Source organism: Capricornis sumatraensis, chromosome 1 (assembly GCF_032405125.1).
Source record: "Capricornis sumatraensis isolate serow.1 chromosome 1, serow.2, whole genome shotgun sequence".
Classification (NCBI taxonomy): Eukaryota; Metazoa; Chordata; class Mammalia; order Artiodactyla; family Bovidae; genus Capricornis; species Capricornis sumatraensis.
This window is the reverse complement of record NC_091069.1, coordinates 237,048,497-237,120,585: the sequence shown is the minus strand read 5'-3', so window position 1 is coordinate 237,120,585 and position 72,089 is coordinate 237,048,497. Positions and strand designations below refer to the sequence as shown.

Genomic DNA, 72,089 nt, shown 5'->3' with positions numbered 1-72,089 from the left:
TGAATCATCCCTTTGTCCATCATTTTCCTCTCATTAGTCACTTATAGAGGAAAAGAACAGAATGGGAAAGACTAGAGATCTCTTCAGGAAAATTAGAGATATCAAGGGAAAATTTCATGCAAAGATAGGCTCGATAAAGGACAGAAATGGTATGGACCTAACAGAAGCAGAAGATATTAAGAAGAGGTGGCAAGAATACACAGAAGAACTGTACAAAAAAGATCTTCATGAACCAGATAATCACGATGGTGTGATCACTCATCTAGAGCCAGACAACCTGGAAAGTGAAGTCAAGTGGGCCTTAGAAAGCATCACTATGAACAAAGCTAGTGGAGGTGATGGAATTCCAGTTGAGCTGTTTCAAATCCTGGAAGATGATGCTGTGAAAGTGCTGCACTCAATATGCCAGCAAATTTGGAAAACTCAGCAGTGGCCACAGGACTGGAAAAGGTCAGCTTTCATTCCAATCCCAAAGAAAGGCAATGCAAAAGAATGCTCAAACTACCGCACAATTGCACTCATCTCACATGCTAGTAAAGTAATGCTCAAAATTCTCCAAGCCAGGCTTCAGCAATACGTGAACCATGAATTTCCTGATGTTCAAGCTGGTTTTAGAAAAGGCAGAGGAACCAGAGATCAAATTGCCAACATCCGCTGGATCATGGAAAAAGCAAGAGAGTTCCAGAAAAACATCTATTTCTGCTTTATTGACTATGCCAAAGACTTTGACTGTGTGGATCACAATAAACTATGGAAAATTCTGAGAGAGATGGGAATACCAGAACACCTGACCTGCCTCTTGAGAAATGTGTATGCAGGTCAGGGAGCAACAGTTAGAACTGGACATGGAACAACAATAGGAAAAGGAGTACGTCAAGGCTGTATATTGTCACCCTGCTTATTTAACTTCTATGCAGAGTACATCATGAGAAATGCTGGACTGGAAGAAACACAAGCTGGAATCAAGATTGCTGGGAGAAATATCAATAACCTCAGATAAGCAGATGACACCACCCTTATGGCAGAAAGTGAAGAGGAACTCAAAAGCCTCTTGATGAAAGTGAAAGAGGAGAGTGAAAAAGTTGGCTTAAAGCTCAACATTCAGAAAACAAAGATCATGGCATCCGGTCTCATCACTTCATGGGAAATAGATGGGGAAACAGTGGAAACAGTGTCAGACTTTATTTTGGGGGGCTCCAAAATCACTGCAGATGGTGACTGCAGCCATGAAATTAAAAGATGCTTACTCCTTGGAAGAAAAGTTATGACCAACCTAGATAGCATATTCAAAAGCAGAGACATTACTTTGCTGACTAAGGTCCGTCTAGTCAAGGCTATGGTTTTTCCAGTGGTCATGTATGGATGTGAGAGTTGGACTGTGAAGAAAGCTGAGCGCCAAAGAATTGGTACTTTTGAACTGTGGTGTTGGAGAAGACTCTTGAGTCCCTTGGACTGCAAGGAGATCCAACCAGTCCATTCTGAAGGAGGTCAACGCTGGGATTTCTTTGGAAGGAATGATGCTAAAGCTGAAACTCCAGTACTTTGGCCACCTCATGCAAAGAGTTGACTCATTGGAAAAGACTCTGATGCTGGGAGGGATTGGGGGCAGGAGGAGAAGGGGACGACAGAGGATGACATGGCTGGATGGCATCACGGACTCGATGGACGTGAGTCTGAGTGAACTCCGGGAGTTGGTGATGGACAGGGAGGCCTGGCATGCTGCGATTCATGGGGTCGCAAAGAGTTGGACACGACTGAGCAACTGAACTGAACTGAACTGAGCCATCCTGGTTATCAGATCAACTGTCCTGATATAAAAGTGCTTGTATTCAAGTAACCTTTATTCTACTTAATAATGACTCCAATGCACAAGAGTACTGATGAAATTCAGATGTGCCAAAAAGAAGGCATAAAGTGTTTCCTTTAAGTGAAAATGTGAAAGTTCTTGACATAGAAAAGAAAAAATACACTAAGACTAATGATTAGAATGATTTTTTCTATCTGTGAAATTGTGGAGGAGGAAAAAGAAGTTTGCTGGTTGTGCTATCATACCTCAAAATGTAGAATTTATAGCCACAGAGCATGATAAAAGTACTTTTATTAGTATCTTGCTATAATTGCTCTATGTTGTTATTAGGTATCATTTAACAAGTATCTCACTGCATCTAATTCACAAATTAAACTTTATCTTAGGCATGTATGTATAGAAAAAATACAGTATACATAGGGTTAAGAACTATCCGAGGGTTCAGGTATCCACTGGTGGTTTTGGAATGTATCCCCATGGATAACAGGGAACTAATCTTACTGGCATCCTGAGAGGTTCTAGTAGTTTGGTGCTATGACCTAGCCATGTCAGGAGACTAGAGTGAAGCCTCCTTGGAGGGAAGAGAGGTCTTTGAATTGTGAGTATTAAATGGCACAAATGTCTCCCTGTTTGGAGCCAGGGACAACAATGATTGGGTATTAAAGGTCAGGCAGATTCCAACTGACTGTGCTGAGAACCAGGGCTTCCCAGGCGGCGCTAGTGGTAAAGAACCTGCCTGCGAAGGCAGGAGACGTAAAACACGTGAGTTGGATCCATGGGTCAGGAAGACCCCCTGGAGGAGAGCATGGCAACCCACTCCAGTATTCTTGGCTGGAGAATCCCATTGACAGGAGGCTAGCAGGCTATGGTCCATAGGGTCTCTAAGAATCAGACACAACTGAAGCGACTTAGTACAGCACGCCCCTGCTGAGAAGGACTCAGGCATGAGAGAGTCCCATGGTCAGCAAGCAGCATCTGTCAGGAACTGGCTGGGGACAGGCAGCACCCATGCCACCTGCCTGCCCTCCCAAATCCCTTTTAAGACCTCAGCCAACCACCACCTGCAGCACAGGGAGGATGCATTCCCTCCAACACATCATGTATTCAAAAATCTTATGTTTTATTCTTCAAGTGCTTAAACAAGGATACACTTACAAAAGTGCACTGTCTCCAACCAATTCAGGCATTGCTGAACAATTCTTCAAGCACAAGAGCCATTCTCATCACATTTATTGTGCCTCGCCAATCCTCAACTTGACACTCCTCAACTTGCTCTTTCTTGAAAATCAACAGCACTCCACCTAGTGAATTTTACTTCAGAATTTTAGCACTATTGTTATTTTAGGATTTTTCATGTCTTCCTGCTTTCATCCTAAAGATTTTAACCATGAGTAGCTTTGACGTACTTCAAAACTGCTTTTGTTCTTTCAGGGAGCTTTTGGAGAGGGTCCAACTTCACAGCGTCCCTATGAGATAAGGCCATGGATTTACCTTCCTCAAATATTTCTTGAGTACCTACTTTGTACCAGGTGGCATGGCAGATACAGAGATGAATAAAGAAGGAAAAGAAAATATCACTTGTTGAGATTCTGCTGTGATATGTAATGTCCCAATACCATGCCAGGGAATTGGAAGTGCTTCAGCTCATTTCATCCCCATAGCAACATCCCAAAGCTTCATTCTCACAATGAGAGCTGAGGAAATTGAGACTCAGAGAGGTTACATGACTTGTCCAGTCATTCTTCTAGTGATTAGTGGAGTTGGCATTAGAATCATGTCTGTCTGACTTATGGACAAAAATGTTGCCTGTCATATCATTAAAAAAAGGATGTTGGAGCCATCAAGCCATCAACCAACTCGGTCCCTGACTGTGCATCCTAAGGGGATTCAGGATGGAGACAAACAGGACACTGGCTCTAGGTAACTGAGGTGTATGTCAAAGGAATGATTTAAAGGAGCCCAGACTCTTACATCTTCCTGTGCATAGAAAGGCACTAAATTCATTAACCTGAGAAGTCTGGTTTTCTTTAATTAGAAGTAACCTTTTGATGTTCCATCTATCTGGGTATTTTTGTTTGAACTTTTGTATGTTATGGCTCCTGGCTTACCCCTTCAGATCAGTCCCTCAGAGCTGTCTCCAGGGCTTAAGTCCTCAGTAAATGTACTAAATAAAACATAATTCTCGGTTTTTAGGGTGTGGACCTTTTTGCAGTCAACAGACTCAAAGCCCATAGTGTTTCAATGCACCAAGACAATGGACCAAATGAGAAGTGAGGCTCAAAGGAAAGGTCGAGGAGGAGTCCTGGGAAATTTGGAGCCAAACTATTTGCTAGTGAGTTGTACAAAATCAAGCCAGTTACTAACCTTTCTCAGCCTCAGCAGCCCAGTCGACATGGGCTAACATCTACCTTGCAAAGTTGTTTTGAGGATTAAAAATATTATGTGTAAAAACAACTAGCACATGGATCTAGCCTGCAAAGAATAATTATTGTTATTCATAGCTGTGCAAAGAGTCAGACACAAGTGTGCACTAACACTTGCATGCGCTTTGTCTCTCAGTCATGTCCAATTCTTTGTGACCCCATGGACTGTAACCCTCCAGGCTCCTCTGTTCATGGAGATTCTCCAGGCAAGAATACTGGAGTGGTTGCCATGGCGTCTTCCAGGGGATCTTCCCAATCCAGTGATTGAACCCAGCTTTCCCACATTGCAGGCAGATTCTTTACCTTGTGAGCCACCAGGGAAGCCCCAGGGGCAAATCCAAAAGACCACTTGCTGGCACGAGGGAGCTCCCAAAGGGGGACTGGCCACGGGGGCCCACAGGTCAGGGCCTCAGCATGAGCTCTCTTTCCCTCTTCCCTCTCTCAGGCAGCATGTCCCCCCCACATCCCCCAGCCCCTGGCCTCAGACTCAGAGGTGGGGGGACACCGTGTCTTTCAGAGCTATGCAAATTGCCATTTCTTATAAATATAGATATAGAAAACACTTTCATAGCTATGTAAATTACCATTTCTCAAAGAGACAGGAGCCATTTTCCTGCATACCAAGTTCTCAAGTTTATGGTATGAATTCCAGAATCTAAGATAACAGAATTTTGCTATATGGCTTTGAGAAAGCCTGTGTTTGTCTCAAGAATCCCCAGAAAGTCTGTAAGAAGAGGTAAGTTCAGAGACTCATTTCCCACTCTCACATCCTTATTCAGGGTAGATATTGAGCAAGAATGCCAAGAGGACCCACCATTGTTGGAGCCTGCTTGTGAATAGTCTGGCCCCCTGGAATAGCCATGGGCCATGAGAGGAAGGTTATTATTTAAACTTCCTGGAGTGTGTGTGTGCTCAATCATGTCAGAATCTTTGCGACCCTGTGAACCGTAGCCCACCAGGCTTCTCTGTCCATGGGATTCTCCAGGCGAGAATACTGGATCAAGACTGAACCCACATCTCTTGTGTCTCCAGCATTGGCAGGCAGATTCTTTTCCACTCAGCCACCTGGGAAGCCCAAACTGCCTGGAATCCTACCGCAAATCTTTACAGAAAAACAGACTCACATTGGATCAGGCTTTCATGGGTCTCCAGGGAATGCTGATTTTGTTTGTTAATGTCACAACAAATGTGTCCCTGAATGAGAGAATTGACAGGACACCTGTCTCTGCATTGAAACCTGATTAAAAGCAAGTCCAGCCCCTACTATTCTCAGGAGTCTTCACAGTTTCTAAGCTGTTTAGTCCTTTGTGATTTAGTCATTTCTATGGCAGGAAGGTTTCATCCCTGTTTCTTCTAGGGATAATCTATCCACAGCACAGCATGAATACTTAAGGAATGGGCTGCCTCTCAAATAGAGACAATTGCCTAAGTGGAAGGACTTGATAGGAATGAAAATGCATCACCATGACACCAAAACCCATCCCAACAAATAAGGATTTTTACCTACCTCCTGTCCCTGACACTGCGAATTCTCCTCTGGAGGCAGAGTGGCTGGCAGGCAGCACCCCAAACGTTTTCACAAAAGAATTCCTCAAAAAGAGAGTAGTACTGAGGTGGTTGCACAACATTGTGAATATACGAAAAACTACTGAGTTGTAGACTTTAAAGTGGTGACAATTATATTATACAAATTTCAGAAATGGGATACTTCTTGCCATATCGGTAAACAAGAATGGCACGGTCTTCAGATTGCAGCCACCACAGATGGTGAGCTGGTGAGCCCTGAGGGAACTCAGGAAAGAAAGAATACCTGCCATCTAGCACCCATCAGACTACAGCCGCTCCCTAAGGTGAGCCCTGAGGAAACTCAGGATGAGACAGCACAGGATACTGGCCCCAGATAGCTGAGGCACAGATCAAAGGAACAATTTAGCAAGCCCAGACTCTTGAATGTTTCATACATAGAACAGTGCTAAATTCCTTAACTTGGGATATCTGGTTTTCTTTAATTAACCCGTAATTTTTTGATATTCCCAACTACCTTCCTTTTGTTGCAGAAACTCCTAAATATCCTAGCTTCTCCCCTCACCTTCTCAGAGCAGTTTCTCAGTGCTATCTGAAACACTGTCTCCCAGGCTGCAGTCCTCATTTTGCCCCAGATAAAGCCTAACTTACAGTTCTCACATTGTGCAATTTTTTTTCAACAATTATAACTCAAAAAAACAATTTTTTAAACATGTTTTTAAAAATAGAGAAACTCAGCATTGGGAAACTTGTCCTTGGGAGGCCAGGAGAGCCCAGACTCAATTACAGTTCTAGGTCGGAACTCATTGCACATTGCATTCTGTTCCACAATATATCTATACTTGTAATGTTTTAAGGGTTAAAGCTAGTTTAAATGATCAACCTTTATCCCCTCAGATATTTGAATAAAATTGATAGCCCAGGAAGATGTGCCTTGGTTTCCTGGCTGTTTGGAGAACCTTGTGGCAGCACCACTTGCCTGTGGGCTGAAGAAGCATGAGAAGACAGCCAGGCTTACCAGGAGGTGATCCTAGGTGTTCACATCCCAGGATCTCAGGATGCTATACCAGTGCTTACCAAAAAAATGTTGTCTGCTGTTCCAGTAAACAACAAATACTGTCCACCATCAAGCCATCAGCCACTGCAGCCACCTCCAATGGTGCTCTATGAAAGGAATTCTGGACGAATAAAAATGGGATCCTGGTCCTGGATAGTTAGCATGAAAATCTAAGGAATAATTTCGATGAATCCAAATTCTTGTCTTTTCATATATTCAGAAAAGCACTATTATTAACTGGAGAGGTCTTTTGTGGTTAGCAGTAATCTTTCAATATTCAACTATGTTTGATTTTTTTTTGGCAAAAATTTCTATATATCCAGGCTCCTCTCTTACCTCTTTGAAACAATTCATCAGAGCTATCTGAGAGGCTGCCTTCCCAGGCTTTAGTCCTCAGTAAGGTCCCTGAATAAAACATAACCTGCAACTTTTAGGTTTGCATTTTTTTGGTTGACAGTCCTAATGTGTGATTCTGTTCCCAGTGAATGCAAGTTTCTTTCTCTGTCACAAAAGGATTCAGAGACAAGGCAGAGAGATTAAGAAAGTAAAGCAAGAGTTTATTTAAGCAAGGATACACTCACAGGGGGAGAGCAGGCAGACAGATGAGGAGCTAGCCCCCTGGGTTTCTTTGGCAAGCTGGTCATGCAGGGCATGCAAATGAAGGGACGGAATCTTCACTGGGGAAGGAGGAGTTTGGATGTCTTATTCCTTGATTTTCATCCCAGCTCCATTTTTCAAAGGACAGGAGGGATTTCTGTCTTTATTTAGCTTAGATCAGAAGTGTCATTGCATCGGTGCATGATGGGTACTTCTTACCTGTAAGGCTGCTGCTGCTGCTGCTAAGTCGCCACAGTCGTGTCCGACTCTGTGCGACCTCAGAGACGGCAGCCCACCAGGCTCCCCCGTTCCTGGGATTCTCCAGGCAAGAACACTGGAGTGGGTTGCCATTTCCTTCTCCAATGCATGAAAGTGGAAAGTGAAAGTGAAGTCGCTCAGTCGTGTCCGACTCCTAGCGACCCCATGGACTGCAGCCTACCAGGCTCCTCCATCCATGGGATTTTCCAGGCAAGAGTACTGGAGTGGGGTGCCATTGCTTTCTCCGACCTGTAAGGCTAATTTTATTGTAATAAGAGCAAAATAAGCAACAGGTGACATTCAGAAGCTGGGGAATTCCAGGTGAAGCAAGAAAGAAAAGTTCCTCCATCCAGGAATGGAGCCCTGTGAGGCAAAGTTTAGGGCTGACTTCTGCAGATGAAAGGACCATCCTTTCCTCATTGCAGGTTCAACCTGTACATCAAGAACAAAAGAAATGCTTGTTTTCACAACAGTATTCACCCTAATAGATCAAATGATAAAAAGAAGTGATGATTCCAAAGAGAAGACTTAGAGGATCTGGGTCCATCCTCACCCACGAAACTGGAACTCAGCCTGACTTCCTTCCTGTGCCAGTATGCAGAGGCCGAGGGCTGACTCCACAATCACAAGTGTGGAGGTGGTCACTGTCGTGAGGAGACCAGCAGGAGCAGTACAGGGCTTAGCCCTGGGCAGGCAAGGGGCCCTGTGTCTTCAGGTGCCTTTGTTGACAGTTTCTAAGTCCCCTTCAGGGCCTGGAATTTGCTAGGGCCAGCAGCGCCATCTGACCAGGCGCCTCAGGCCCAGGCCCAGGACTCAGAGAACTCCATCCATCTCTCCCCTTCTCAGTGCTGACTCTCCACCCTGGATGTGAGGATGCCCAGAGGGCTCTGGAGTGTGTGTCTGTATGTCCCCACGCCAGCAGTTGGCCCAGCAGCTCACCCTTCCTACTTAATGCAGTATTTCTCTGTGATGACATGCAAGACTGGGCCCTTAAAATGGTGCTAACATACTGATCTGGGGGTGACACACTTTCCACAGAACAAGTTCAGGGCCACCCTCTCCGCCTCCCCCATGTTCTCTGCCCATTTCCATCTCAGACCTACAACATCAGGCAGCAGCAGACGTGACTTATCCTGTGTGTCCCTGCTGCTGGAGCCCAGGGAGGTCTCCCAAGCCCTCACAGGCTCTGCGCCTCCCACCCAGCAGTCCTCTGGGGGTGGTCTCACCCACAGCCTCTAAAACATCTTCAGATCACCACCCTGCAACATCAGCAGGTGCTTTACTGGACATCTCTTGCTCAGTCTTCAGCTGTAGAAGACAGATGGACATGCCTCTCAAAATGTTCGTACCTTTCACTTCTCACTCGCCCCTTAGGTCCCTCACCCATCCTCCCTGCAGACAACATTGCCTATCAACATTGAAAGAGATCACATCCTAGGAAGGAAGTGATTCAAGCCCAAAAATTTCAAGAGAGGATGTGGTCAACCTTTAGGTTAAAAAATTCCAAACGGTAAAGGCAACAAGACCAGAAAGCTATCACTCTCGTTTTCCTATATGCTCTGGGTAAGATTTTTGTGCTCCTCCACCATGAAACATGGCAATATTTGAGAGAGTCATTGAAAGCCAGGATTCATGATAGCCTGAGGCAGATGTTGACTATGAGGGCTACTCCATTTCATCTAAAGGATTCTTGCCCGCCATAGTAGATATAAAGGTCATCTGAATTAAATTTGCCGATTCCAGTCGATTTTAGGTCACTGATTCCTAATATGTTGATTTTCACTCTTGCCATCTCCTGTTTGACCACTTCCAATTTACCTTGAATCATGGACCTAACATTTTAGGTTCCTATGCAATATTGTTCTTTACAGCATTGGACTTTACTTCCATCACCAGTCACATCCACAACTGGGCATTGTTTTCTCTTTGGCTCCGTCTCTTCATCCTTTCTGGAGTTATTTCTCCACTCTTCTCCAGCAGCATATTGGGCACCTACCGACCTAGGGAGTTCATCTTTCAGTGTCCTATCTTTTTGCCTTTTCAGACTGTCTATGGGATTCTCAAGGCAAGAATACTGAAGTGGTTTGCCATTATCACCACTCCCTTCTTCAGTCAGTTCAGTTCAGTCACTCAGTCATGTCCGACTCTTTGAGACCCCATGAAGCACAGCACGCCAGGCCTCCCTGTCCATCACCATCTCCCGGAGTTCACTCAGACTCACGTCCATCGAGTCGGTGATGCCATCCACCCATCTCATCCTCAGTCATCCCCTTCTCCTCCTGACCTCAATCCCTCCCAGCATCAGAGTCTTTTCCAATGAGTCAACTCTTCGCATGAGGTGGCCAAAGTACTGGAGTTTCAGCTTCAGCATCATTCCTTCCAAAGAAATCCCAGGGCTGATCTCCTTCAGAATGGACTGGTTGGATCTTCTTGCAGTCCAAGGGACTCTCAAGAGTCTTCTCCAGAAAGCAGGAATAGAAGGAACATACCTCAACATAATAAAAGCTATATATGACAAACCCACAGCAAACATTATCCTTAATGGTGAAAAATTGAAAGCATTTCCCCTAAAGTCAGGAACAAGACAAGGGTGTCCACTTTCACCGCTACTATTCAACATAGTTCTGGAAGTTTTGGCCACAGCAATCAGAGCAGAAAAAGAAATAAAAGGAATCCAAATTGGAAAAGAAGAAGTAAAACTCTCACTGTTTGCAGATGACATGATCCTCTACATGGAAAACCCTAAAGACTCCACCAGAAAATTACTAGAGCTCATCAATGAATATAGTAAAGTTGCAGGATATAAAATCAACACACAGAAATCCCTTGCATTCCTATACACTAATAATGAGAAAGTAGAAAAAGAAATTAAGGAAACAATTCCATTCACCATTGCAACAAAAAGAATAAAATACTTAGGAATATATCTACCCAAAGAAACTAAAGACCTATATATAGAAAACTATAAAACACTGATGAAAGAAATCAAAGAGGACACTAATAGATGGAGAAATATATCATGTTCATGGATTGGAAGAATCAATATAGTGAAAATGAGTATACTACCCAAAGCAATTTACAAATTCAACGCAATCCCTATCAAGCTACCAGCCATATTTTTCACAGAACTAGAACAAATAATTTCAAGATTTGTATGGAAATACAAAAAACCTCGAATAGCCAAAGCAATCTTGAGAAAGAAGAATGGAACTGGAGGAATCAACTTGCCTGACTTCAGGCTCTACTACAAAGCCACAGTCATCAAAACAGTATGGTACTGGCACAAAGACAGACATATAGATCAATGGAACAAAATAGAAAGCCCAGAGATAAATCCACACACATATGGACACCTGATCTTTGACAAAGGAGGCAAGAATATACAATGGAGTAAAGACAATCTCTTTAACAAGTGGTGCTGGGAAAACTGGTCAACCACTTGTAAAAGAATGAAACTAGATCACTTTCTAACACCGCACACAAAAATAAACTCAAAATGGATTAAAGATCTAAATGTAAGACCAGAAACTATAAAACTCCTAGAGGAGAATATAGGCAAAACACTCTCAGACATAATTCACAGCAGGATCCTCTATGATCCACCTCCCAGAATTCTGGAAATAAAAGCAAAAATAAACAAATGGGATCTAATTAAAATTAAAAGCTTCTGCACAACAAAGGAAAATATACGCAAGGTGAAGAGACAGCCTTCTGAATGGGAGAAAATAATAGCAAATGAAGCAACTGACAAACAACTAATCTCAAAAATATACAAGCAACTTATGCAGCTCAATTCCAGAAAAATAAACGACCCAATCAAAAAATGGGCCAAAGAACTAAATAGACATTTCTCCAAAGAAGACATACGGATGGCTAACAAACACATGAAAAGATGCTCAACATCACTCATTATTAGAGAAATGCAAATCAAAACCACAATGAGGTACCACTTCACACCAGTCAGAATGGCTGCGATCCAAAAATCTGCAAGCAATAAATGCTGGAGAGGGTGTGGAGAAAAGGGAACCCTCCTACACTGTTGGTGGGAATGCAAACTAGTACAGCCACTATGGAGAACAGTGTGGAGATTCCTTAAAAAATTGCAAATAGAACTACCTTATGACCCAGCAATCCCACTGCTGGGTATACACACCGAGGAAACCAGAATTGAAAGAGACACATGTACCCCAATGTTCATCGCAGCACTGTTTATAATAGCCAGGACATGGAAACAACCTAGATGTCCATCAGCAGATGAATGGATAAGAAAGCTTTGGTACATGTACACAATGGAGTATTACTCAGCCGTTAAAAAGAATTCATTTGAATCAGTTCTGATGAGATGGATGAAACTGGAGCCGATTATACAGAGTGAAGTAAGCCAGAAAGAAAAACACCAATACAGTATACTAACACATATATATGGAATTTTAGAAAGATGGCAATGACGACCCTGTATGCAAGACAGGAAAAAAGACACAGCTGTGTATAACGGACTTTTGGACTCAGAGAGAGAGGGAGAGGGCGGGATGATTTGGGAGAATGGCATTCTATCATGTATACTATCATGTAAGAATTGAATCGCTAGTCTATGTCTGATGCAGGATACAGCATGCTTGGGGCTGGTGCATGGGGATCACCCACAGAGATGTTATGGGGAGGGAGGTGGGAGGGGGTTTCATGTTTGGGAACACATGTAAGAATTAAAGATTTTAAAATTTAATTAAAAAAAATAAAAATAAAAAAAAAAAAGAGTCTTCTCCAACACTACAGTTCAAAAGCATCAATTCTTCAGCGCTCAGCTTTCTTCACAGTCCAACTCTCACATCCATACATGACCACAGGAAAAACCATAGCTTTGACTGGATGGACCTTTGTTGGCAAAGTAATGTCTCTGCTTTTGAATATGCTATCTAGGTTGGTCATAAGTTTTCTTCCAAGGAGTAAGCGTCTTTCATGGCTGCAGTCACCATCCGCAGTGATTTTGGAGCCCCCCCAAAATAAAGTCTGACACTGTTTCCCCATCTATTTCCCATGAAGTGATGGAACCAGATGCCATGATCTTCGTTTTCTGAATGTTGAGCTTTAAGCCAACTTTTTCACTCTCCTCTTTCACTTTCATCAAGAGGCTTTTGAGTTCCTCTTCACTTTCTGCCATAACGGTGGTGTCATCTGCATATCTGAGGTTATTGATATTTCTCCCGGCAGTCTTGATTTCAGCTTGTGTTTCTTCCAGTCCAGCCTTTCTCATGATGTACCCTGCACAGAAGTTAAATAAGCAGGGTGACAATATACAGCCTTGACACACTCCTTTTCCTATTTGGAACCAGTCTGTTGTTCCATGTCCAGTTCTAACTGTTGCTTCCTGACCTGCATATAGGTTTCTCAAGAGGCAGGTCAGGTGGTCTGGTATTCCCATCTCTTGAAGAATTTTCCACAGTTTATTGTGATCCACACAGTCAAAGTCTTTGGCATAGTCAATAAAGCAGAAATAGGTGTTTTTCTGGAACTCTCTTGCTTTTTCCATGATCCATCAGATGTTGGCAATTTGATCTCTGGTTCCTCTGCCTTTTCTAAAACCAGCTTGAACATCTGGAAGGTCATGGTTCACGTACTGCTAAAGCCTGGCTTGGAGAATTTTGAGCATTACTTTACTAGTGTGTGAGATGAGTGCAATTGTACGGTAGTTTGAGCATTCTTTTGCATTGCCTTTCTTTGGAATTGGGATGAAAACTGACCTTTTCCAGTCCTGTGGCCACTGCTGAGTTTTCCAAATTTGTTGGCATATTGAGTGCAGCACTTTTACAGCATCATCTTTCAGGATTTGAAATAGCTCAACTGGAATTCCATCACCTCCACTAGCTTTGTTCGTAGTGATACAGTCCATGGTGTCACAAAGAGTCAGACACAACTGAGCAACTGAACTGACCTGAACTGAACTGAACTGAAAATCACTGCAGATGGTGACTGCAGCCATGAAATTAAAGGACACTTGCTCCTTGGAAGAAAAGCTATGACCAACCTAGACAACATATTAAAAAGCAGAGACATTACTTTGCTGACAAAGGTCTGTCTAATCAAAGCTATGGTTTTTCCAGTAGTCATGTATGGATGTGAGAGTTGAACCATGAAGAAAGCTGAGCACTGAAGAATTGATGCTTTTGAACTGTGGTGTTGGAAAAGACTCTTGAAAGTCCCTTGGACTGCAAGGAAATCAAACCAGTCCGTCCTAAAGGAAATCAGTCCTGAATATTCATTGGAAGGACTAATGCTGAAGCTAAAACTCAAGTACTTTGGCCACCTGATAGACCCTGGTGCTGGGAAAGATTGAAGGCAGGAGGAGAAGGGGACGACAGAGAATGAGATGGTTGGATGACATCACCGACTCGACGGACACAAGTTTGAGCAAGCTCTAGGAGTTGGTGATGGACAGGGAAACCTGGCATCCTGCAGTGCATGGGGTCACAAAGAGTCAGACACAACTGAGCCACTGAACTGATGCATATGTAGCATTGTAATCAGTGGTGTCATGTTACAAGCATTTAATTGCAGGTATCAGGGAATTTCAGGGACTAGAAGATGTATGTTGCTTCAATACAAAAAAACCACAGTAATGGGAAGAGTAACAGCATTGCTAACTTTTTCTTATAATGAGGAGTATGAAATTAGCCAAGAATGGTGCATTTGACAATAAAGAACCTGAAGAATGATTCCTGGACCTGAACAGGATGGGAGGATGCCAGGCCACCACAGAGTCTTCACATGCACCAACTGGACAATGAACAAATCGACAAATACCTCTTCACCCATTTTTCTCTGTTCCAACAACAAATCACTGTGACACACAAGCCCCTGACCATGGATTTTAAATTCTTTAAAATTATTTAATTTAAATTTTAAATTATTGCAATTAATTCTTTGTCTTAAATAGTTTCATAGACAGCTTTACAAAAAATATTTGCTCAGAGTCCTGCACATGCTAGAGATTTCCTGGCAGGAATGCATCTTTCTAAGATAGAGGAGGAAAGAGCTGGGCAGAAACATGCTTGGGAAAGTGCATTCAAATGTGAGAACAGGAAAACCTAGTTATGAGTGGAGACTTTTGTCCCCTTTAAGTAATCTTTATTACCCCACTAACAGCTTCCCCAAATATAATAAAAATAAATTTTATAAAAGGAAAATAAACATACTAAGTTTAAAAACTTGAGGCTAATATCAAGAGGAAGTATAGCAAGAATAGTAGTTGCTAAAGCATATGCCCCATGTTTAAACCCTTCCTCTACTATGTATAGCCATGTGACCTTAAACCTACCTGGGCCTCAGTGCTTCATTCTGTAAAATGGGGGAATAATAGTACTTCTCATCAAGGCACTTATGGTACAATAAATTATCCACCACTGCCAGCTGCTATTATTTGTTTGCGGAAGGAACTAGCTAACCACATGCAGAAAAAAAAAATCCTAGATCAGCTTCTATGAAGTCCAATTTATATCTTTATATTTAGAATACTTCAAATTTTAAAGTTCTTAAAGATATAAATCCTCCCATTTAAAATCATACTATATCTTAATAAAGACAGACAAAAACAAATGAATCCAGGGAACTCCCTGGCAGTCCAGTGGTTAAGACTTCACCTTCAAATGCAGGGGGTGCATGTTCGATCCCTGGTCAAGGAGCTAAGATCTCACATGACTCACGGCCAAAAAATCAAAATACAAATAGATACAATATTGTAATAAATTAAATAAAGACTTTCCAAAATGAATCCAAATTTATAAACACCATAATTAAATAGTAGAATTGCAGCAGTAAAGAGATCATAAACTTAAATCAAGAAAAAAGACAGATTGACTACAAAGCAATAGCATTTAGAGTGATAATAGATTTTCTAGAACACAGTAGAATCACATCTTTAAAGTAATGATGGAAAACAATCATCATGGTGCTAAAGAAGATTATTGAGAGTGACTGCAAGGAGATCAAACCAGTCAATCCTAAAGGAAATCAACTCTGAATATTCGAAGGACTGATGTTGAAGCTGAAGCTCCAATACTTTGACCATCTGATGCAAAGAACCGACTCATTAGAAAGACCCTGATGCTGGGGAAGATTGAGGGCAGGAGGAGAAGCAGACAGCAGAGGATGAGACGGGTGGATGGTATCATCGACTCAATGGACATGAGTTTGAGCAAACTCTGGGACATAGTGGAGGACAGGAAAGCCTAGCATGCCACAGTCCATGGGGTGGTAAAGAGTCAGACACGACTGAGCCACTGAACAACAACAAATTCTACACCTAAGTATTCTCTAATTTAAGAATGAGAGGGAAATCTTTTTATTTTCTATTTTCACTGACTCTAATGCCTTGGTCACCTAATCAGATCATCACCCCTAAACCCCTTCTACAGGGAAACTGGCAACCACCTATATGACTAAAGAATATATTGGGAACGCCTGAATCCACATCTAGAATGAGAAACATAGGCACAATCAGGGAGCATTAAACCCAAGTGTATCTGCCACCTCACCTGCAGCAGCTGATGAGTAGGAATCATGTGATCATTCATACACAGCCACGCACCAGACATGCATGCTCCAAACCCTGTGTCCTTGACTAATAGGAATTTCCATGCTTTGCTGCAGTGTCCTCCCTAAATGTTTCGTATCTCTCAGAATTTACATGTGAAATCCAAATGTACCTAAATCTACCCATTTGTGGGTACCAGGTAAGGTCTCATTCCTTCCTGGAGGGCCCGGAGTGCCCCACATCAACACAGAAATTCCGCCTGACCCACCGCTGGCTCTCACCTTCCCAGAACTGAAGCTCCAATAATTTGACCATCTGATTCAAAGAGCCAACTCGTTAGAAAAGACTCTGATCCTGGAAAAGATTGAAGGCAGGAGGAGAAGGGGACAACACAGGATGAGATGGTTGGATGGCATCATTGACTCAATGGACTTGAGTTTGAGCAGACTCCTGACCTGCCTTCTGAGAACTCTATATGCAGGTCAAGAAGCAACAGTTAGAACTGGACATGGAACAACAGACTGGTTCCAAATCAGGAAAGGAGTACGTCAAGGCTGTATATTGCCACCCTGCTTATTTAACTAATATGCAGAGTACACCATGCGAAATGCCAGGCTGGGTGAAGCACAAGCTGGAATCAAGATTGTCAGAGAAATATCAATAACCTCAGATATGCAGATGACACCACCCTTATGGAAAAAGTGAAGAAGAACTTAAGAGCCTCTTGATGAAAGTGAAAGAGGAGAGTGAAAAAGCTGGCTTAAAATTCAACATTCAGAAAACTAAGATCATGGCATCTGGTCCCATCACTTCATGGTAAATAGATGGGGAAATAATGGAAGCAGTGACAGACTTTATTTTGGGGGGCTCCAAAAATCACTGCAGATGCTGACTGCAGTCATGAAGAACATGAAGAATGGTTCCTGGACCTGAATCAGGAATGCTTGCTCCTTGGAAGAAAAACTATGACCAACCTAGACAGCATATTAAAAAACAGAGACATTACTTTGCTGACAAAGGTCCGTCTAGTCAAAGCTATGGTTTTTCCAGTAGTCGTGTATGGATGTCAGAGTTGGACCATAAAGAAGGCTGAGCACTGAGGAATTGATGCTTTTGTACTGTGGTGTTGGAGAAGACTCTTGAGAGTCCTTTGGACTGCAAAGGGATACAACCAGTCCATCCTAAAGGAGATCAGTCTTGAATATTCATTGGAAGGACTGAGGCTGAAGCTGAAGCACCAATAATTTGGCCATGTGATGTGAAGAACTGCCCCATTGGAAAAGACCCTGATGCTGGGAAAGACTGAAGACGGGAAGAGAAGGGAACGACAGAGGATGAGATGGTTGGATGGCATCACTGACTCGATGGACGTGAGTTGAAGTAAGCTCCAGGAGTTGGTGATGGACAGGGAAGCCTGGTGTGCTGCAGTGCAGGGGGTTGCAGTCAGGCAGGACTGAGCGACTAAACTGAACTGAAAGGGAGAGTTTGTTCAACTCTGCTGCCCCCTGCTGGTCTCACTGGACATATTCATCCCTTCCCCTGAAGTTCAGACTGCCATTTATTAGCTTCTTCCAGGCCACCCTTAAACCACTGTCTACTACAGATCTTAGAGACACCACCTGCATCTGGTCTCAACTACTCCCTTCTCTCTTCCCAGAATGGGATGCTCTCCTTTCTGAGACCTAGTTCTCTCTCCGTGATGTGTGGGCCCCTAGTGACACAGTTATGAACCCCAGAGTTCCCACAGGGCTTTTTTTTAAAGTCATTTTGTTTCTGTTATACATTAACCACAAAAGAACTAATTCCAAAGCAAAAAAAAAAAAAAAGAAAGACAATTATGTGAAAAACGGCTCAGAACCATGAAATAGATGTTGATTATAAATATAAGCCTTAGGCATTATGAAATGAGGCAGCTCTAAATTTTCAAAGAACAAAGAGAAAGCAAGAGGATCTTTTAAATATCAAAAGGACTTTCAGGTTATAATTAGTAAATTGACTAGCCTTTTTAAAGGTAACAGTGAATTTCCCAAGCCTCAGGCATTCACGGGATTATAAAATACTGTAAGTCTAGAAGAGCGTCACTGCCAAGCTTCTCACTTCACAGGTGAGAAAACAAATGTTACGTGACTCTCCCAAGGTCACAAAGCAGGTCTGTGGCTTTCAGGATTTGAATCAGGGCTGCCTAGTTCCCTGCTTCAGGCTCTTTCCACTTAGTCTATGGTAGAAGCTATGTTTACACATGAGCGGCCGTCCCCAGAATTACTGTACAGTGGTGATGGTTGTGGAGGTGGCGGTGGTGGTGGTCAGGGGGCAGAGGCAGAGGAGGCGGTGATGATGGCGGAGATGCTGGTGGTGGTAGGAAAGACGGTGGTGATGGTGAGGACGGTGGAGGACGTGTGGTGATGGTGGTATGCGTACGTGCTGGAAAAACTGAAAAGTAGGGGACAATTTATCGGCAGCTCAAAGGCATGTCAGCCAAGACTGAGATTCAGTTATGACTGGGTTTATCTAGCAGATTGATGGAATGAGGCCTGGATGTGGCAGGTATGGACAAATCAATTAGATGTATCTATAAACAAACTGAAAGAAATTGGAAAGCAACTGAGGAAGCAGTGAGGTCATAAGGACTTTTCTGCGCAGGGTTGTCCCCTGGTGTTGGATACTTCCAGGCTGGGGAAACCTCCTGAGAGTGAGCCTCCTTGAGAACACAGGTTGTAAAAACCCATCAGTATCTATTGATTGCCTTTCCCACACAAGGCTCTCTGCTGGGCTTTGGCAACACAAGGGTAAACAGGAAAGCAGAACAAGTCCCTGCTCTACACTTATCTTCAAAGGTTTTTGATTTTTGCTCTTTTATTGATAAGGCAGTTGCCCGGCTAAATAAGACAATCTGCCAAGTCCTGCCCACCTGATCTGAGTGGTGGTGCAGGATGGAGGAGCCCTGGTTATCTCTTGCAGAGGGGTCTACATGCCCTTGAGAAGTCCTCATGAGCCATCCAATCTGTGGCCCACAGTGCCACTGCATGGTAGGCACCCGTGGGCTGATCGTGCTGAAAGTAAAACAAGTAGTAGCAGCTGCTAAGCCTACATACCACTTCTGGTCAGGAACTCAAAGCACTTTCTCTATATGACTATTGTGCTGAACTATGGCAAAGAAAAGACACTTGAATCTTGGGGCTCGGTCCCAAGTTCTCATGGATCTCCTCTATAAGATCTCTGATTATGATCAAAATCATGGAATTAGGACTTCCCTGGTTTTCCACTGGTTAAGACTCTGCACATCCACTGCATGGGTTCAATCCCTGGTTGGGGAACTAAAACCCCACATGTCACACAGCAGGGCCAAATTACCAAAAAAAAAATTAAAAGATAAATAAATAGAGCTCTCCCTCAGGTTAGTTTAGATTGTTGCTAATGGTAAAAAAAAAAAAAAAAAGAATCATAGACTTAATGAGCAGAGGGCAGATCTCTACTCCTTTAGACCATCCATTTGATCCATGCCACCGATGGGCTCTGTTAAGTATGAGCACATCTTCATTCCTACAAAGGCCTGACACTGACCAGTTATTGCAGAGCCAGCAACAGTTCAGTTTATTACCTCATCCCAGCCCAGGTCCTCCCATTGACCCCCCCCCCCCCGACCTTTATTCTGAGTCCTATCCTTTGGGAATGTTTCTTTCCTTGCCTAGGTTGGTTCTTGTGTCTTGTCATTAGGTATGTCCTCGTGACATACATATGAAGACACTCCTGGCACAGTAATTGACTTGGAATCGGCCCCGTCAGCTTATCAGATGGCAAGTGTCTAATCTCTGCAGAAACAGGTGGTACAAGGATCAGCGACACATCCCCCTCCCTAAAGAACTTAGCAAATGGTAGTGTCTGGCAGCTCTATCTTCTATTATTCTAATGCTGAACCTGCACCATTATGTCCAGCAGGGAGTCGGGTGTGTAAATGTTTGTAACAGCCACAGGCACAAGAACAGACACAGAGTAGGCCGTATGGGTCAGAATGATTCTTTCCACATCCTTTCCTCCCACAGAGGATTTGAAGGATCTCAGTGGCTCCCCTCACAAGCTGGCAGGAGATACGCACCATCAGGTAGAGAGAAAAGTGCAGGATCACACCTCAAGTTTTGTTAACTTTAGAGTCTGCTTTACTTCAATTCCCTATAAACTGAGAATTGAAAACAGTGTATAAATTAACTTATGTCATTTCCCTTTAGATTTTCTAAAACTGAAACTGGTCTTAATGTGTATCTCAGGTTCCCATCACTATTAGATTCCAGCTATGATATCAAAGCATCTTCTATTTCCTAAATTATAGGTTCAGATTTTAGATAATAAAAAAAATCTTCTTCAGGATGTAGCCATCAACCTATACAAACTTCTAGTCATTGTTATCCCTGCATGCATGTTAGTCGCTCAATCGTATCCAACTCTTTGTGACCCCATGGACTGTAGCCCACCAGGCTCCTCTGTCCATGGGATTTCCCAGGCAAGAGTACTGGAGTGGGGTGCCATTCCCTTCTCCAGGATATCTTCCTGACCCAGGGATCAAACCCAGGTCTCCCAAATTGCAGACACATTCTTCACCGTCGGAGTAACCAGGGAAGCCCCCATATGCATGCTGCTGCTGCTGCTAAGTCGCTTCAGTCATGTCCGACTCTGTGTGACCCCATAGACAGAAGCCCACAAGGCTCCCCATCCCTGGGATTCTCCAGGCAAGAACACTGGAGTGGGTTGCCATTTCCTTCTCCAATGCATGAAAGTGAAAAGTGAAAGGGAAGTCGCTCAGTTGTGTCCGACTCATGGCGACCCCATGGACTACAGCCCACCAGGCTCCTCCATCCATGGGATTTTCCAGGCAAGATTACTGGAGTGGGGTGCTGTTGCCTTTAAGCTTATTATTGAAGTTACATCAGAAGATACAACTTATTACATTTTTGTTTTCATGTTGAATCATGCAACCATGGAATGGATGGTCCACAGATACAAGCTGTGCTTCCCAAGTGCCAGGCTGGGGAACAGAGCTGGTCCATAACCAAGTCTTCATTTGTTCACTGCATCTCAAAGTGAATGAGTGAAATGAGGGATGCATGTCGTTGTAAGGGGCCTATTCTTGGGAAGTTCAGTTTTCTATTCCAAGATTCATCCCATCTCATTCTTCTGGTATTAAAAATCTTCTATAAAATAATGGTGCTAGTGTGTTAATGGTTGCATACTTTCTGTTATCTGCAAAATAAAAGCTGTTAACCTTGAATCACATTTTGTTGATTGAGCCCAGAGCACACTGCCGCCCCACACTAACATGGACTATGCTCCCCTCTACAAAGAATCAGCCTGATGGAAATCTAGAAAGAATTGTGAGATCCAGGAAGAATTGTGAGAAACAGAACACTCTACCTAGAAGTATTTAAAAGATACCCAATTAAGGTTCAAGATAGAGCTTTGCTAAGATTTCAAATGAGTTGTAATTAGGATTCATGAAGCTGCATGTTGAGCCATCCATGTTTGTTCACTTATAAGAATCTGATATAATTTCAACTTTGAAAATTAGCCAGTAGTGAAATTCTGAGACGTAAAAATAATTTTGTGTCCTGCAAGATGATGAATTTTAATGATTAAGAACAGTACAATTCTAGTGCCAAAACTGTCGATTAATGGAATAATAAAAAGTCCAAAACCAACTTAAGTACATACAATAATTTACATTTGATAAAGGGGATATTTTTTAAAGTGAAGAAAGAATAAATTGTCAAATAATGTTGGTGAGACCCCTGGCTAATTTTTTGGGAAAAAAAAAAAAAATAGGTAACATCCCTAACTCACGGCTTATAGCCATCGATCCTCCACACACAAAGTCCAGATATATTAATAGTCAAATTTTAAATTTTGTAATAGAAGTAAAAGAAAAATATATTTGAAACTGTATGAATACTGGAATAAAAAAAAGCCTTTCTAATTCTGACACCAAAGACATACATCAGTTGGATATAAAGGAAAACAGTTAGATATATAAGAATTTTAAAAATCTCTCTATGAGAAGGAACCTATAAACAAAAAGACAAAAAGTAGCAATATGACAATGGATTAATATTTTCAATATGTATAGACTTTTAATATAATAGTATATGTAATTTTAATATTTTATATATTAGCAATACATATATATAAGCTATATGAAGCAAATTAATTAAGATATAATCTCTAAAAATCAAAAGTATAATGAAGAAACAAACCAAATTATATAGCCATTCAGTAGCATAACCACAGAGAGAAACTATTGAATGTGCTTTTAAAACATAGTAATTTAACTGCACATCCCCAGTGAGATATACCCTAAGGACCCCAAAACTCCAAAATGTAACAGCAATAAATGTTAAACTGTTTCCAATTATCACATTGTGGACAATAAAGTTGGTGTTGCTATTCTGAGACTGAGATTGTGCTGTTGGGAGCCAAGACACTTTAGAGTGGAAGAAAAAAGATACAAATAGATATTAGATCAATGAAATACAGTAAAAATCCTGTAGTCATAAATTTGAATGGGAAATATCAGTATGAACTTATCTTTTCTTACTTATTTCCTGTCCCTGTCCACTGAAAGGGCTTAGAAGTAATGAGAAGACCAATAGTAATCAGTACCCCTTGCACCCAGATTGTGTCTGTAAATACCATTTTCCTCTAAAAGAAATCAGGATTCGCCCAGAGAAATTACTAATTTCAAATCTGAGGCAGGAAGTGTATGTTATGAGCCTGGATCATCTCATAACAGATAGCAAGGAAGCTATCAGATTACTAAGGTCATTCAAAAGGACCCAGGAACCAACTTGAAGAGGCACCCATTGGCCAAAGATGGGACAAGTTCAGCAACAATAAGGATAACAACTACAGTCAATTTCAACAAATCAAATATGTTTCAATGTAGGAGTTCATATGGTACCCTTGGAGAATGCTAGGAAACCATCTTATTATTTTGAAAGAGGAAAGAATCAGTCTCATAGTGGCCTTACCTATATAAACTATATCTTAAGGCAACCAGGCAGTTCTGTTTGGGGAATTCCCCCTTATAGAAGTTTTCCAGCTAGTAAATGCCAAAGGAATTTTGGAACTCCCTAATCAATAGATTTAGGCAATGATCTTCAATATATCATCAATGTCATCACCAACACCACAAAAAGAGAGAACCAGGCATTATGTGCCTCCTACCAGAGGTGCATAGTGCTACATAAGAAGTTCTTGTCAGAAAAGAATAAAAAAATCATAAACGTTGAAACTGATCATGTATTCAGTCCTTGTTAGTCACTCAGTCATGCCCGACTCTTTGCAACCCCATGGACTGCAGCCTACCAGGCTCCTCTGTCCATGGAATTCTCCAGGCAAGGATACTGGAATGGTTTGCCATTTCCTTCTCCAGGGGATCTTCCCGGCCCAGGGATCAACCCACGTCTCCTGAACTGCCTGCAGATTCTTTACTGACTGAGCTACCAGGGAGGCCTGATCATGTATTTAGATCTAACTACAAATTTACAGATAGTTCAGGGGAAAGAGGAATGCATTAGACACCATCATAGCAACGTAGTCAGCAAAATCCAGACCAGGGGAGTTCTTCTAGGCAAATAACTGAGTTTCTTTAGCAACAAAAACAAAGTAACAATAAAGATTGTGAGGAAGAAAATGTAGGAGGGAGGGAAGGAAGGGGAAAGCAGAGAAGAAATCTATGGATTAAAAGAGTCTTAAATATATAGGGAAAGAGAGGACACATGAGCACAGTAGATATTAGACGATGTTTAGAAGGTATCACTGATTTGTTTTTAGCGGTGGTAGTATAGTGGTTATTTTGGAAAGAAAGTACATATGGAAGATACACATGAAGTATTTGCAAATACAATAACATGACTATTTGGGGGAGGTTGCTAAGAAATTTACAGGAAATAAGAGTCATCATATATTGATAATTATTAAAGCTAAGTGATGAGAACATCAAGGTCATTATACACTCTCTGTATTTTTATATATGCTGGAAACTTTCCATAATAAACAGATAAAGAAAAAAGCAACTAGGAAAATTGCATCAACTGACCAAAAGAGCACTAAGAATACAATCAGGCAATTAATGAAAGAAGAAATAGAAATAAGCAATAGGAAAATGAAAAAAAAAAAATCCTGCCTTAGGAGAAAAATAAAAAATGTAAAGTTTTTCAAAGACGAGGTTTCAGTTTTTACATATCACATTGTCCAAGCATTTAAAGATGAATGATACCCCCTGGTGGCAAAGGAATGCTAAAAGGAGCATCTCAAACATTAGACTCAAGTGGCTCAGGTTTTCTGGAGAGCATTTATGTAACAAAAATTTCCAAAAATACACGGTGAGGAGCCAGGGCTCCAGGGCTTGCCAGCCCCATTGGATCCCAGTTATACCTCTTATTGGAGACAGGATTCAAGGCAAGTTTCTTAACTGCTCTGTGTCTCAGCCCCTGGTCCCAAAATGACTGTAAGAGCATCACCACCTCAAAGAGTTGCTGTGAAGTTCAGTGAATATTCCTAAGAAGCGTGGACCAGTGCCTGGCATACAGTACTGGCTTTCATTACCATGTTGGTTCAGCAACCTCACTTCTAAGTACTTATCCTAAGGAAATCTTAATTAAGCACACAAAGATGTATATACATATTTGTTTATCATTCCATGATTAATCAAAGGCCCAAAGTAGAAATGCCTGGTTAAATAAATTTTTGTAATCTTTTCCATGTGATACTATGTGGTCATTAAATATAATTAAGTTGATACATATGTACTGATGTAAGGACATTTATAATCTATTTTCAAGGAAAATCAAGTTAGAGAAGAATAAATATAGTTGAACTGTAGGAAGGAGACAGACGTACTTTTTTAATCAGTGCTTGCATATCTAGTAGTTGACTCTGGAACTGGGGGTTATTCAAATTTATTTTTCTTTTGGATCATCTGTGTGTTCTAATTTTTCTACATCAATCTTACTGTTTGGATAATTTTAAATAATTTAATAGATTACATATTGTGATGGTTAATTTTATGTGTTGACTTGACTGGGCAGAGGAATGCTCAGATAGCTGGGAAAACTTTATTTCTCGGTATCTTTTAGGGTGCCTCTGAAAGAGATTAGCATTTGAATCAGTAGACAAAATAAAGAAAACCACTCTCACCAGCCTGGCTGGGCATCATTCAGTCCACCAAGGGCCTAGATTGAACGGAAAGGGAGGAAAAACAAGGAAGCATGACTTAGCTCTCTTTTCTTGAATGGGATGTCCATCTTCTGCCCTTGGGCATTCCAGCTCCTTGTTCTCGGCCCTTCACACTCCAGGACCAACGCCAGGGGCTCTCCTGGTTCCCCACCCTGCATACAGCAGGTCAGGGGACTTTCTGGCCTCCATACTGTATGAGCCAATTCCTATAATAAAATCTTATATGTAGTTAAATCTACATCTGTATCTATATCCTATAGCTTCTGTTTCTCTGGAAAAGTGAAAGTTGCTCAGTCATCCATGGAATTCTCCAGGCCAGAATACTGAAGTGGGTAGCCTTTCCCTTCTCCAGGGGATCTTCCCAACCCAGGGATCGAACCTAGGTCTGCTGCATTGCAGGCAGGTTCTTTACCAGCTGAGCCACAAGGGAAGCCCGAGAACCCTGATTAATACACATGTTCCAAAGTTCTTATAAATCTTGCCCCTCAATTTTTCAATGTATTTGAAAGTGGGAAGGGGTAAACAGCATTTGCTCAGTTGCTAAGTCATGTCCAACTCTTTGTGACCCTATGGACAGAAGTACACCAGGCTTCCCTATCCTTCACTATCTCTCTGAGGTTGCTCAAACTCATATCCATTGAGTGGGTAATGCCATCCAACCATCTCATCCTCTATAGCCCCTTTCTCCTCCTACCCTCAATTTTCCCAGCATCAGGGTCTTTTCCGACGAGTCGGCTCTTTGCATCAGGTGATCAAAGTATTAGAGCTTCAGTTTCAACATCAGTCCTTCCAATGAATATTCAGGGTTGATTTCCTTTAGGATTGGCTGGTTTGATCTCCTTGCAGTCCAAGAGACTCTCAGGAGTCTTCTCTAGCACCACGGTTCAAAAGCATCAATTCTTCAGAGCTTGGCAAATGAAAAACTAATACATTAGTTTCCAAAGTAGAAAAACAGATTCAGAAACACAGAATTTAATGATGAACATTCAGGACTAGAGTCATTCTTCACGGATGATTATCACCAGTGTGTGTGAAAACACATGGGCTTTCACGTCTATTTCACTTGGGTCATCCTGAAAGCAGAGTCTGAGGCAAAGATTTGAGTACAAGTGAATTTATTTCAGAGGTACTCCCAAGAAGCAAATGTGAGTGAGAAAAGTGAAACCAGAAGGAGAAAGGCCAATAAAGGATGCATTAACAAGTTGTAATGTTCAAGGCAACTGGGATTCACCTACCCTGGGGACTTTGAAAATCTGTGGAATAAACCTCCGAATTGTCAAACCAAAGCGCAGGAAGCTGGAGCAATTATTCACCAACTCCCACTCCACCTCGAGTGCATGCTGCCCTGGTAGAGTCAGCTCTCTGCCACTTCCAGGCTACACATGCCGTAGCCTGTGCAGCCTCCCACATCAGAAACAATCCTGGGGACAAGCAGGGGAGATCCCAGCGTGCACTGTGATGTGGGGAGCTGGCATCCGTAGTGCACTCAGAGCTACAGGAAACCAGGAGGTGGCAAGGGACCCCACAAGCATCTTTTTTTTTTTTACCTCCCTCGCCCAAAACCTGTGAATAGAAAAGCATGACTTTGTTGGCAGAATCCTGAGAGAGGGATGAACCTCATTACCACTCCCAACTCACTGCCCCTTCCCCTCCTCACCAAGTCACTGGGATAATCCATACATATTCTCAGTTGGTCAAAGGTATAAGATCCACACAGTGAATTTACCCCCCAGCAGCTAGGTAGGCTGACCCCAGGTCCCACATAAGGCCCTTCATAAACTGTGCCCTGGCCTCACTGAACAGCTAGGAACCGTGATACCCCCAAGCCTCCCCACCACCAGATCCCTTTATCCTCGGCAATGCCTTTCCTCCTCACTTCCCCTAGTTCTTCCCGCTAGAACCTCAGGCCTTACCACCCAAAGGTCAAAAGAAGCCCGGACGAAGAGCTAGGGAGAGACCCGAGGTAGAGGGGCAAGACAGATGAAGCCAGATTGACCATGAGCTGAGCTGATAAGAGTTGAAGCTGGGCGTCAGGGACATGGGCTCATCACTCTGCTCCCTCTACTCATGAGGCCTGGAGTGAACAGCTGGGCTTCCCTTTAGGGAAACCTATGGCTGGTCTACCAGTTCTCACTCTCCTAGGCACCGCAGCCCATGGCCAAGCAGGCTGGGGCGCCTGGCTCTGGCCATCCTGCCCAGTGGGGACTCCCTGGTGGGCTGGGCCTGCTCTGGACCCCCCACCGACTGGGTGGGGCTGTCAGCTGCACGGCGGTCTGGCCTCCCCTTGCCCACTCCTGCTCTTCTCCTCTCATGCGGGTCAGACCCACACTGCACTTGAGCACGGATCCAGCTTCTTCTGCCTTCACCTTTCGCAGGAGTGACTCCCCACCAAACCCACTGCACCACCACCACCATCTTGGCAACTTCACCCCAAAGTCCTAAACTGATATCTGGGGTACAGATGGCTCTGGCCCCTACCCAGGCTCTGCTGACGCTCCAAAAACAAAGAAGAAATACCAGAGAGTGATAAACATGCTGTATTTAAGGGTTTACATATAATTAATTAATGCTCTTCACATTAAAAAAAATACTATGGATATGTATATAACCTGATTTTAGAAATATTATCAAAACTTAATTTGTGGTCCCTTGGGGATATGAGGCCCCAGCCAGGTGGCCCACCTTCCCTCTCACCCATGAGCAGGTCCTGAGGACATCAGCTCTGGGCAGCGCTCCCCATTCACACCCAGCTGCACTGAGAGGCTCTGTCTGTACTCCCATAACGTCCCAATCTCTATTACGACCCCGTACTTTTCGTCTCCTCCCTATCTCTGCCTACACCCCGGCTCAGCAGTAAGAGGCCAGACGACCTCAGTAAATGACTTTGGGTCAATTATTGAACGGCTGACTCAGGCCTAAGTCCCCCAAAGGACCCCATAAAAGACCCAGCTCTACAAGGTTTACAAAACGCTGCAGAGTAGAGACCAAGTGTCTCCTTTCAGTCTGGAGCGAGCATGGAGGTAGATGAAGGATGCTTTTTCAAGGTCCTGTTACAACCCTTTCTCAGCCCTGGGACCCATGGGACACTGCCAGGGCTCTCACGGGGGATGGGAGAAATCATATCTGTCTTCTACTCTGCTTCTGTCCAAGGAGAAGACCTCTTGGCTCCTGAGGAAGACAGGAGGCCCAGCAGCCCCATCGTTGGGGGGTTCTGGGCCAGCCCCACACAGCTGGGCGACAAGGCTGGTCCTTTGGCTCCCAGTATCAGAAGCAGGCTCACCAGCCAGGGACCCTGGGTTGACTGGGGCTCCAAGAGCTGGCGCCAAACTTCTCCGGGAACTTTGAGCGAGACAAGGGCTTCGGTTTCTCTCTCTGGTTTAGGTCCTGTGGGAGATCTTCCAAGGAAGAGATCTCCAAGTCACTCTCATCCTCAGAAAGCTGCAGGGAGAACAGGGGAGAAGAAAATGCATCTGACCAGGGAGGACGGGTATGCGGAGAAAATGCAGACCTGGAAGGAAGCAGGAGGGGCCACTCCTCTCGTTTTCTGGTGTCCACGTCTTTGAGAACCCGCTTCAGAGACCTGGGGTCACAGCCATTGCAAAACACCCCTGAAATTCCACTGGCCATACTGAGGCCAGCCCCAAGGCCTGTAGAAGATCAGGTTGCGCTTGTCGAAATTTAAACTTTGTCCAGATTTTTGAACTGCCCGCAGTGACGAAGTCCAGGGACTTAACTTCTCCAAACTCCTGAGCTGACTCACCAGCGCCTAATGCACCCACCCCACCTGCCACAGACCGCTGGTCCAGGGCTGGGAGACACTCTGACCAAAGGTGCATGAGGGGAACTCCAAGTGCAGGAATCCTTCAGCCTGGAAAAGGTCTGAGCTGGGCCAACAGGGGAGCCCAGAGTGGGCCAAACTCCCAGGCTGTCCCCGAACCAGAATCACGGTCACCCCACCCCCACCAGAGCTCTCAGTGCCCAGAGCATTTGCCACGGAACGTAAGGACAACCAATCAGAAACCTCCAGGGCCCCAGGTGGCAAGCAGGCTCTGGACAGTGCCTCAACCTGCATAGCACGGTCGGTGCTCTCTCACAACTGAGGATGAATTCTTTTTGAATACATTTTGAATCATTTAGACTCATTACTCACAAACACACATGAGCTACATAATAAACCGAACATATTACATAGCACAGGGTGGGTGTCGGGGTTGCCAGGGGAGGTGTATGCTAGGAAAAACCGAAAAATGATTGCCCATTATTTCTGAATTTTAGAGCAATAACATAGGTCATCCTAGGATGCATCTTTCTGATTGAAAAAGGAGGGCAAAGTTACAAGAGCTTGAAATGTTTCTGCCTAAGAAAACACAACAGGAATACAGAAGTGGTTCCCTTATGGGGAGAGGGGAGGTGGCAAGGACATCCTAGCAGGAATTGTCTGGGAGGCTGAGCATCTGAGTGATAAATCTGATGGCAGCTGGAGCTGGAGAGAGGCAAGGCCATTAAGACATTCTTAGTGATGGGGAATGGCCTTGGATATTTGGAGCAAAGGTGCCTAATATCCCCGCTGTGTATTGTGGAGCAGTCTGCTCTGCACACAGTCCTGCGCTGGGGTCCTCGGGGAGTGAAGAAAGGGGAGAGCTTGGCTGTGGGATGAGCTGGATGGAGCCCGAATAGAGCAGCTACTGCTGGAAGCCAGGCACAGAGCCAGGTCCAGGCCCCATCAGAGCCAGAAGTGGGGGCATGCGTGGCTGGGAGAAACAACCCACCGAGTGGTTGTTCATGTAATGAAGGTGAAGGTGAAGTCGCTCAGTTGTGTCCAACTCTTTGTGAACCTGTGGACTGTAACCTACTAGGCTTCTCCATCCATGGGATTCTCCAGGCAAGAATACTGGAGTGGATTGCCATTTCCTTCTCCAGGGGATCTTCCCAACCCAGGGATCGAACCCAGGTCTCCCGCATTGGAGGCAGACGCTTTAACCTCTGAGCCACCAGGAACCACAAGGCTTTTCGATGTTAACAAGGGACACAAACAACAAGCACTGGAGCGTGGGCATCCCGCCACTCCTGCAGGGGCAGAGGAGATGAGGGGCGTGAGGTCAACTGTACTGTCGCACACGGGCCCTCCCTCAGGCCCCGCCCAGGGCCCCAAACTCGAGCCGGCTCTGTAAGAGACTGCAGGGGCGCCTCCTAGGTCCTACAGCCTACCTGGGGCTTTCCTCCTGGCACAGCAGCTCTCTGTGGCCCGGCACTGGGCACTGAGAACAGACTGACCCCTCCAGCAGGCTTCTTGGCTGGAGCCTCCAACTGCTTCTCGAGGTTTCTGACCATCGATTGCACCAGCGTTCCTGGAAGGCAACCAAGGGAGAAGACCAGAGTATGAGTGCATCATCCCCATGAGTCACGTCCCAGCTCCAGTGTGGATAAAGGGAGCGTGGAGAAGAGTCCGAAGGGAAAAAGGAAAGACAAAAGCAGTAGAAGAAAGGCAAGGAGAGAGAGGCTCAGGCCAGCATGGGTGGGGAAAAGAGGCTTGGAACATCCAGAAATGTGCTATGTCCTGCAGGGCACGGCTGGGCACAGAAGCTGAGCAAGCTGCCCTTTCCTCTCAGCAGGCGGAACCGCTGCTCAGTTGGTACATGAACAGCAAGATCAATGTGTGGCTTTTCCTCCAACATCTTCACAGAGAAATGAAGAAATATCATCGATATAAATTTGCACAGGGCTGTGGGGCCAGACCCACTTTCTATGAACTCCTAGCAGGAAGGGGGCTAAGCAGTGACTACATTATCAGCGTGAGAAAGCAAGGTGGATGTTCAGACCTCAGGACTGGCCACGACGCAGGGAGCCAGCCATGGCCTTCCAGGACGCAAGTGTCTGGGGGCCTGAGCAGAGGTCCAGAGCGATGATGACCCTCGCCTCACTGATTGATTAAAAGCCAGTTAGTTAAGGGTCTACTATGTTCATACTATGTTCCTTGCCCCTCACCACTCATCTTATCCAGATACCTCCCTTTACAAGAAAGGAACCAAAACTCTCCACGCCAGCACACAGGGAGCAAGTGACAGCCCAGAGCGTGTGCAAGGACTCCACACTCCCAGTTCCTAGATGTCTACACCCTATCATCCACCTGGCAGGTCGTCAGTTCTTCTCCAGAGATCTGGTTCTGGGGGGTTCGATGGGCTGGCAGGCTGGGACCACACCTTGGACAAGATGAAGTTCCGCAGAATTCATGACACTGTAGGCTTGACAGATGGCACAGAACTGAGCTTACCCCCCAGCTTGTCCACTTACTGCCTTTGGTGAGACAAAACCTAAGCTCTATAGTCTTTAAACTTTGGCTAGAAAATGCAACTGAAGCCAGAAGCTAGAAGCCTCGTTAAGAGTCTTACCAGAAAACCTTCCTCACCTGAGGAGGCCAGCCCACCCGAGCCCTTGCCAGGGGCTTGGGCACTCCCCTCCGAGGTCTCGGTGTCAGACCAGTCTGAGTCATCCTGCGGCCGGGGCCCCACCCTTGAAAGAGCTCTCGGGGGCTGCAGGGAAGCACGCGGCCCAGCATCTCTCTCCGAGTCCTCTTCGGAACTGAACGGGGGCGTACTGTCAAGAAGGAGAGGAAATGCGGAGTGCATGAGCTTGAAGGAAGATTGTCAAAGCCACACTTCACCACTTGCAAGCTAGCTGGTTGGCCCAGAGCCAGTCCTGCCCCTGGCACCCCTGGGCCCAGACACCAGCCAGGAGTCATCTGAAGAGGGGCAGCCACCCTCTGTTAGAAGATGAAGACCCAGCCCCTCCAGGGTGGCAACTGGGACTTGGGGATGAGTCAGTAAGAGGAGGGGAGGTTTGCCCTGGCCAGGAGCAAGGGACTCCAGTCTCTTCATGGGTTGGACCCCACCTGAGGCCCCTCCTGTTCACTTCTTTCTCTGCCCCTCACCTGTCTGCGAAAGCTGGTGGGAGGCCCAGGACAGGGTGGGAGCCACACCACGGACCCTGTGAGAATGCAGAGCCCAGCTCACCTCAGCCCAGGCCCTGGGGAAGAACGGGTGCCAGAGGGTCCAGGTGCTCTGGAGCGAGGAGTAGGGGTGGGCCCCGGGGCCAGGCCCAGGCTATGGCTGCTGCGGCTCTGAAGACTTGTCACAGCGGGCTCTGCCGGCTTCGATGGCTGTGCCACATGCAGGGTCCTGGCCTTTGGCTGGACCTCTTTGGTGACCAGTGGGCTCTGCTGGCTTTTGACTAGAAACACAAATAAGAATGTGTTTCAGGGCATATCCATCTGGACCCTCGAGCCCGAGAGGAGGCAGAAAGAGGCTCCAACACACTGGAAAAGAACAAGTCACTCTGTGCAGTGTACTGCTATAACCACAGCAGATTTCATTATTTCCCCCACCCCAAGTATCCCACAGCCAGCCAAGCCTGGAGCTGGGACCCACGGTTTCATCAAAGACCAGGAGAGCGGCTGGTATTCCGGGGTCATGTCATCATTCCAGGAGAACTAGGGGAGGCAGCAAGCCTAAGGAGGGCCAGCGTGTCTGCAGCTCACCCCCGACGCAATCCTGGAAGCTGGCCCTGCCAAGGCCACCTACCCTGTCTACCCAACTCCAGCAGCTGCTGCTGGAGTTCAGGCAGCCTTGCAGGAAGGCCCTGAAGCCACCAGGGGGCACTGTAGGACCACCTGGGCCGTCAAGATCCACACACCTCCTCCCAGAAAGGGGCCTGTTGCTGGAGTGTTTAAGGCAGAAAATCAGACACAGCCCCTCCCTCTTCCCAATTACCAGCAGGGCCAAGTGTTGGGCCGGGCTGTGGTGAGGGCGGGGAGCAGGGCTGTGCTGCGGGACCCACGATTTTTAGGGAGGCAAAGTAAGTACTGTTTCATGAAACTCGAAAGCATGGACTGACCCACAGCATAAAATGCATTTCTTACTGTAGTTCCAAGTTAAAGGTGTTTGAAATGCACTACTCTCGGAGGATGCATTTACACAGAAGTGGGCCTTCTAGGAAAGAGTAAACTAAAGGTAACTTGCTAAAGTAAACTTGCTGAGGGAAAATAATAATAGCTACAGTTACAGTGCACAGAGCAAGCTAAGCACTTTACATCCAACATCCATTCAGCCTCAGACAGGCTTCCAGAGCTTCAGGAACTTGCTCAAGACCCACGATTCCATGGGAGTCCGTGGCAGATGCAAAGCCAGGTGGTCAGTCACCCCAAATCTCGGGCCTTTGCCACTGCCTGGACTACATCCCCCAGCTTTGCCCCCAGACAAAAGCAGCACGGTCTGAGCAGAGATGGGAGGTGCGCATTTGTACAACACTCCTGGGGACTAGAAAGAGAGCACGTGGGGGTGCAGAGCCTAAGAAATGCCGAGAGAACAGAGCTCATCCCATAGGTCAGTAATGGGCTCTGAGAAGGGACGGGCCCCCAGGGAAGGGGAGAGAGACCGTGCGGAGCAGGAATGCTCCCACCCCAGGTTCCGGGACCACAGGCACAAGCGCCAGGGCAGGGGGTGGCACCACAAGAGCAAGAAGCCTTTCTCTTCTCTTGGAAACCAGGACTCAGAGGGGCTTCCATCCACCCCGCCAGCCCCCAGCCCCGGAGCCTGTCCCCTCTCCTCTGAGCTGCCCCGGCCTGTGCTGGCCCCATCACATCACCTAGTTCTGGCTGGTTTCCAGCTGAGGGTCAGGCCCTGGCCCAGATCAACTTCAGTAAAGGGAAAAGTGAAAGTCTCTCAGTCCTGTCTGACTCTTTGTGGCCCCCTGGACTGTAGCCCACCAGGCTCCTCTGTCCATGGAATTCTCCAGGCAAGAATCCTGGAGTGGGTAGCCTAACCTTTCTCCAGGGGACCTTCCTGACTCAGGAATCAAACCGGGGTAAATACTGCACCTCAGTAAATACTGCCCTAAATTAAACAAATTAGGGATGAAGGGCAGAGGGCTTTGTGACAAATTTCCTTCAGTCTGAGATTTCTTTCTGTGTGAGACTAAAAACTATCCTTTCCTTAGAGATTTTAAGGTCAGGTGTTTAAACCAAATAGAACAGAGTTACCCAGACCATTGACATAATTTTTACCATATTCTCATACCAACTGTCCTGTTTCCTATGTAACCTTTTTATAGAAAATGATACCACTTTTAAACATAAAATTCCCACTTTATACTTACCCAAGGAGTCATTTCCATGAGCTTTCAGGGTTGCTATGTTAGTAATATTTTTCCAATGTACATGAAGAAAAATAAAGATTAAATCTTAAAATTATTGATTCATGTACCAAATAACTAAACTATAGATAGCTAAAACCATCTTGCATACCTCCCAGAGATGTGTGGGCCACACTTTGGAAACTTCCTTTGCACAAAGAGCTCGGGTTGGGTCTGCCTGGACATGAGGAGATAATAAAAGTGACCCTCCTCTGACCACATACACCCATGACTGCAAGGAGCTAGGGCATCGCCCTGCAAGAGGATCTGGGACCCCTCTAGAGATGGGGGCTCCTGGTGCAAAGACAATCCCCTTGCTCCCTAAGTTCCTTGAGGACAGAGACCAGGGGGTCCTCACCCACATACTTGAGTCTCCACAGGAACAACAGGGCCTTTCCTTGCCACAGCCCCCAGGGACAAAGCAGCTGGCTCGCCCAGGGAAGGAGTCTGAGCTCTGAGGATGTGTCCGCCTACTGAACTGGCCCAGCCTCCCACGCCCTCCCACTGCTCTAGGGCAGAATATTCCATTTGTTTGATCCTTGCTTCCATATGCAGCCCCAGTGCTGGCAACACTCAGTTGGAGCCAAGTGGAGCCAAGTGGAGTTCAGCCTGTGGTCCAAACAAGCAAAACAGGGCAGAACTGAGCTGCTGAGGAGGCCTTGTGTCTGAGCAGGGACGATGGCCCTGGTTCTCCTCTGCTTCCCTGAAAGGACCCAGGTGACCACCCCACCCCTAGACCCTGTTTTTCCAACAGAGGTCTTTTGGACTCAGCCATCTGCAAGAGCCCTATTGTCTGGCCCTTCTGAGCAACGAGCAACGCCTCGATGAGGACAGAGATTATATCCCTTCTCTGCAAATGCAAACAAGCCTGGACCCTCCCAGCTCCCAGTCCCAAGCAGACCCTCTTGCCAACTCACCTGGCACCTCGCCCTCTGGCTGGGACACCGGGGCCCTGTCCTTCTGTCTGGCCTTCACTCTACTGGTGGCTTCCTTAATGAGCTTCTCCCTCAGGCTCAGAAACTCAGAAAACCTCCTGGCCTTCTGTTCCCGCTGGGCTCGCAGGATGGATTCCAGGTGTCTGAGGGTCTGAGCGGGAATTCCCTTGGCATCCTGGAAGACACAGAGGTCCCCTTCGAAAATGGGCTCCCCTCCTCCTTCCCTTGGCCTCTCACACCTGCTGCTGGCCTGGGAGTCGCTGGGATCTGTGCTGGTGGCTCTGGGAGAGGATGAGCTGAGCATCAGGGCAGGGCGAGCAGGCTGCTAAAAGCAAGGTGGGCTAGGGCTTGGGAGCCCCAGCAAAGCACGAGTAGAAGGATGATGCAGAGGGGCTACGCACAGTGCTATCAACATCAAGCATACAGGCTGAGATGGGACACGCCTCTCCACTATCCTTGTGGGAGACCGGGGCTTGCTCCTTTCTGTACTTGCATCATCATTTGGCCTGAAACATTGTCCTCCGTGGCTGACAATGGTTGAAAACATCAACTGCAAAAAATCAAAGCCAGGCACCCTTCCAACACTTAATGGAAGTCTCTTGGGCTTCTGACATCCACCCTTGAGGAATAATTTAAGATTAGAAGAAATGTTTTAATCAAGTCTGAACATAAGGCCAAAGTTAGATTGTGCAGTAGTTGAAAAAAGTCAATGATTAGAGAGCATCTTTGCTAAATTAAGCCTAGGTGTTTGGGGTTTTTTCTTATTTTACTCTATACACACAGTATCCTCAATGATGTGATATTCCAGCTTCCTTAGTAATAAGGTGGGTGTTTTTAATAACGGATTTCATTGATGCCTTTAATGATAATATGCATTCTCTGTTTGAACAGGAGCATGAGAAAACAATGGTGTTCAAATATTAATTTGTACCAGATAGGGCTTCAGAGCCTTCTCCACCCACAGCCACCTGCTGAGTGGGCATGGCCAAGGGTGCTACTGATGATAGACAGTTCACCCCTCCAAAGGCCAGATTGAGCCAATTAAAGTCCCCTTGTCAGAAAATAGAGACATAGTACTTTGGAGCACATATGGTCCCTTCATCCAGTAGAAGATGGGATATCTTGTTTAATAGTTCCACCAAGACTATTTAATTGTAATTTGTCAAAATCATATCAATATGAAAAGTGAAAGTATTAGTCACTCAGTTGAGTTTTTTGGCAACCCCATGGACTGTAGCCCACCAGGCGGCTCCTCTGTCCATGGAATTCTCCAGGCAAGAATGCTGGAGTGGGTTGCCATTCCCTTCTTCAGGGGATCTTCCCAACTCACTGATCAAACCCAGGTCTCCTGCATTGCAGATGGATTCTTTACCATCTGAGCCACCAGGGAATCCCTTGTCCACTTAATGTCCATCATCAGACCTGGACCTTCAAACTAAGGCACATCCCCTTATTATTCATTCTTATAGTATCCAATACTTCACTTGCAGAGCATTTCACAATGCTAAATCATTACATTTCTGGACAACCATTGTTTAGTATCTGAGTTTCCTACCATCTACAAACTCCATGAAAAAAATTTTCAGTTCTAATTCATCACTGTATTCTCAGCATGCGTGTGTGCTAAGTCACACCAGCTACGTCCCTTTATGACCCCATAAACTGTAGCCCGCCAGGCTCCTCTGTCCACGCAATTCTCCAGGCAAGAATATGGGAGTGGGTTGCCATTTCCTTCTCCAGTTTTCTCAGAACCTAGTACAACAGTTAGTATAAAGGTGCTCAGTAAATATTTGTTGAATATGTGAACGACAACAAAGAAAAAGAGATAGAGACACAGAGAAAGCAGCCAGTAAGTGGAGAGCACGGAGAGGTCAGGACACGGGGTGACATCTCAGGAAGCCACTGGAGGAAACAGAAGAGATCACAGTGCCAGCTGTGTGGGTTTACGTTCCCGGACACCAAGGGTGCCCCACTGGAACGAATGAGATGAATAAGCCTACACTATAAAGAACAACTGACCCTTTGTTGGTTTAAAAATGCCCTGCATCCAAATGGTAGGTGTGGCCCTGCCACGGTGGTACCGGAACTCACTCTCTTTATCCCCATGCTTTCCAGCTTTTCCTCCAGGGTGTCCTCCAGGACTGGCCTGAACTGCTTCAGCAAGGTGGGGTTTCGCCTCAGGGCTTCCAGCACCTTCTGCTGTCCACTGTGGGAGTCCTCCAGCTCTGCAGCATAAGACAACCACCAAGGTCAGCTGGGGTGCCCAGCACCTCCGCTCCCAAAGCCCCAGTGCACCCAGCTAGGAATCATGGTCTCCAGCCCATGACCCAGGGCCACCAACCCCACCTGAGTGTCCATCCCCAGGTTGTTCCTCTGGGAATCATGGCAGCAGACCCTCCACCCACCTTTGGGATCCTCATCCCCTGGACCTTCAAGATCTGGCTCAGTCCTGTCCCAGCTTTCAGGGTTCTGACTCCAGACAGCAGCTTGTTCCCCAGGCTCCATTCTTCCTCCCCTCTCTCCCCACCCAAATTTATTGAGTATAATTTACATACAGCACTGTATACATTTAAGATGCACAGCATAATGATTTGATTCACATTCATGATATATGTATACACATATATATCGTGGACAGACAGCTGCCTGCTCCCCTCAAGTCTACTGTCTAAATTAGGTGTTCTCCCTCCAACTATACACAATAGAATTGCTTGGGTTTAAAGTACAGATTCTCTGGCCCCACCTTCCAGAGTGATTCCACGGATCTGGAGAAGGGCCCTGGAATCTGCATTTTAACTTGCTCAGATGATTCTGGAGGTGAGCCACAGACCACTCCTTAAGAAATACTGACCCAGTGTCCATGCGTGCTAAGTCGCTTTCAGTTCAGTTCAGTTCAGTCGCTCAGTCGTGTCCAACTCTTTGCAACCCCATGAATTGCAGCACGCCAGGCCTCCCTGTCCATCACCAACTCCCAGAGTTCACTCAGATTCGCTTTAGGCATGATCAACTCTTTGCAACCCCATGGACTGTAGTCCACCAGGCTCCTCTGTCCATGGGATTCTCCAGACAAGAATACTGGAGTGGGTTGCCATGCCCTCCTCCAGGGGATCTTCCCAACCCAGGGATCGAACCTGTATCTCCTGCAACTCCCTGCATTGCAGGCTGATTCTTTACCACTTAGCCACCAGGGAAGGCCTGCTGACGCAGAGGGTAATGAAACAGGCAATTAAAATAAAATGTGATTACTGAACTGAACTGACTGCTATAAAGGGGCTGTCCAGGGTGAGTCAGGGAAGACCTCCCAGAAGTGCTCTTCAGGTCTCATGCCAGGGACCATTGTGGTTAGAGGTGGACCAGCCTACTGACAAGTAATATGAGTGTGCACAGGCCAGCACTGGGGACACGGAAGAAAACCCTCAAGGAGCTCAAAGTCAAGTAGTAATCTTATCCCTTGGTTGCTTATTTGAAACACCTGGGCTCCATCCCAAGATAAGTACGTCAGAATCTTGGAGGGTCAGCCCCAGGCCTTAAGATCTAATTGTGAAACTTCCCAGATCTTCTAACAACAGCCACGCCTGAAGACCAACTGGTCTAGAGCAGCGCTTCGCAAAGTGTGAACCATGGCATGGGAGCCACCTGTCACTTATTAAAAACCCAGATTCTCAGATCCCCACTCCAACCTGTGTGTGTGTTAGTCGCTCAGTTGTGTCTGACTCTTTGCGACCCATGGACTGTAGCCCACCAGGCTCTTCTGTCCATGGAATTCTCCAGGGAAGTTGCCATTTCCTACTCCACCACTTCAACCCGACTGAATCGAAACTTCAGGAGGTGGAGCCCAGCAATCTGTGCTTTAAGTCCTCCCTCGCCCCCAGGGTCGATTCTCTGCTGAGTCTGCACCAGGCACGAGCCCCAGCTGGGCTGTATACTGAAATCACTGTTGGAGCTCTGGGTACTACTGCTGCCCGAAGCCCTGCCCCGCGTGTGGTGATCTAGGCAGCAGGCGGCTGGTAGCTCCTCTAGAGAGCTGCAAGCTGCCCGGGAGATTCTTAGTGTGCGACCATTGCAGAGAGCTGTGGGACCCACAGAGGTCCTCAAACTTGAGCAAGCACCAGAGTGCCCGGGAGGGCAGGTGCAGACAGAAATGGCTAGGCCCTGCCCCAGAAGCTCTGATTCAGTCTGTGTGGCCTGGGACTGAGACTCTGAAAATCTGCATTTCTAGCCAAGTGCCAGGGGATGCTGCTTCTGCTGGTCTGACACGGGAAGAAGTAGAAAAGCAGGTGAAGAGGAACAGCAGAGTCTGACCAAGGTCTGGGTCCTCCCTGCAACGGGATGGGGTGTGGAGGAGGTGGGGAGGGGTCTCCTTCACTCAGTGACCGCCTCCTAGAACTCTGTGCCCCCGCTGGAGGATTTGCCTCATCCTCACTGTGGACCTTGTGTTACTCAGGGTTATCTGTAACTTATTTTTACTACTATATTCCAAGGTTAAGTGCACTGGGGTGGGATGGTAGCAGAGGACTGATTAAATTTTGGTTCATCTATCCAGTGGAGTACTTTGAAGTCCTGAAAAAATAATGAAGCAGCTCTATATAAAGGGATAGGAAATGACCCCCAATACAGTTAAGAAACAACCATAGAAGAATATGTATACTGTGCTCCCGTTTGGAAAAAGGAAAAGAATGCATACATGCACATGCTTGTGTTTGCACCACGTGTTTCTGGAAAGAAACGTGACAAACCATTAACAATGGAATCTCTGGGCAGAGACTGGATGGCCTGGCAGGAGGGAGACCTACTGTGCACCCTTCTGCTTTTTCTGCCAAAAGCATAGAAGACTGCCTCAAAAGTAAAGAAAAACATTACATTAAAAAACAACAAATACCCCATGATGAACTCTCTGGTGACACAAATAAAACCCTTTCCTCAGTGCACCTGTTGGGTCACTCTGGAACGGTCACATCACAGCCGGGCTGGGCATGCAGGCCTGGTCAGCAGGTCGGCTGTGAGCTCTCTCTGATCTTTTCTGGGAGTTCCTTCTCCCTGACTCACCCAGGAGAGTCTATTTTTTTCACTTCTCCTTTGCATCCCCTGGAAACACTCGGTTGAGAGCTCTGCAAATCGGAGTCAGTCACTGAACAGAGTGAATAAAAGTGGCAGGCTCCCAGGGCTCCGCAGAGGGGACCGAGGAGGATTCCTGCACATCAGGTTGGCCAGTGTGATCTGCCTGCTGCATGCTTGCCACGCAGAAGAAAACTGCAAAGGTCACCTAAGCCCACACAGTGAGGCCACATCCACTGCTCTGGCTCACACCAGGCAAGAGACGGTGGGGCGGGCACCAGGGACGAGCTACGCAGCAGGCGCCGTCACGCCAAATCCTGACTCCACCACCTGCTGCTCTGTGGCTCTGGGCAAGCCACTGATCCTCTGCAAGCAAGGGAGAACCAGGAAGTTGCACATGTGTGCCTTCGTGTCACATGCCTGACAAGCACAGGGTGCTTAAGAAATATTTACTGCATATCCCTAGTTTCCTGCTCCCAGATTCAGGCAGTCAGATCCAGTTAAGTAGAGACAACCTCAACAACGAAGAGGGCAGCCCCCAGGGAAGAAACCGGAGCCTCACCTTCCTCGGAAGAGTCCTCATCTGTGTCCACAGCCTTCGGGCCTTCACAGATCCCTGAGGACAGCAGCAGTAGTTAGTGTCTCCAGGGCCTTGGGCCCCACCCCCACCTCAGAGAAGAGCTAGGACAGCATGTGAGTGCAGGCCAGAAACAGCAAGGACCTGAGTCGGTCCTCTAGCAGACAGAGGCAGGATGAGGCAGTGGCCACAACCATGGCCTGGGAGGCAGAAAGATCAGAATCCACATTCCAGCTCTGCCCCTCACGAGCTGCCCATGACAGAAGTCCTTGAACGTCACTAAGCCTCACGTGCCTCTCCTAGAAGGTGAGGACAGTCATACCCGCCCCACACTAAAGTGTGGGGACAAAGTGCTGAGACAATGGATCTGAAGTCCATGACACACAGCTCTCATTAATGGCCCACCCCAGCCCTGGGCTTCCCAGGTGGCTCAGTGGTAAAAAAAAAAAAAAAAAATTGGCTTGCCAATACAGGAGACGCAAGAGATGCGTGTTCGATCCCTCCCCTGTTAGGAAGGTCTCCTAGAGTAGGAAATGGCCTGCCCACTCCAGTATTCTTGCCTGAAGAATTCCATGAACAGAGGAGCCTGGTGGGATCACAGAGTCGGACGTGACTGTGCAACTGAGCACACGCACACGCCCCAGCCCCAGCCCTCAGATCACAGCCATAGAACGGTGCCTCTCTGAACTGGTTGCAAGACTGCAAAAGAAGCATCTAACCTCAAGGCAGAGGCTGGGGAAGAGGTGTGGGTTTGCCAGAAAAGGCAGAAGGGAAGCTACAGGCATAGGGCAGCAGAGGTGGGGTGGAGTCGGAAGGGCTCACAAGGGGCTAGCCAGGTCCTCCAAGCAGGCTGGACCCCCATAGGTTACTGTCGCCCTCTAGACATCAGCACCTGCATCTGTCAGACACGCACATGAAGAACCATGCACACAAGACAAGGAGGGCAGACTCTCTGGACAGGCATATTCAGAGATTTGGGGTCAACTTGCCGCAAGATGGAAAAAGGTAAAGTTGGATGGACCTGAACCACAGTTGTGAATTAGAAAGAGCCTTTTAATGAGCCCTGCCACTCCATCCATCATCTCCCGCCCAGGATTCTCACCCCCCGCCCCACCTCATGAGACACTGTCCTACAGAGAAGAGCAGGCCAGGCAAGAAACCCTGCTTCCTGCACAGAATGCCTTCAGCATGAACCTGGGCTGGAGCCCTGTCTGTCCCAGAAACAAGCATCTTCTCACCCTCCCTTGTCCAGCCAGAGAGCCTGACGCCACAGGTCCCCGAGCAGCTGCCACCATCCTCATCCTATACATTGACTGGTATAGCATGACAGAGACAGGAGAGGGGACCAGAGGCAGGAGAGACAGGAGACAACAGACTTACCCTCCACCTTCCGGAGAGACATGGCCTGCATCTGCAAAGACATGGAACAAAGCAGGTTACAGGCAACAAGGGGCTCTGCTGTGAGCAGTCAGGCTGCCTAGCTCTGTGAAGAAGGGACAGCCAGTGTTTCCACACCATCCACTGGGAGACGGAGCTCAGAATACTCTGCCCCAGCCCCCCAAGACACCTCCTGCTGTGCAGATGTGAGGGCATGGCGCCAAGACTGAACAGTGGCAATCAGGTTGGCACCAAGCTCCATTTGCCCATGGTGGGGAGGCAAGAAGGCCCCTCTATGCAAGGAACCCCCCATGCAAGCAGAGGGACATAAGCACACAAGTAACCTCAGCCAGGACAAAGGAGGCGCCCCTCCTGAGATGCGGGCCTCTGAGCTGGCTGCTTCCTTGGGGGAAGAGGGCATGATGTGAACAGCCACTGACTCTCTGCTCAGCCCCTTTTCCAGGAAGTGCCTCTGCTTCCTCGGTTTACATAGTTGCATCCAGGACAGCCCCTTGTGACTATGTGACCCCCACACCACAGCCATAGCTGACTGTCCAGGTTTGGGCAGAGAATTCTGGATTGGTAACATGTCAACTCAAGAGCTCTGGGCAGCTAACTGGTTTGAGCTTTTATTTTGTTTGTTTCTTTTCCACATGGGGCAGACATGGAGTAGAAGCTGGCCTTCACAGGGAAAATCAAAACAGTTACAGAAAAAGGAACAGAGACATATCACAGAGCAATGACTTGACGACATTTCACGTCTTTGGATTCAGTTCCTTCCTAGACTTGGGTTTGCCAGAAAAGGCAGAGGGGAAGCTACAGGCATAGGGCAGCAGAGGTGGGGTGGAGTGGGAAGCGCTCACAAGGGGCTAGCCAGGTCCTCCTTTTCTGGCAAACCCAAGTCTAGGAATGAACTGATCCAAAGATCCAGGTCTTTGGATTCAGTTCATTCCTAGACTAGCTGTTCCGCTGCCTTGAGCTTTCTGAGACACTTTGTCGAACCTTATGACAAATCTCCTTTTCTGCTTAGGCGTGAGTTGTTTTTCACTCCTTACTGATGAATAATTCATCCAATGTCCATTTCTATTCCTCCTTTGCTTATCTCTATCCTAGAAAGTATAAAGCTAATTATTTATTTTCTAACCTCCCTCACAACTATAGGTTCCACAGTTTTGGCTAGTAAAATTTAAGTAGACGCCTTGAGAAGAGCCTTTCATCAACTTTTTCCATTGAATATGGTTGTGATGGTTGGGGCTATGGCAGCCATTCTGCAATCATCCGAGTCAAGCATAAGTCAGTATGCTAAAGTGAAAGTGAAAGTGTTAGTCGCTCAGTCACTGACACTTTGCAACCCCATGGACTATAGCCCATGAGGCTCCTCTGTCCGTGGGATTCTCCAGGCAAGAATACTGGAGTGAGTTGCCATTCTCTTCTCCAGGGGAATCTTCCTGACCCACAGATCAAACTGAGGTGTCTCGCATAGCAGGCAGATTCTTTACCATCTGAGCCATCAGGGAATATGCTAAAGATGGCAATTAAAAAAATAATAATAATAACAGTCTAGAATACCAATGGCATAATGTTGCTGCTAAATCAAGTGTGACCTCTTTTGGTGTTACAATAAAAATAAACACCAGTTAACCTATTCTGTTATATTTAGCCAGTGGGTTCCTAACTGAAACAACTATAAATAAGAATTCTGGTAACAAAAGAAGGAAACCTCCGGGCAGCTACAGCTTTGAAGAGCTAAATGTGTTAGGGGAAGTAGTAAAAAGAAAAGCGGCACGGAGGTGGGTTAGATATGTTGACAGCTGGAAGAGCAGAAGGGCGCAAATAGCAAGGGGTATAGGAACAGTGGATTAGACAGTGACAGCGGGTGTTCCGCCCAGGAAAGCTATGGGGAGGGTGGTTCACGGCAAGGACCTGAGGCCACAGCAGGGCCCAGCTGGGGACAGATACACATCTCCACCAACCTGGGGCTCAGAAAGGGGCGCTGCACCTGGGCTGGGCAGAGAATGACCCACTATTAGATGAAGAGTCAGAGGGGCGAGTTTTAGAAAAAGGGTGCTTAGTAAGTGATGCCTTCTCATCATAGTAGCTTATCTAACAACCTCCTCAGAGGTTGTTAACTTATGAAAAAGGAATTAGTTAAGAAATGGTGTCTGAGAACACAGTGAAAGGAGCACAGGCTTCGCATGCCACCTACCTGGCTAGGGTTGACTCTCACCCCTGCCATTTATAACACGCACTGTGTAGACTCAAGCGAGGTGCTTAAGTTCTCCAGCCTGTCTCATCCTCTGTCAAAGGAAGCTGGGGAGAAGGCAATGTCCACCTTGAAAGGCAGCAGTGAGCTTTACATGGAGGAATAAGCAAAGTATCAACCAGGCGCTGGCATTCACATGGTCTCTGCTGGTACTGTGAACCCACCAACACAGCCCCTAAGGACAGCAGTCGTGTCTTCCACACCCTCATCGCTTTCTGCCCCTCAAGTCTGAAGACTCTTCCCTCTCCTCAGAGACCCTAACTAATGAGACTGGAGCCAACAAGTCCAAGAGACTCTAAGGAGATCCTCACAGGGAAGGGGTCTACAGCTCCAGGTCTTGGCTGGGAGGAGGGACACGCCTACCATCTCCTCCTGGGAGGCAATGAGCCTGGCTTGTTCCTGGAGCTGGGCACGGAGGGCATGGATCTGGCGCTGGGTCTGGGCGGCTGCTTTCCTCTGATCCTGAGACAGGGTAGCCTGGAGCCTCTCGTTCTGCTCCCGCAGCTGGTGGCACAGGGTGGCTGGTCAGTCACATGTCCGCAGGGACCTCTGAGAGCTCAGCGCCTGCAGGACCTGCACCAGCAGGCAAACGCTGGCCCGAGTTTCACCTGAAGTAGGTGGAGGGTTTCCAGACCTGGGCGAGCAGCTTTCTAACAAGACTGACTTCCTTCCTATTTGAGGACGTGTTAAGTAGTACTTGAGGAGAATTGAGTGCAGGCCCCTCAGCTCAGGGCAAAGGCTCTCTGTCAGGTGTGTAACCCATAGGAGGACAGTCAGGTAAGTTGAGGTCATTCAAAAATCATCAAATGGGTGCTTTTAGGTGAAGACAAAAGATGAAGGAAATGTGGTTACAAGCTACCTCTGATGTAAGAGCAGAGAGAAAATGACACCACTTATTTCTGCATAAAGAACCTCTAGAAGAATACAAGAAAACAATAAAAGTGGTCACCGGCGGGGTGGGTGTCGGGGATAGGTAGATGGAAATGGAGCAGAAGTGAGACTTTACTCCATGTACCTTAATATAGTTCTTCTGCTCTTAGGAATAAACTTGAATGTGTTTCCCATTTTTGAATTTTTCAAATAAGATAAACCTATCAGGGACTTCCTCAGTGGTCCAATGGTTGAGACACTCCACCCCCAATGCAGGGGCCAAGCATTTGATCCCTGGTCAGGGAACTAAAATCCCACAAGCTGCAAGGAACAACCAAAAATAAATACATAAAGATTTTTTTAAAAAGATAAACTTGTCAGAGGGGAACCACTTGAATGGGGGATCATCCATCATACACCATCTAAGCACCTTTACCTTCTAAGCTTTCTGAAGCAGAACCTAGGGCTCTTAACTGGCTTCATCCTCCACTTGCCTTCTCCTCAGGGACATTTTTATAGAAGCTGGTTTCTCTGTCCTGAGGACTACTGCTCTCTCCTCACTGGTCTCGGTGTCTGAACCCTTCTATTTGAGCTGCCCCTGAACTATCACTGAGGTCCACAACCACCTGGATCTCTCCTGGGTGAGGTTTCAAAGGAAGGCCCAAACACTGAATGACCAGGCAATTCTCTGAGTTTTATAGCACAGCCCTACTTAGAGAGCCTTAAGGGGTCACTGAAGAGGAATCCATGGAGAAAGGATGTGCTGGATTCAGAAGAGAAGGCCGAGAGGCCCCTGCTCCCGGCCAGGGAAGCAGCAGCCCTCTGGGCCCTTTGTGTATTGACGGGGTCAGCAACGGGGAACCGTATCAGCAACAAAATATCTGCCAACCAGTTCAAGGCAGGGGGCAAAGGATGGGGAGGTGAAGGATGAGAGGAAGTCGTGGGAAACTAGGCTCCCCAAGACAGTCCGGTGAGACCTACCTCTCTCTCCTGAGCTGCGTGCTCTTCCTGCAGTGCCCTCATTTTCCTCCTCCATTCTGTTTTCTGAAAAAGATTAAATGCTTATCAAATGGGCCCCTCTAGATATTAAAATATAGTACAAAGCTAAAAGAATTAAAATGTACTGGCTCACAGAGCAGGCAGACAGAGCAGTGAAAAGACTAGAAAGCCCAAAGATATTGGCGGGGGGTGCGGGGGAGGCGGGGCAGGGGCGGGGGAGGCGGGGCAGGGGCGGGGGGTGCGGTGGGGGAAATGGAATCTACTCTGGGGGGAAGATGCATTATTGACAAATGGTGTTCAAACAAGTAGTTAACTACTTGAACTTGGATTGCAAAAAGATAGGAACTTGTACCTTATTTCACATCTTAAATGAAAACAAATTCTAGGTGGTCAAAGATTTCATCTTAAAAAATGTACGAGATGTCAGCAAGATGATGGACTAGTAGGTTCCAGTTCTCAAAATACCCACAGATGAGAATACCTTTATGAGAGCTCGGGAATCCAGCTAGAGGTCCTAGCACCTTGATGAAGCAAAAAAATCCAAGAGTGGATACACTGAAGAGGGGAAGAATAGTTTCACCTTACCCGTGTTACCCCTCACCCAAGACAGCACAGCTCAGCGTTAAGAAAGAACCCCTCAGCCCACAATCTCTCCCACAAGAAAAGTGAGTGCAAGCGAGCACCCGACTGCCCAGTGCTTGAAGGATGCTGCCCAGGAGCCCCACTTTTGCCTCACTCCACCAGAACTGAGAGAATCAACATAGCTGAACCGGTTTTCAGCGCTGGCACACAGATCTCAACGCCAGCTTCAGATCCTACCGGCTAGCTTGTGGACACCAGAAGGTGTGTAGGAAGAGAAGGAAAAGTGTAGACTATTTGTATACAATCAAAGTTAAGTTGTTTCCAGCTTAAAATAGAGTGCTGTAACTATAAAATGTTTTATGACTGGAAAAGGTCAGTTTTCATTTCAATCCCAAAGAAAGGCAAGGCCAAAGAATGTGCAAATTACCATACAATTGCATTCATTTCAAATGCCACCAAGATTATGCTCAAAATCCTTCAAGCTGGGCTTCAGCAGTACAAAAACTGAGAAATTCCAGATGTATAAGCTGGATTTATAAAAAGCAGAGGAACCAGAGATCAATTGCCAATATACACTGGATCATAGCAAAAGCAAGGGAATTCCAAAAAAAAATCTACTTCTGCTTGATTGACTGCTAAAAGCCTTTGAGTGTATGGATCACAAGAAACTGTGGAATATTCTTAATGAGATGGGAATACAACACCACTTTACCTGCTTCCTGAGAAACCTGTATGCAGGTCAAGAAGCAACATTTAGAACCAGACATGGAACAACAGACTGGTTCAAAACTGGGAAAGGAGTGTGTCAAGACTGTATATTGTCACCCTGCTTATTTAACTTATATGCAGACCACATCATGTGAAATGCCAGGCTGGATGAATCACAAGCTGGAATCAAGGTTGCTGGGACAAATATCAGTAACTTCAGATATGCAGATGATACCACTTTAATGGCAGAAAACAAAAGAGGAGCTAAAGAGCCTCTTGATGAAGGTGCTGGCTTAAAACTCAACATTCAAAAATGGTATCTGGTCCCATCACTTCACGGCAAATAGATGGGGAAAAGTGGAAATAGTGACAGATTTCATTTTACTGGGCTCCAAAATCACTATGAATGGACTGTAGCCACAAAATTAAAAGACGCTTGCTCCTTGGAAGAATAGCTATGACAAACCCAGACAATGTATTAAAAAGCAGAGACATCACTTTGCTGACAAAGGTCCATATAGTCCAAGCTACGGTTTTTTTCAGTAGTCACGTATGGATGTGAGAGCTGGACCATAAAGAAGGCTGAGCACCAAAGAACTGATGCTTTCAAACTCTGGTACTGTAGAAGACTCTTGAGAGTCCCTTGGACACCAATAAGATCGAACCAGTCAATCCTAAAGGAAATCAACTCTGAATATTCATTGGAAGGACTGATGCTGAAGCTGAAGCTCCAATACTTTGGCCATCTAATGTGAAGAGCTGACTCATTGAAAAAGACCCTGATGCCAAGAAAGACTGAGGGCAAGAGGAGAAGGGGGCTATAGAGGATGAGATGATTGGATGGCATCACTGACTCAATGGACATGAGTTTGAGCAAACTCAGGGAGATAGTGAAGGACAGGGAAACCTGACCTGCTGCAGTTCATGGGGTCGCAAAGAGTTGGACATGACTTAGTGATTGAACAACAACAACAAATACTAATTATAAAGGAAAAACTGTAGCAAATAAACTATAGAGAAAGATAAAGGAATCAAAGTATACACACACACACACACACACACACACAAAAATCATCAACTCACAAAGAAAGACAGCAAGAGAGAAAGAAAGGGACAAAGTAACTGCAGGACAGTCTGAAAACAACAAAATGGCCAATAGCAAATCCTTTTTTATCAGTAATTACTTTGCATTTAAATGGACTAACTTCTCCAACCAAAAGATATAAAGTGGCTGAATGGATTTTAAAAACAAGATCCAAGAAAATAATAGCAAATGAAGCAACTGACAAACAACTAATCTCAAAAATATACAAGCAACTTATGCAGCTCAATTCCAGAAAAATAAACGACCCAATCAAAAAATGGGCCAAAGAACTAAATAGACATTTCTCCAAAGAAGACATACAGATGGCTAACAAACATATGAAAAGATGCTCAACATCACTCATTATCAGAGAAATGCAAATCAAAACCACAATGAGGTACCACTTCACACCAGTCAGAATGGCTGCGATCCAAAAATCTGCAAGCAATAAATGCTGGAGAGGGTGCGGAGAAAAGGGAACCCTCCTACACTGTTGGTGGGAATGCAAACTAGTACAGCCACTATGGAGAACAGTGTGGAGATTCCTTAAAAAATTGCAAATAGAACTACCTTATGACCCAGCAATCCCACTGCTGGGCATACACACCGAGGAAACCAGAATTGAAAGAGACACATGTACCCCAATGTTCATCGCAGCACTGTTTATAATAGCCAGAACATGGAAACAACCTAGATGTCCATCAGCAGAGGAATGGATAAGAAAGCTGTGGTACATATACACAATGGAGTATTACTCAGCCGTTAAAAAGAATTCATTTGAATCAGTTCTGATGAGATGGATGAAACTGGAGCCGATTATACAGAGTGAAGTAAGCCAGAAAGAAAAACACCAATACAGTATACTAACACATATATATGGAATTTAGAAAGATGGCAATGACAACCCTGTATGCAAGACAGGAAAAAAGACACAGCTGTGTATAACGGACTTTTGGACTCAGAGGGAGAGGGAGAGGGTGGGATGATTTGGGAGAATGGCATTCTATCATGTATACTATCATGTAAGAATTGAATCGTCAGTCTATGTCTGACGCAGGATACAGCATGCTTGGGGCTGGTGCATGGGGATGACCCACAGAGATGTTATGGGGAGGGAGGTGGGAGGGGGGTTCATGTTTGGGAACACATGTAAGAATTAAAGATTTTAAAATTTAAAAAATAAAAAATAAAAAATAAAAATAAAAACAAGATCCAACTATATGCTGCCTACAAAAGACCTAGCTTTAAGGGCACATATAGGCTAAAACTGAAGAGATGAGAGAAGACATTTCAGCAAATGGTAAACAAAAGAGAACAGTAGCTATATTTATATCAGACAAAATATACTTTAAGTCAAAAATTGTTATAAGAGACAAAGAAGGTCATTATATAATGATAAAGGGGTCAGTTAATCAGGAGGATATAAAATTGTAAATATACAGTCAGTCCTCCATATCAATGGATTCCACATCTGTGTATTCCACATCCAGGATTCAATTAACTGTGGATTGAAAATATTTGGAAAAAAATTCCAGAAAGTTCCAAAAGCAAACTTGAATTTGCTTCATGCTAACAAATATGTACAGAGCATTTACGTTATAGTCATAATAACTTACATAAAATTTACATTGTAATTAGGTTTTATAAGTAATTTATAAATTATGTAAAGAATTTAAAAATGATGTTTGTGAGTTATATGCAAAATATAAGGGACTTGAGTATCTGAGAATTTTGGCATCCATAGAGGTTCCTGGAACCAGTCTCCTATGGATGGATACTGAGGGATGGCTATGTATTTACACAACATAGGAGCATCTAAACATATAAAGCAAATATTAACAGAAATGAAGGGAGACACAGACAGTAACACAATAACAGTAGAGGATTTCAATACTCCACTTTCAGCAATGGATATATCATCCAGACAAAATCAATAAGTAAACAGTGGACTTGAACAACACTATAGAACAAGTGGGCTGAACAGGCTTGTTCAGTCCATAAATAGAATATTCTATCCAAGTAGCAGAATACACATTCTCCTCAAATGCCCAAAGCTATTCCCCAATATAGATCATAAAACAAAGTTTTGCTAATTTAAACTTGAAATCGTATCAGGTTAATCTTTTCCAACCACAAAGTTATGAAACTAGAAGACAAATAAATGGAGATATTTCATGCTCATGGATGGAAGAATATTGTTAAAATACCCATACAATGCTAACATACCTATTCAATCCTAAAATTCACATGAAACCACATAGCCAAAGCAATCTTGAACAAGAAGACAAAACTAGAAGCATCACTTCCTGATGTCAAATTATATTACAAAGCTATAGTATTTAACAGTATGGTAGTGGTAATAAAAACAGACACATAGACCAATGGAACAGAAGACGAAACCCAAAATTAAACCCACGTATGTACGGTCAACAAATCTTTGACAATGGCACCCAGGATACAAAATAGAGAGAGGAGTCTCCTCAGTAAATGGTATTGGGAAAAATGGATATCGACATGCAAAAAAATGAAACTGGACCAATACCTTACACCATACCCAAAAATCAACTCAAAATGAATCAACGACTTAAATGTAAGATCTGCAACTCTAAAACTCCTAGAATAAAAGAGGGACATTGATCTTATCAATGATATTTTTTGGATGTGATACCAAAGGCACAGGCAACAAAAACAAAAATAAACAAACAGGACTAAAGTTTCTACACAGTAAAGGAAACCATCAACAGATGAAAAGACAACTGAAAAAACGGGAGAAAATATTTGCAAACCATGCATCTCATAAGGAGTTCATCTCTAAAACATAAGGAACTCATATGACTTAACAGCAAAAAATAATAATAATAATAACCCAATTGAAAAGTGGACAAAGAGACTGACTACACATTTCTCCAAAAAAGACCTTCAAAGTGTCAACAGATATATATTTTTTAAAGTAACAAAAAATAACAAATGGCAAAGATATGGAGAAAGGGAAATGTTTTACAGTGTTGGTGAAAATGTAAGTTGGCACAGTCATTGTAGAAAAACAGGATGGAGAGCTCCTCAAAAAAGTTAAAAACCAAGAGAGTTACTCATTTTCCCCAGTGAGTCTCCCCATGTATCCATGAGGTATACTTGTTAATAAACTTGTTTGGTTTTCTTACAACTACCAAATAATCCAGTGATCCCACTTCTCAATATTGATTCAAAGGAACTGGAATCAGGATCTCAAAGAGAGGCCCACACTCCCATGTTCATTGCAGCATTACTCACAGTAGCAAAATATGGCTACATTTACCCCCAAACTCAATGAGTTACAGACATTACATATGCACAGCTTTTTACATGTCAATCGTACCTCAGTGAGGTAACATAGATGAATGAATGAATGGATGAGCAAACTACAAAAAAAGAAAAGAGAGCATTTTTTTCTGGCCCCACTGCACAGCTTATAGGATCTTAGTTCCCCAACCAGGGATCAAACCTGGGCCCCTGGCAGTAGAAGTATGGAGTCTTAACCACTGGACCAGGAATATTTTCTTTTTAAATCTCAGAGTGGCTATAAACAAAAAAGATTGATAATTTGATCATTTTGACCACATAAACATTATTAATTTTGCATGGTCAAAAACCATGATCAACAAAGTTTAAGGACAACAGGAAACGGGGGGAAATGGCCACAGGAGCAACGAAGAGTTGGGTTAATTTCCATCCGTTACACAAACACACAAATTGGTAAGGGAAGCAACAGGAAAAATGGGATGTGAATGGAGTTCATAGAAGAAGAATGCTTTTTAAGTTAGAAATTTGTGAAACATCAAGCAGTTGGAAACATTAAGCTCTTTCTTAATGGTCTTGGAGAGAAGCAGCAGGACAGTGTGATTTAACAACAGTGTAAATTGCCCTTCCTTGCTGTGGAATTATCAGTGAGACAGACCATATATAACTGGACTGATGCAAGTTTCAGCCAGTGGAAGCCAGGCCACCTCCTCCCAGCCAGCGAGAGCAAATGGTGCAAAAGTCTTCCCCGCTCCATCTCCAGTGGCCTCAGGTTGGCAGAGGCAAATCAACCATAGTGGGAATATTTTACCACAGAAAATGACAAATGCTGCAAATCAAAGCTTTTCTAGTTCCAGTCAACCAGTTGTTAAATATTTACCATCATACCATTCCAGATATGCTGGAATGTGAAGTCAAGTGGGCCTTAGGAAGCATCACCATGAACAAAGCTAGTGGAGGTGATGGAATTCCAGTTGAGCTATTTCAAATCCTGAAAGATGATGCTATGAAAGTGCTGCATTCAATATGCCAGCAAATTTGGAAAACTCAGCAGTGGCCACAGGACTGGAAAAGGTCAGTTTTCATTTCAATCCCAAAGAAAGGCAATGCCAAAGAATGCTCAAACTACCACACAATTGCACTCATCTCACATGCTAGTAAAGTGATGCTTAAAATTCTCCAAGCCAGGCTTCAGCAATACATGAACCATGAACTTCCAGATGTGCAAGCTGGTTTTAGAAAAGGCAGAGGAACCAGAGATCAAATTGCCAACATCCGATGGATCATGGAAAAAGCAGAGTTCCAGAAAAACATCTATTTCTGCTTTATTGACTATGCCAAAGCCTTTGACTGTGTGGATCACAATAAACTGTGGAAAATTCTGAAAGAGATGGGAATACCAGGCCACCTGACCTGCCTCTCGAGAAACCTGTATGCAGGTCAGGAAGCAACAGTTAGAACTGGACACAGGACATCAGACTTGTCCCAAATAGGAAAAGGAGTACATCAAGGCTGTATATTGTCACCTTGCTTATTTAACTTATATCCAGAGTACATCATGAGAAACGCTGGGCTGGAGGAAGCACAGGCTGGAATCAAGATTGCCAGGAGAAATATCAATAACCTCAGATATGCAGATAACACCACCCTTATGGCAGAAAGTGAAGAACTGAAGAGCCTCTTGATGAAGGTGAAAGAAGAGAGTGAAAAAGTTGGCTTAAAGCTCAACATTCAGAAAACTAAGATCATGGCATCCAGTCCCATCACTTCATGGGAAATAGATGGGGAAACAGTGGAAACAGTGGCTGACTTTATTTTTCTGGGCTCCAAAATCACTGCAGATGCTGATTGCAGCCATGAAATTAAAAGACACTTACTCCTTGGAAGGAAAGTTATGACCATCATATACAGCATATTAAAAAGAAGACACATTACTTTGCCAACAAAGGTCCATCTAGGCTATGGTTTTTCCTGTGGTTATGTATGGATGTGAGAGTTGGACTACAAAGAAAGCTGACTGCAGAAGAATTGATGCTTTTGAACTGTGGTGTTGGAGAAGACTCTTCAGAGTTCCTTGAACTGCAAGGAGATCCAACCAGTCCATCCTATAGGAAATCAGTCCTGGGTGTTCATTGGAAGGACTGATGTTGAAGCTGAAAGAAACTCCAATACTTTGGCCACCTGATGTGAAGAGCTGACTCATTTGAAAAGACCCTGATGCTGGGAAGGATTGAAGGCAGGAAGAGAAGGGGACGACAGAGGATGAGATGGTTGGATGGCATCACCAACTCAATGGACATGGGTTTGGATGGACTCTGGGAGTTGGTGACGGACAGGGAGGCCTGGCGTGCTGCGGTTCATGGGGTCACAAAGAGTCGGACATGACTGAGTGACTGAACTGAACATTAGATACATGCCAAATATCTTCAAAGCCAAGAGACTGTCACACTTTCAAAAAATAGTTTTCAACTGGGTTGGACTCAAAGTGAGGGCAAGGTTCCAGTAAGATACACGGCTGAATGTATTTTCAAAAAACTCCCCGGCAAATCTGACACTGCACACTTGAATGTCACCAGCCACACCTGAGAACTCTAAGAACCCTACTCTATGCTTTCATTAATTGGCACAAGGTCTGAAATGATAGAACTGTGATGTCTTTAATCTCCCCAAATCACTTTGCCAACAAAGGTCCAAATAGTCAAAGCTGTGGTTTTTCCAATAGTCAATGTATGGAAGTGAGAGTTGTACCATAAAGAAGGCTGAGCACTGAAGAATTGATGCTTTTGAACTGTGGTGCTGGAGAAGACTCTTGAGAGTCCCTTGGACTGCAAGGAGATCCAACCAGTCCATCTTAAAGGAAATCAGTCCTGGGTGTTCACTGGAAGGACTGATATTGAAGGTGAAACTCCAATACTTTGGCCACCTGATGCGAAGAGCTGACTCACTGGAAAAGACCCTGATGCTGGGAAAGACTGAGGGCAGGAGAAGGGGGCAACAAAGGATGAGATGGTTGGATGGTATCACCAACTCAATAGACATGAGTTTGAGCAAACTCTGGGAGATGAAGGACAGGGAAGCCTGGCATGCTGCAGTCCATGGGGTCGCAAAGAGTCAGACAGGACTAAGGGACTAAACAGCAACCACCCTAAAACCAGAGTGAAAACAAGAAACTCTGTTGCGAGACAGCACATTTCTCGCCTGGTTCAGGAAGAAAGGCATGGGACCTTGGCTCACCTGAATTTCCATCTTCTCCTTCAGAGCCCAGAGCTCCTGAGCCTGCCTGAGTCTCTCCTCGGGCTCCTCATCCCGCAGGGACCCCAGGTTGGACTTCATCATATTGTGGGACTGCAGTGCCTGCAGCTTCTGAAAAGGCCAAAGTGTAGTTTCATTCAGATGAAGATCTAATTGTGACATTGTCTTTTATACCCTGAGCGGTGTCAGAAGGGCATACTTACCCCAACCACAAGGCCCCAACTTGAACTTACTGGGTATCTGCATGCCTGCAAATATTCCCAAAAGTCCATACTCCCCTTCACTAGGTTCTCCTGAAAGCTCAGCTCTTGCACAGGAGAAGAAAATCCCATGGAAGGACACAATTCAAGAGTGTCATTTCCATTGCACTGAAATTCTGCTATACTTCAAGCCCAAAACTTCTGACAGCTTTCCCATTTCCTCCTCGGTCTCAAATAGGCTAAAGAGAATCAGACTCTCAGAGCCATGAGGAGGGTCTCTGGCATTCCAGACCACTCCCTGAGGACTCCTGCCCCTCTTGCAATAAAGAAAAAAATCTTGGCTGTCACCAAGAAGGCCTGGCTTTTCACAGCTTGGAGTCATGTCACCAATGCCTAGTGAGTGCTTCCTGAGCTAACAGTTCCTGAGCTAATGTGAAGGAAAAGGTAAGGAAAAGTGGACCAAAGAGAAGATACCTTTCCACCTCCTCCCCATAGTTATATTTTTAAATATATCACTACTGTAGTGACAAAAGCAATTACCTCCTTCTCTGTTACTATATAAGCCTCATAGACCCTATCACAGCCTTAGAGAACTGTTAAGCCCCTGAGTTTAACTTCACATTCTTACTATCTTTAACTCTTCGGCTAAAGCAATATTGGGTCCAAATGTTAACCATTTCTCATACAAAATATAGTAGTCCGTTCTCAGTTATGTCTGACTATTTTGAGACCCTGTGGATTGTGGCCCACCAGGCTCCTCTGTTCATGGGATTTCCCAGGCAAGAATACTGGAGTGGTTTGCCATTTCCAGATCCAGGGGATCTTCTTCAACCAGGGATCCAACCTATGTCTCCTGTGTCTCCTGCATCACCAGGTGGATTCTTCACCACTGGCACCACCTGAGAAAACCATTTCTAAACCCCCTGAATATTTTTGTAGCGTCAAATGCTCTATCAGATGTATGCACAACTTCAGCCTCCAATGTGTCACTTCCGTCTTCACGCTGCTGCTTATGACACGCCAGAGAGCGGCTTTCTCGGTGTTACCAAGAAAACCACGCTGGTGCCTTCCTTTCAACTGGGGCCTCCTTTGGCGACTGGACTTAAAGTAAGTAAAGTCGCTCAGTCGTGCCTGACTCTTTGCGACCCCATGGACTGTAGTCCACCAGGCTCCTCTGTCCATGGGATTTTCCAGGCAATAGTACTGGAGTGGATTGCCATTTCCTTCTCCAGGGGATCTTCTCAACCCAGGGATCAAACCCAGGTCTCCCACATTGTAGACAGACGCTTAACCGTCTGAGCCACCAATTACTCTAACTGGACTTAACCTACATCTAATCTAAAGTTCTCTCTTTAGTGAGATGATTTAGCTGAATACATTCTGAAAATACTTCTCCTCAAACCTTTTCCCTGATATAGCTCCCCCAGTGACTCAGCGGTAAAGAATCTGCCTGCTATGCAGGAGACTCAGGAGAAGCGCTTGATCTCTGGGTCAGGAAGATCCCTTTGAGAAGGAAATGGCAACCCACTCCAGTATTCTTGCCTGGGAAATTCCATGACAGAGGAGCCTGGCAGGCTACAGTCCATGGGATCCCAGAGTCAGACATGACTGAGTGACTAAAATACAACATTCTGAAAATATTTTTCAAAATGTTTCCCTCACACAGGTTTATATGGGAAGATACAGTCCAGGGATAATTTTGATAAGTTTTTTGTGAATAAATTTGATAATATATCCAGTAGAGGAGCAGAGCTTTGAAGTTTAAGGAGCTGGGTTCAAATCCCAGCTCTACCTCTTAAAACAGCTGTTTGACTTTGGGCAAATGTGGCCTCAATGTCTTTGCTTGAAAAGGGGGAATGATAATAGCTTTTTTTTTTTTTTTTAAAGGCATTTTATTTTTTACCTTTTGTACTCACTGAGCAGCATGTGAGATACCCAATCAGGGATCAAACATGCACCCTGTACAGTGGAAACCTTAACCACTTGACCACCAGGGAATTCCTTTAAAAAATAAATTAGGGAGGATTTCCCTGGTGGTCCAGTGGATAAGAATCCACTGCCAATGCAGGGGACACGAGTTCAGTCCCTGGTCCAGGAAGATTCCACATGTCGAGGAGCAACAAAGCCCCTGCATCACAACTACTGAGCCTGTGTGCCCAAGCTCCTGAAGCTCGCGTGCCCTAGAGCACGTGCTCCACAACAAGAGAGACCTCCACGATGACAAGCCTGCGCACGGTAACGAAGAGTAGCCCCTGCTCGCCGCAACTAGAGAAAGCCCACACGCAGCAATGAAGACTCAGCACAGCCAAAAATAAATAAAATTTTTAAAAGCAAACTTAGGGACTTCCCTGGTAGTTCAGTGGTTAAGAATCCACCTGGCAATGCAGGGGACACAGATTCAATCCCTGGTTGGGGAACTAAGATCTCCTAGGCTACAGAGCAACGAGGCCTGCATGCTGCAACTAGAGAATCTGTACCACAATAAAAGATCTCTCCGTGCTGCAACTAAGATCTGATACAGCCAAATAAATAAATCTTTTTTTAAAAAAAGAAATTAACAAACTAACAACATGCCTACCTTTAGAATATTAGAGTTGTTTGGTTGTTAAGAGAATTAAAAGCTAGTGTATATAAAGAACTTTGTACAGGGGTTAGAAATGTTTCAATAAATATTAGTTACTATGTGACTCCACAGGCCCCAACAGAGTGCCTACTTGTAACCACCACTCAGCAAATACTTGTTAGAAGAAAAATGTATCCATTTACATTTTGCCTCATTTCTTGTCCAGTGAAGCCCTTTGCAAAAATAAGCATAACATCTCTGGAGCTCTTACTATAATATATGCCAGATAATGTTAGGTATTGTTGATGTGCTAATTTAACCCTTTCAGAAACCTATCTTACAGAAAGGAAACTGAAGCAAAGGAAGATTAAGTAACACGCCCAAGATCACACAGCCAGTATGTGATGGAGCATGGGTTCAATACCAGCCACTGCCCTCTTGTGTCTGGACTCATAGAACTAGTACAAAGAAATAAATTTTGTGAACAAACAAGCAGATTTTCAGCTAAAGAACTCTGAGAAGTCTTTTAGGTTGGGTACCTCCTCTAAGGTAGAGTTCTGGTTGGCAACACTTTTAAATTCATCCCAAAATAATTTTTTGAGCTTGTCTATTTCCCCATATAGCTTCGCCCGCTCTTTTTCTTTCCATTCATCAAATTCTTTCTTAGCTTCTGCTTCCCTTTGGCGAATGATCTCTGCTTCCTACAAAGAAAAGCAAGAACAAGAGAATCATTAATTCCACACTATGACAAATATTTACCAAGAAACTGCCAGGGCCCCTTTTCCATGTAAGTCACTATGGAGACCCCAGTCCCCAGTGTTTGGACTGGGAATGGAATTAGTCTTATCTGAACTGTAAAGGATGGAGATCACGTCTCTTTTCTCTTTATATTCTTCATGATGCCTGGCAAGGAGTGATGAATGAATAAATGACGGAAGGCGTGACGCAAGTGTATGTATTTTCATTCTACAAATATTTACTGAATGCCTCCTCTGAGCTGCCGTCTGGAGTTTACCCAGTCTTTCTCCTCCAAAGCTAACAGTATGTTGTAGGAAGTTAAAATTCAGGTTCAAATGCCCGCAGAGGGTGCAAACAAAGGAAGCTGCAGCTCTCTTTCGGCCATACAGTTCTAGCCAAATAACCGAATTTTCCTTCCCAGACTACCTGAAATCACTTGGCACATCCGGGAAGACACCATCCTAGCCCTGACTCTCAGCTCTGGGAAACAGCCAGAATGTCGACTCTGTGGGATCTGAGCACATTACGGGTCTCCTGGCCAGTCCATCACCAAATCCCCTGCCATTTCTCCTCCACGCCCACCTGGAGCTGCCGCTGCCTCTCCGCCTCCCTCTGGGCTTCCAGCTCCCCTTGGGTCCACTTCAGTTTGGCCCGTAGCTCTTCTAACACCTCCTCCACTGGCTGCTCCTGCTTCCTCTGCTTTCCTGTGGGGACCACGCAAAGCGAGAGTGACCAGCGTAAGTCAGAGTCGGTGGTGTGTACAGTGCCTTGCGTGCAGTAGCACCTCAGTCTGAGACCAGCTTTACACTGTACACTGCACACCGACCCTGGGCAGATTATGTAACCTCCCTGACCCTCTGTTTCTCCAAAGTGGAAAATGGAAGCAATAACCGCACCTAACCCAGAGGGTCAGGAGGAGAAGGACAGAGGATAAGAAGGTTGGATGGCATCACCAACTCAATGGATACGAGTTTGAGCAAGCTCTGGGAGTTGGTGATGGACAGGGAAGCCTGGCGTGCTTCAGTCCGTGGGGTTGCAAAGAATCGGACATGACTGAACAACTGAACTGAACTGAACTGAACCCAGAGGGTCATTGTGAGGATGAAACGTGATAATGCAAAGTGCCCAGCATAGCCACCTGGCAGGACAGCCCAATACACTGTCATTTAAAATAACTATTTTTTAAATATGTATTTATTTTTGTTTATTTATTTGGCTATACCAGATCTTTGGTTGCAGTACGTGGGATCTAGTTCCCTGATCAGGAATCGAATCTGGGCCCCTTCTATTGGGAGCTCAGAGTCTTAACCGCTGGACCACCAGGGAAGTCCCTAAAATAACTACTTTGACAGTACTTACGAATGGGAAATATGAATATAAAACCAGTAGAGTAACAGAATCAGGATATGTACACAGTGATTATTAATACAAAGAGGGGAATTTAAAGTAATGATAAGAATTGTAGTTTTTAAGTTCATTCTTTTCAGTAATGTAGTACAGTTCAAATGTGTAGTTTTAAATTTCAAATTAAAAAAAGGCACTGTGCACTATGAAGAAAACTTGAATTATAGAAGAATATTCTAACTAAACCACATACTGATAAACTATGAGTTAAAGGTTAATGAAAAAGACACCAATTGTACTTCAACATTTGTTACTTTTCAAAGTACATTTAGGGATTATTAGATGGTACTTTTATCAAAACTTCAAGCTTTTTTTTTTTAAGATATATGGCTTTTCTCAAATGGGGCTTTTTAGAAACAAGCAACTTTTAGATGCAGTGAAAATTAATTTGGATTAATAAAGTGATTTGAGGGACTTCCCTGGAAATCCAGTGGTTAAGATTCAGGGCTTTCACTGCCAGGGGCACAGGTTCGAACCCTGGTCAGGGAACTAAGATTAGGCATGTCATGTGGCACCGCCAAAAATATAAAATAACAAAATAAAAATAAAGTGATTTGAGGTGAGTCTGGAATGGGAGAACTGCAGTATCTGAGAAGTCAGCTGCCTGATGTAAATTACTGAACACTAATGTAGCCAAAGTTGTCTTAATTGTTGTTGTTTTAGGTGCTAAGTCACGTCCAACTCTTTTGGGACCCCACGGACTGTAGCCTGCCAGGCTCCTCTGTCCATGGGATTTCCTTCAGAACGTATTTTTCCTCTCCATATTTTCCCAGCACTGTTCATTAAGGAAGACATAAGGAACATGCACAAGGATTTATGCACAAGAGTGTTGCCACCATGTGATTTATAATTGGGGAATGTTTTAGTTATCCAAATAAATTAATAAATAATTCAGTGGTGAAGTAAATTATGATCAGCACATGATGACATACTATTCAGCCATTAGAAACCATGTTTTCAAAGATGATTTAATGATTTAAATTGAAAATAAGCAGTATCAAAACTGCATCTTATATGATAATATTCATACACAAAAAATAATGACCACAGACACACCAACGTATTAGCTGCAGATGATATCGTCCATGGTTTTTATTTTCTCTTTTCTACCTTTCTGCACTTCAATTTTCTACATCAAAGGCATGTATTTTCTAATTTCTTACTGTGGTAAATATACCTAACATAAAATTTACCATCTTAGCCATTTTTAAATGTACAGTTCGGTAGGATTAAATACATTCATAATGTTGTTCAATCATCACCACCACCCATCTTCAGGACATTCTTCATCTTGTAAAACAGAATCTCTGTCCTTACTAAACACTAACTTGCCATCCCCTCTTCCTCCAGCCCTTAGCAACCTCCATTCTACTTTCTGTTTCTATGCATTTGGCTATTCTATGTACCTCATATAAGTGAAATCATATGGTATTTGCCCTTTTTTAACTGACAGTTCACTTAGCAAAATAACCTATTGTAGCAAATTGCAGAATGACCATTCTTTTTAAGGTTGAAAAACATTTCTTTGTATTTCTCTCTCTCTCTCTCTCTCTCTCTCTATATATATATATATACACACACACATATACCACATTTTGCTTATTCATTCATCTGTCAGTGGACATTTGAGTTGCTTCTCCACCTTTAGTTACTGTGAATAATGCTCCTATGAAAATGAGTATACAACTATCTCTTCAAAAACATATATCATTTTCCAGAAATAAGTGTTTAATAAATAGAAAATCTGTTTTTCTTTAGTTGCCTCCAATGTAGAACCAAGAAGAATCAGATATATAAGAAATGCATAGTAACTAGGTGACAAGTGCTATTTTAAAACTCTGTTCTTTCAAAAGGAAATTAAAATAAAGGGAAAAATGTTTTATTCAATGAGATTTTATATTTAATTTATATTACATTTTATCATAACATATTTGCATTAACACCTATTTCTTATTGAACCTCAAAAAAATCTCTTAAAGGGGAAAACATATAGCCTTGCTACTTGTTTTAGAACTTGAAACAGTAAAATTACAGTGATTAAATCATAATGAATTCATGTACATTAAAAAGTCAAAGAACTGGTCTGACTGCTCCTTAGGCCCTATTAGGCTTATTCATAGTCAGCACCAGATTCACAGAAGGCTGGGCGTAAGGGCCCATCCAAGTCACTGTGTCTAACTGCCCCATTCACAGTCAAGGACACTTGAGACTCAGAGGGAAACCACCCTAACCACGGTCACATAACAAAAGGGGACGAAGTGAAGACTAGAACCTACCTGTCTGACACCCAGCCCATTTCCTCTAAACATGGGGTCAGAGGTGTTCCTAAGCACCTATGGGATCCCTCCATGTGGATGGTGGGATCACTGGCTCCTCGACTGGATGATGAGGTTCTGAGCTTTGTACACGTCCTCCACCTGCTGAGCTGGCTGGGAGTCAGACAGGCAGCGTCCAGTCTTTTTCTGTCCCTTATATCATGTGACCACGGTCAGTGTTTCCTCTCTGAGCCTCAGTGTTCTTGACTGTGCATGGGACAGACTGAGTGACTCTGAAGGGCCCTTACCTCCCAGCCTTCTAGAGACGCCCAGGCCCTTCCACTCACCGCCTTCCACCATGCCTGCGTGCCTGCGCTGGATGTGGCCCCGGAGAAAGGTGGCGTTCATGAAGGTCTTGTCACACAGGTGGCACTACACAGAAGAAAGCAGTGGGAAGTACAGGGTCAGCTCACCTGAGTCATCCTGGGATGATTCTCCCTCCATCAACATTCCCAGTCCTTGGGAACCCTGGGCTGCTTCACAAATGAAGAGCTTGATTTACAAAGTAAGGAAGCGATGTGAATCATATATATATACATATATAAAACAGATATATATATGTTGCTGTTGTTTAGTTGCTAACTCATGCCCAACTCTTTTGCAACCCTATGAGCTGTTGCCCCCCAGGTTCCTCTGTCCATGGGATTTTCCAGACAAGAATATAGTAGTGGGCTGCCACTTCCTTCTCCAGGAAATCTTCCCAACCCAGGGGTCGAACCTGCATCTCCTGCATTGCTGGCGGATACTTTACCACTGAGCCATTATATACACATATATATTTTTTATACAGCCCCTTCAAAATATTAATTTTCTGAGCTTTAAAACACTACCAGCAGTAGGGAGCTATGAACAAAAACTAGGCATTTGATGATACTAAGGAATTTTTGTGGGTTTTTCAGGGCATGATGATGGTATTATGCTTACGTTTAAAAGTAGGAGTCCTTGCTTTTCAGTGATACAAAGTGAAATATTTACAGATAGAGTCATATGACTGATACACTTCAAAATAATCCAGGGGTAGGGGGGAAGTGTGTATGGGAACGTATGCAACAACATTGGCCATGAGTTGAAAACTACTGGGCTAGGTAGTATGCAAATGAAGGTTCGTTATACTATTCTCTCTACTTTTGTATACATTTGATATTTTCCATAATTTTCCCCTCCTCCCCCCCTTCCCTGCGTCCCCTTTCCCACCCCAAGCAGCACATTCACAAACCAGGCACCAAACACGGCCCTCTGCCATGCCAGCTCTGAATCTGGGAAAATGAAATACTGGCATTGCAGCGGCCCAACTTGCTCCCACACAGACAGACTCTTTCTAAGAATGGAATCCACACTGACAAAGAACTGCCAGAAGCTGCAGAGAGAGAAACTAGATTCTGGTGCCATTATCTGAGTCCACCATAATCCTGGATTTTTCAGTTCAATTAACCAATAAATTCCTTATTGGCCTAAGCCAGGTTAAACTGCTGCTTTGTAATTTACTACTGGAAAAGGTCTGACCCTTTTATCATAATTAACATTGCATTAATTGCATCCATTACCATTCTAGTCACTAACATCATATCTTAGTGATTCCTTCTGTCCAGTCGACCTTACACTATGAATTTCTGAGAAATCTGAACCAGCATGATTGGTGCCTTCATCCTCAGAGCCTGCCAGAGGATCTAGCCACCAACAGTTCATTAAAGGGCAACTGATCCCAATCTACACTTTTCATGGAAAGAGACGCAAATGCTCAAATGCTACTTTGGGTGATGAGCTGTCACTTGGTTGACTAATGGAGTCACTTTTCCAGAACGGGCTTGTCTGCACCAGTTCCTTGTCGCACACTGATTTCACACATACCCTCACACATCTCTTATACATGTTTATCACATCACACCTCTACACACACACAAAGCCTTCACACATACACACTTAGGCTCTACACACACACACACCCTTCATACATCCACACATGCAACAGAAGTATGTCTTTACATGCGCATTTTACACAAGCGTGTTATATACCACACACTCTACACACACACATGCACACACCATTCACAGACATAACCTCCAAGCAATCATACACACACCTTAGGCATGTTTACCCACCATCTGTTAACTCACACACACCCTGCATATGTTCACACATGCACAATGAGACATAACGCATAAGACATCTATACTCTGAACTCATACACACCTGCCACACAACTCCACACGCATTGTAGACCTAACCAGACTGCAGAGGGCTCTCTGGTGATGAACGGCATCTCTAAAACCTGGTCCCAGCCCCAGTGAGAATGGCCACAGCTGCCTCGGGGCCGAGACGGCAGTGCCACAGAGGTGGCCACTGGCTGGGCGCACAGCCCTCCCAGGGTCCCCGCCCCACAGCAGTGCTCACGGTGTGGTAGCTGTGGGCGCCCGTCTGCAGGAGCAGCTGCTGCAGGGCACTGATCATCTTGCGCCGCCGCCGGCTCTCCTCCCGCACGCCCTTGAGCTCGTCGGCCTGGCGGCCCAGCTCCTGCTGGCCACGCTCCTGCTGGCCCAGGCTGGCCTGCAGCCGCACCTCCAGCTGGGCCACGCTGGTGCTCAGGCAGTCCTGGCAGTGCAGCAGGTACTCGATGCTGAGCTGCGCCAGCCGCAGCACCTTGAGCAGCACTGGGTCCACGGGCTGCCCACAGCGGCCGCACACCTCCCGGTCCAGGTTGCAGAAAGTGACACCAGCGATGTTCTCCTGCAGGGTAGCCACGTCCAGCTCCCGTGCCACACGGTCCACATCCAGGGCACTGATGCGCCTCCAGTCCACACTCTCACGGCGAGGCTGGAACTTGAAGGTGGGGAGAGTGTAGGCCCCAAAGAGGGGGCTACTGAGGCCCTGGGCAGTGAGGGTAGGAGACTGCATGGGTGGGGGAAGCCCTGGGCTGGCCACCGGGGAAGGGTGCCACCAAGGCCACGGCCACAGGCACAGGAGCTGAGAGAGGGCCTGGAAAATGAGAAGAGAACTGAAGTTAGGCCTGCTGCACATGGCTGCGTGTACCATACTGGACAGCAGGAGCCTTAGTGTGCAGTGTGTGCTGACATGGCCAAAGCAAGGGTGTGGGCTTTATAACATACAAATGTGGGTTCAGATCCTCAGCCTTGAGCAAGATCCTTTGTATTACTAAGCCTCCATGTGTATTGGGAATCATGGTGCCTCCTCTCCAGGCCTGTGGTTAGGAATGAGGCAGGAAAAACACCCAGCCCAGTGCCTGACACATAGCAGGTCCTCAGTGTACCACCCACCCACTCCCCCACCATGCCCAAGTGCACTGCAAGAGAGCCTGCCAGAGGGCTGGGTCAGGAAGGAGCTGTCAAATGTATATGGAAGTCTTTCTGCAACCCTATACTGATCTCAGGATAAAGTCCAGTAACTTTGCCTTGGAAGGCAGAGCCACTTAACAGTGGACATTAAATGGTTCTACTTCGGTAACTGCAAAATTTAATGGACGGGATGGACTAGTTTCCAGTTTCCCCAGCTGTAAGGTGGACCCCATGTTTTCTTTAGTGGGATGTGAGTGAAATGATGTCCAGCTCTGCCACGGGGTGGCGCTCAAGACAGCAGCTGGGCCTCTGCACAGAGATCTTGTTCAGTCCACGATGGTCTCTTTTCCAATCCTTATGGTTTAGAAAACAGCTCCAGTTTGTTGTTAAAAGACTCAGATTCTACTTGCCACTCTCTTGTTAGACAAAGAAATTCTTCTCTTTGTAACTTTACAATAGCAACTGGAATTTAAAATGAACATTCCACTACTAAGAATTATAATTTATTCCACAGATAAACTCATACAGGTGTGCAAAGGTGCTTGTGCAAAAACTGTCATTGTACTATTACTTGTAATAGTAAAGTATAGGAAAATTACCAGAAAGTACAAAGTAAGGTATCTCTATACAATGAAATACTATGCAGCTATTGATAAGAAGGCAGCTTTTTATGTACTGATAGAGAATAATGACTATATATACACACAGATATATGTATTTCTGTTTAAATAATATAGTAACATGACATTTAATAATAATTTGTAAAAATAAAGGAGATCTGTATATCTCACATATGTATGGGGACACACACACACACACATATATATATATATATATTGGAGCTTTCCAGATAGTTTAGTGGTAAAGAATCCACCTGCAGTGCAGGAGACATGGGTTCAATCCCTGGGTAAGGAGGATCTACTGGAGAAAGAAATGGCGACCCCCTCCAGTATTCTTGCCTGGAAAATTCCATGGACAGAGGAGCTTGGTGGGCTACAGTTCATGCGGTTGCAAAGAGTCAGACACAACTGAACACACACACACACATACACACACATACACACAGGCTCCAAAGCTTGTGGACTTTGAACTGCCCTACATCAATTCTTGAGGCTATCTGTCCTACAATTTTGCTTTGATCAGATCATCACTGCTTATCCATCAAATTCATCCACTCATTCATCCCCCGTTTAGAGCATGCCTACCTTGGCCAGGCCTGGTGCCAGGCACTGGGGCCACGGAGATGCATTAACCACACAGCTCCCCCCCATTCCCCACCCCAGCAGCTTAGCACAGCTCCTTGCTGCCACAGTAGCCAGTGCAAACCCTTAGCCTGGTCTTGAAGCTGCCACTGCATGCCACTGACCCACCTTTTCCATTTCAGCCCCCATGCTTCCCTTTCTCACACTCCTCCTCAACACAAGCTCCAAGAAAAAAAAAAAAAACATCCAACCACAAGCATACCGACCATGGCCATGAGGAGACTAGCACATTTCTCTTAATAAGGCACACTGTTTTTTTAAAAAAAGAAGGCAGGTGACATGACACTCACCATGCTCAGCTGCTGGCTGCAACCTTGTCACCAGAGCCTCAGAGACAATTGCCACAACAAGCTGTACCTTGGAGCAACAGCAGGTTACCAGGCGTGCTATGGGCAAGGGTAACAGGACTCCTGCTTCCTGTCCTCCCACAGACCACAAGCTCACTTGAGAACTTGCTGTTTAACTATTTAAACTTTGGCCTCAGATGTCTGCCCACAGCCCCTCTCTAATAATAAGGCCAAGAATGTTCCGTCAGCCACTTTCTTGGCTTGCCTCCCACCTCTTTGAATGCCTCTCCCTTGAACAGTTACTATCTTTTTGCCCTTCCTTTAAGGCAGGGTATGCAGTCCCCCTGTGACAGTCTGCTGTTCACCCCCCACCTGTCACTCTGGGCACATGCTCCCTGGGGATGAGTTCACACATACCTTTAGCTTCAGCTACCATAAGCCTCAGCCACTCCTGAATCTGTTTTTCACAGGCCTGTCTCTTGATATCTTTAGATTGACCTTCCAATATTGATTATTCTGGCTTTCCTAATAGCTCTGTTGGTAAAGAATCTGCCTGCAATGCAGGAGACCCCGGTTTGATTCCTGGGTTGGGAAGATCCACTGGAGAAGGGATAGGCTACCCACTCTAGTATTCTTGGGCTTCCCTTGTGGCTCAACTGGTAAAGAATCTGCCTGCAATGCAGGAGACCTGGGTTCAATCCCTGGGTTGGGAAGATCCCTGGAGAAGGGAAAGGCTACCCACTCTAGTATTCTGGCCTGGAGAATTCCATGGACTTTAAAGTCCATGGGATTGCAGAGTCGGACACAACTGAGAGACTTTAAAAAAAATTGATTATACTAGAAATAGCAACAGAGAAGGCAATGGCAACCCACTTCAGTACCCTTGCCTGGAAAATGCCATGGATGGAGGAGCCTGGTAGGCTGCGGTCCATGGGGTTGCTAGGTGTCGGACACAACAGAGTGTCTTCCCTTTCACTTTTCACTTTCATGCATTGGAGAAGGAAATGGCAACCCACTCCAGTGTTCTTGCCTGGAGAATCCCAAGGATGGCAGAGCCTGGAGGGCTGCCGTCTATGGGGTCGCACAGAGTTGGACACGACTGAAGTGACTTAGCAGCAGCAGTAGCAGCAGCAGAAATAGCAAATCTAAATTCCATCAGGACCAGGAAGGTAATGTTAAATGTAGGAAACATGCCAGGCATAAGAAAAGCCATAAGTTTGATGATAAGTGGCAACTAATTCCCTAACTTGGTGTCCAAGATGTAACTGGGCAGGGACTTCCCTGGTAGTCCAGGGGCTAAGACTCCATGCTCCCAATGCAGGGGGCCCAGGTTCAAACCCTGGCCAGGGAAGTAGATTCCACATGCCGCAACAAAGATTGAAGATCCTATGTGCTACCACTAAAACTCAGTGTAGCCAAATAAATATTTTAAAAGATACAACTGGGCTGTGGTTCTCAAGTGTGGTTGTTGGCTGGCAGCATCAGCATCAACCGGAAACTCATTAGAAATGCAGATCTTCAGACTAACTGACTGAGAACCACTGCAGGGAGTGTTGGCATAGGGAGCGTTAGGGACTGGCAAAATGGGGAGTGCATACCCTGTTTACAAGGGTCAGGGTGGTTACAATGTAACCACCACTGAGCTTCAGCCATACGGGAAGGGATGTTCTGTGTTCCTTGTGGGCTAATTCCAAATTGATTAAGAAGATATTCAAGTAGGTATGGGCACTATGGGGAAGTAGGAAGACCCCAGCTCACCTCCTCCCACAGACACACCAAAATTACAACTATTTACAGGAATAACTATCTACAGGAATGACCTGAACCCTAGCAGAAAAGATTTTCCACAACTAAAGATATAAAGAAGAAACCACAAGCCAGGTAAAGGGACTGGGGGCACTGGGTTAGTGAACCACAAACAAGAGGATAATGACAATTGCAGAGGTTCTCCCCAAGGAAGAAGGGGTCTGAGCCCCACCTCATGGCTCCCAGCCCAGGGGTCATGCGCCATGAAGATGAGTTCCCAGAACATCTGCCTCTGAAGGCCAGCGGGGCTTGCATACTTGCATATGGGAGAGCTGCCACTAGCCCTGGGCCCCACAGCCAGCTGTTCCAGGACTCAACCCTGATCACCAGAGGGCTGGCAGCCACCATGTGAGGCAGGGCCACCCATGCCTACCAGCACACTCACAGCAGCTAGCCCAGCCACACAGAAAGACCCACTCAGCCCACATAGCTGGCACCCCTAGAGCATATAGCTCTGGTGACCAGGGGGGAGTTTGGTGCTAGGCTCCATGGATGTGTCCTATGTAATGCCACTTCTCCAAGATCTGGAAACAAAACCTGACCTACCTAATACAAGAAATAAACAGAGAGTTAGACAAAATGAGGAAGACTCATTTCAAAACTCATTTGAAATGAGTTTTAAATGAAGGAACTAGATCCCCAAAAGAATCAAGTGGAGATATTCAATCTACTCAATGAAGAATTCAAGGTCATGATCATAAGGATGCTCCACAAACTCAGGAAAAGAATGCATGAACACATTGAGAAGTTTAACAACGAGTTATAAAATATAACGGAGAACCAAACAGATCTGAAGAATACAACTGAAATAAAATATATACTAGAACAGGGGTCCCCAACTCCCCAGATTGTGGACCACTACTGATTCACAGTGCATTAGGAACCAGACTGCACGGCAGGTGAGCGGCAGGCGATCTAACGAAACTTCATCCACTGTTCCCCATCACTCACATTACTGCCTGAACCATTCCCCTGACCCAGTCAATGGAAAACTGCCTTCCATGAAACGAGTTCCTGGTGCTGTAAAGGGTGGGGACTGCTACTCTAGAAGGAATCAACAGTAGGTTAGATAATACAGATGAATGGATTAGTGAACTGGAAGACAGAATAGTGGAAATCACCCAGGGTGAAAAGAAGAATGAATTTCTAACAGTGAGTGCAGGGCTTCCCTGGTGGCTCAGTGGTAAAGAATCTGCCTGCCAATACAAGAGATGTGGGTTCAATCCCTGGTCCGAGAAGATCCCACATGCCAAGGAACAACTAAGCCCATGTGCCACAAGTATCAAGCCTGTGCTCTAGAGACCAGGAAACACAACTACTGAGGTCTGCCCACCCTAAGAGCCAGCGCTCAGCCACAAGTGAAGCCACTGCAATGAGAAGTCCGTACACCACAACTAGAGAGCAGTGCCTTCTCTCCGAAACGAGAGAAAAGGCCGTGCAGCAACAAAGACCCAGCACAGCCCAAAAATAATAAATTTTTTTTTAATTTTTAAGTGAGGGAAGTTTAAGAGATCTCTGGGACAAAATCAAATATACTAACATTCACATTATAAAGATTCAAGAAGAAGAGAGAGAAAAGGGAGGAGAATTTATTTGAAGAAATAAAAGTTGAAAACTTCCCTAGCCTGGGAAAGAAAGCAGACATCCAAGTCCTGGAAGCACAGAGAGTCCTAAACAAGATGAATCCAAAGAGTTCCATACCAAGACACATTAAACTTAAAAATGAAAAACGTTCAAGATAACAAGAGAATCTTGAAAGTGGCAAGAGGTAAGCAACTAGTTAGGTACAGGGAACTCACATAAAACTATGAGCTGACTTTTCAATAAAATTTTTCAGGCCAGAAGGGAGTGGCATGACATGAAAAGATGCTCAGAATCACTCATCATCAGGGAAATGCAAACTAAAACTACGGTGAGATATGACCTCACACCTGTGAGAATCACTATCATCAAAAAGACAAGAAATAACAAGTGCTGGGATCGTAAACTAGTACAACCCCATGGAAAACAGTATGGAGGAGGGTCCTCAAAAAATTAAAAATAGAACTACCATTCAGTTCAGTTCAATTCAGTCACTCAATCGTGTCCAACTCTTTGTGACCCCATGAATCGCAGCATGCCAGGCCTCCCTGTCCATCACCAACTCCCAGAGTGCACTCAGACTCACGTCCATCGAGTCAGTGATGCCATCCAGCCATCTCATCCTCTGTCATCCCCTTCTCCTCCTGCCCCCAATCCCTCCCAGCATCAGAGTCTTTTCCAACGAGTCAACTCTTCTCATGAGGTGGCCAAAGTACTGGTGTTTCAGCTTTAGCATCAGTCCCTCCAAAGAAATCCCAGGGCTGATCTCCTTCAGAATGGACTGGTTGGATCTCCTTGCAGTCCAAGGGACTCTCAAGAGTCTTCTCCAACACCACAGTTCAAAAGCATCAATTCTTTGGTGCTCAGCTTTCTTCACAGTCCAACTCTCACATCCAAGCATGACCACTGGAAAAACCATAGCCTTGACTAGACGGACCTTTGTTGGCAAAGTAATGTCTCTGCTTTTGAATATGCTATCTAGGTTGGTCATAACTTTCCTTCCAAGGAGTAAGCGTCTTTTAATTTCATGGCTGCAGTCACCATCTGCAGTGATTTTGGAGCC

At 45.2% G+C, this 72,089-nt stretch overlaps 1 protein-coding gene across 1 annotated transcript; it reads right to left on the bottom strand.

Moving 5' to 3' along the window:
• Positions 1–28,038: 28,038 nt before the first annotated feature.
• DZIP1L (DAZ interacting zinc finger protein 1 like) lies at positions 28,039–65,692 on the bottom strand. Its single transcript, XM_068979720.1, has 15 exons — positions 65,192–65,692; positions 63,087–63,171; positions 59,663–59,784; positions 58,882–59,043; positions 55,562–55,690; positions 46,660–46,722; positions 45,172–45,312; positions 42,549–42,579; positions 41,154–41,207; positions 37,628–37,761; positions 35,519–35,711; positions 32,426–32,642; positions 31,822–32,009; positions 30,624–30,763; positions 28,039–28,853 (listed from the first exon to the last, which is right to left on the bottom strand). The coding sequence occupies exons 1-15, from the start codon at positions 65,690–65,692 to the stop codon at positions 28,692–28,694; spliced, it is 2,322 nt and encodes a 773-aa protein (XP_068835821.1). The 3' UTR covers positions 28,039–28,691.
• Positions 65,693–72,089: the final 6,397 nt, after the last annotated feature.

Coding starts and splice junctions, on each gene's coding strand:
- DZIP1L (XM_068979720.1), bottom strand. CDS start 65,692: ATGCAGTCTCCTACCCTCACTGCCCAGGGCCTCAGTAGCCCCCTCTTT. Junction 63,172..65,191: donor GCGCCCACAGCTACCACACC/GTGAGCACTGCT, acceptor TCTTCTGTGTAG/TGCCACCTGTGTGACAAGAC. Junction 32,010..32,425: donor TCCCCAGGGCCTGGGCTGAG/GTGAGCTGGGCT, acceptor CCTTCTTGACAG/TACGCCCCCGTTCAGTTCCG.